This window comes from Myxocyprinus asiaticus, chromosome 25, assembly GCF_019703515.2.
Source record: "Myxocyprinus asiaticus isolate MX2 ecotype Aquarium Trade chromosome 25, UBuf_Myxa_2, whole genome shotgun sequence".
In the NCBI taxonomy this organism is placed as follows: Eukaryota; Metazoa; Chordata; class Actinopteri; order Cypriniformes; family Catostomidae; genus Myxocyprinus; species Myxocyprinus asiaticus.
In genome coordinates, this window is record NC_059368.1 from 34023730 (window position 1) to 34095818 (window position 72089).

Genomic DNA, 72089 nt, shown 5'->3' on the forward strand with positions numbered 1-72089 from the left:
CTGTGGACATATCACCTTAATAACACTTACAACTTCAGCCACTGGGGGCAGTGGTTGGATTTTCAGTAAAAACAAATGGATTTCAGCAGAACTTTTGAACTACAGTGCCACCAGTCTTGTGTTTAATGGTTAGAGTATTAAAGTGATTGTTCAACCAAAATGTAGAATTCTGTGATCATTTGCCTACCAACATCTCCTTACAAACCTGTATGGCTGTCTTTCTTCCATGGAACATAAAAGGAGACTTCAGAGTGACAGCCTCAGTCACATTTTATTTTATTTTTTTTTTTATGAAATTGAATGGTGACCGAACCTAACATTCTGCATCTCATTTTGTGCTCCATGGAAAGAAGACAGTCATGGCAGTTTGGAATAACATGAAGGTGAGTATATGGTTATACATTTTAGGTGAACTATCCCCTCTTACAAATCTGTATATTACATCATTTTAGTATCCAACTATTTGTTTTTGTGGAGAACTGCTGAGTAATTAGTGTGTGTATGTGTGTGTGTGTGTGTGTGTGTGTGTGTGTGTGTGTGTTATTATGGTGGTGAGGTGGGACTCTAGATAGTATTGTGCTATTAAAGCAATTATCTCCCGAGTGCTGAACAAAGCTTTGCGCAGATCATCAGTCTGCATCCAAGTCAAGGCAGGTAACCTCTGCTAAGGTCAGAGTGTGTTGGCCAGTGAGTAATGGTGCAATTGGCCTTTCTGCTGCATGAGTGGAACTGCTTAGCTATGCTGTGCAAGGCGAAAAAAGCGGCTGCATTGACAAGACCAAAAGGACATAATTGCTTGAAAGCGTAGGAGTGTGTATGTTTGTGAGGGGTAAGGGAAAGAGTTCCCTGACACTGTCCCATTTGCAATTAAATGGTATCAAAAGACTTTTATTTTCACCTGGATTTAACATAGAGATTAGCCTGTTAAGAGGAGTGAGGGATTGTTTTCTCTAGCTGAAAGCTGTGGCTAACCAGCAGCCAAGACAAACCGAGCTAAAGAGAGTGAAGGCTTTCTCCCACCTCCCTCATGTCGCCCCGGCGATCGGGCCAGAGCTCGGCTTGACTGGAGGTTCACGTGTTCCATGCTGGAGGAATAATAAGAATGACTTTCTGCCTGTGCCACTTAAAGCAGTGGTTCTCAAACAGGGGGTCGGGACCCACTAGGTGGCCTCAGCACACTTCCAAGGGAGCCTCAAGTTGACTTAATTTAAAATAAGAAATATTAAAATAATTCAACTTAATTAAAATGCTAAAAAATTACTTTAAGATGTATGCCTACAAATTATAAACAGACTCTTTCTGAAACTTCTAAAATCAAAAATTATCCATGATTAATTATTTTAATCAGACATGTCTAATTTTGGTCGAGGGGGCCTTCAAATATTGTATTGGACAGTGGGGGGCCTAGGAGTCAAAAAGGTTGAGAACCACTGATTTAAAGCACCTTTATGAAAGCAGGGAAGAGCAGCGGCGGTGTCAGCAGTGCTGTTATGCCTGCAGGGCTGTAAGTGTCAGAGTTTGTGTGTCTGTGTACAGAAGGCACAAAGGGCTCCATTGATAAGAACAAGTTCTTCTTGTTAACCTATCAGTTCAGCTGGCCTGTAGCCAGTGCAGGCAGTCTCAAGGCACGTTCTCACACTGAGAGCAGTTACACATTTCTTCCCATTTCTTGGTGGCCTGTTCACACTCCATGCTAGAATTTAGGTGTGGTCAATTTTGACAATTAAAGGAGATGATTTGACCTTATGAGAACAGTTTGAGGACAAACTACTCTATTTTCTCAGGCATTTGTTAAAGAATTTCCATGTTTCTGGGTTCAGTTTGCCCGTGAGAAATAAAACGACTGTCCTTGTTGAAACTTGATATTCTCAGGGGGAAAAAAAGATACACCTGAGAATTAATAGTTGAACTTGTTACATTACCAGGTAAAAATAAGGAAGGGGATTATTGTCATTCTTTACATTGTGCTGTTTTTTGTTGTCTATTTTTTTTCCCATGGTAACTTTTCTTTTTTTACAAACCAGGTCTCATAGGCTACGTTCTCACAGTGTTTGGGATTGACAACCACATTTACTTACAGGTGTGAGTCTTGAAATGTCCCATTCATACACATAACATCTTACAGTTGAATACTGTCTCTATGAACAAACAACTGAAGTAAAGCCCATATTCTAACAGCTGTACCCATAGTGACAGTGACTAAAGTAAATATAAAAAATGGCGACGTCCATAACACTGGCATGTCTTATCACAATTGACACCGCATTATTAAATAAACAAGTCCAATTGAGGCATGAGTTCATCCGTCAGATCATAATTAACAGGCTTTAAATGCTTTTTAACCCAATGCAGAACGCAGCATTTGTGCTGCACGGCTCACAACAATGAGCAGCTCTGGTTGGTGACAGCGACTGGATCTTCGCATGACACGCAGTTCAAATCTCCAAATCCATGAGTCAACGAAACCCCACATGAAACACACAAGGTACACGCATGTACAGGGCACTGTGGCTCTCACATTATATGACATGACTTACAACTAGTTGTCCAGTATGGTTTCGTTAATACAGCGCCGAGGGTTTGCTGAGAATGCGTTTGTGAGTCCTGAAAATTTGCGGGTGTCAGTTCAGTTAAAGAATGCCTTTGTCACTCTCGTAAATAACCAAACTGTGTGTGAATGTAACCATATTAAGCACTCAAATACAGGACTGACAACCGTATTCTGCTGCTGTGTGAACGTGGCAACATAATCATGTTAATACTTACATTTATGCATTTGGCAGATGCTTTTATCCAAAGTGACTTACAGTGCCCTGATTACAGGGACAATCCCCCTGGAGCAACCTGGAGTTAAGTGCCTTGCTCAAGGACACAATGGTGGTGGCTGTGGGGTTAAAAGCACCAAAAATATTAAACTCACTAGTTGGTTGTTGAATGACTTATAGAACAAACTGTCCGATTTGTAGGATGTGGATGTCATATGACTTCTGTTAGCATGCTTTCCATCCGTCGTCTTCAGTCAGTCATTCAAATGCTCCCACACAGATTTTAAGTCGATTTTAAGTCACTTTTTCTGTGGCTACAAGTCTGGTAGATCGAATTCCCCTGTCATGTTTTGGAGTTTGTGTGTTTAAGCCCAAGTTTCACATGAATTGAAAGTTAACGTTCAGGCCGCGGCACCTGCCCAAACACCATGCGGCCACTGTCCGTAACCATAGTAACAGCTGCTCTAACCACCCAGGCACAAGCAAAACAGATAGGCTTACACCGGAAAACTCTTTTATATATACGTGTATATATATATATATATATATATATATATATATATATATATATATATATATATGCACGTGTTTATATATATATATATATATACATAATATTTTTGCCACATGTAAATAAAACATTTCACGGTTTTTAATCATAGATTCTTAATTCTTGCAGTTAAATTAACTGTGACATTTTTAATCACGGTTAATAGTGAAATCGTATAATCGTGGCATCCCTACTTCTGAAGATATGGATTAAAACACTGGAGTCATATGGATTACTTTTATGATGCTTTATGTGCTTTTTGGAGTGTCAACATTGTGGCACCCATTCACTTCCATTGTATGGGCCAACAGAGATGAAATCATGGGCGCCTGCAGGATTTCATCTGAGGGTACGCACAGAAATCAAACGATGTTACATTTTCTCTTAACAAGGAGGAAACAGGAACCGGCTGAACAGTCAACATAAACTTTAATGATATAAATTAACTTAAAACAAACATATACAAACACAGACACACACGCAACGCGGCGCGTGCGTCTCTCTCTCTCTCTCGAACTGGCATCTCCGGCTGACCCTTATCTCGCTCTCCCGCTGATCAGCTGATTCAGCACCGGCCGTGCTCCATCACGGCCTGGCCACACCCTCCTCCTCATCACATACATGTAGTGTGACACTAAAATATATTTTAAAATCATAAGAATCGTCATGATTAATTATTTTCATGTATTTAATACAGGAAGTGTTAACAAGATATTTTATGACAGATTTTAAAATAGTCCTTTTATATTTACCTGAATTGCTTCAAAATTGTTTAGAATAATTTCCAGACACTGCTGATCCACAATAATCAAAGTATATTTTATATTTTATTAGTGTTTCCCTTTTAGTGTTACATTGCATCCACTCAATCTGGATCGGTGGCATATGATTTGTGGCCAATGTGTATTTTAATAATAATATGTATACTTTGTATACAATAGGGGTGTAACAGTATGAGATTTTCATGGTATGATAACCGTCACAAAAAATACCACAGTATTACAGTCCAAACATGCCTTTTTGGGGAAGCCCTTTTCTGTTAAATTTTGACTTTTAACTACTTGTAACTACTTCTAACTGCTCTACAGCCATTTAATTGTATGCCATGCTGCCAAATATTATTTTTTGATTTATTATTTTAAGACTTATGAAATGTAATTTAGTAAAAAAATGAATAATAAAAAAAAAAACACCTGACAATCTGTATAAATAAAATATAATAAAAATATCAACTGAAATGTAAAAATATTGAAAATCAAGTCAGTTCTGTTACAAATTTTAGGTAAAGTGGCAAAGTGCTCAGACACAGTACCAGGAATGTCCTAAAAACACAAATGATGATTCAATAATTAGGCCTGTTGCCATTATTACATTTTCTGATAATTAAATCTGGTATATAGCCATATACGAACAAATACAATTTGTTCATATATTTGAGAATTTATGTACACATTTAAATTCCACTAGTGTGAGTTATACTTAAGGGAAAAACTTAAGGTGTTTTATGCAACCGGGCATTGGGACTTACTTGATATTCCTATTAATAATATATTAATACATTAAATCTTCATTCTGTTTAGGCAATAGTGTGAGGTTTCCATGGTTACATGGGCTGGCCTTTCTCAGTTTAGAAAGCAGCATTAACCATGTGATCACTGGTGGGCGAGTAAGATATAAAGTTTGGGATCTAAATAAAACTAATGTTAGAAACACCTGTCAAACCACATGTGAAGTGACAACATTTTATAATATGTTTACAATATTAGAAATATTATAATAACTTTTAAAATAACTGGTTACAATGTAAGTGCTGTTAGCAGTTGGTGCCAGCAACTATTTTCATTTTCACGGCATCTAAAAATGCAGCGCTCCCGTGAGAGATGCTAAAAACACAGTTAAACGTGATGCAGTTGTCATCTAGTGAATGTTTGCATGGAAACTATTGAAAAACAGCACGAGCATACACAAAAATATGTAGGCTATGGTTTGAACAGCCCTTTGTTCACATGACACATCACTAGCTAAAGTTTCTTAAAGTTACCTCTCAAAAAGACAGCCTTTTGTGTAAGTTGATTGTAGGTAAATTTACACTGTATCCAGCGCTGTTTGTTCTGTGTACGTAAATATCCCGATACTGTTTTGTGTGAGAGACCGCTCCAAATGATTCAGTGAGAGAGCGCTCCGAACGAATTGTACTGAATCACAAATCGATTCAAACAATTTTGCAAGCCCGTTTGGCCACTTCACTGAAAAGAACTGACACAAAAGAATTATTAATTCACAAATTGGGCATCGCTAGTTCTTTTAAACAGCCAACAGAAATGCGGGACACATTTCATGATTGGTGAATTATTCTGAGAGTAAATATTTCTCAGGTCAGTTGGAGCACTCATGGTACGCACAGTGCGTACGGCCGTACAGCTGCAGGTGCCACTGGATGAAATATTATTCTAAAGATCATGATATAATATAATAATATAATATAATAATATGTGTTCTGCAGAAGAGAGAAAGTCGTACACATCTGGGATTTTATGAGGGTGAGTAAATGACGAGAGAATGAAAAAAAAATTGGGTGAACTATTACTTTAATGCCAAAAATGGACCTTTGTGAAAACGTTCCTCCGGATTAACAAACGCTGCATACACCACAGATTTGTTCGATAAATGTATGTTAGTGAATTCCAAACATTAGTAAATAGGAGGTGTGTGCACATTCATTCACAATTATCATAATCCACACTCATGAAAACGCCATATAAGGAATGCACCAGACTCGCTAGTAAATGCTGTTAACATCTATGCTGAACAGTAATGAAATAGTTTTAAATGAATGAAGTGCATTCACATCATAAAATTTTGATTTAGCAAACATAATAGTGTCTCAAATAAAGTGAGGAACTTACTGTCATTGCATGTTTTTGCTGACATCGAAAGCTTTTTAATCAAACAGTCCAAGAGGTCAGTAAAATGGTTTGACACTAAGCTTTAGTGTAAAAAAAAAAAAATAATAATTTCATGCCAGCAGGAGGATGTCTACCACCATTAACCTTCTCTGGTTCTGTTGAGCACATCGTCAGCATCATTGGTGCTACTATGATGGTAACAGTGATATACCTCCCCTGCAACTGGAATAATCTTCAAAGAAATTAACGTAAAGTCTGAAGATCCTTGACGAAACGCTATAAACAAATAAAGATTTGCAAGCTACGACAGTATGCGGAGCTTTTCTATTGTTTTTTTTTTTTTTTTTCATTTTATTGTGTAAGCACCTGCCTGTGACGTTTATTTAACAGCACCAACAAAGACCATACATTATTAACTGAACACAATTTACCAATGTCTATATTGATCTAGTGAAACCTAAATTATAGCTCTCAGAAACTGTCACTGAAATGGTTATATATACAGTGGTGTGAAAAAGTGTTTGCCCCCTTCCTGATTTCTTATTTTTTTGCATGTTTGTCACACTTAAATGTTTCAGATCATCAAACAAGTTTAAATATTAGTCAAAGATAACACAAGTAAACACAAAATGCAGTTTTTAAATGAAGGTTGTTATTATTAAGGGAAAACAAAATCCAAACCTACATGGCCCTGTGTGAAAAAGTGTTTGCCCCACCTGTTAAAACATAACTGTGGTTTATCACACCTGAGTTCAATTTCTCTAGCCACACCCAGGCCTGATTACTGCCACACCTGTTCTCAATCAAGAAATCACTTAAATAGGACCTGCCTGACAAAGTGAAGTAGACCAAAAGATCTTCAAAAGCTAGACATCATGCCGAGATCCAAAGAAATTCAGGAACAAATGAGAAAGAAAGTAATTGAGATCTGTCAGTCTGGAAAAGGTTATAAAGCCATTTCTAAAGCTTTGGGACTCCAGAGAACCACAGTGAGAGCCATTATCCACAAATGGCGAAAACATGGAACAGTGGTGAACCTTCCCAGGAGTGGCTGGCTGACCAAAATTACCCCAAGAGCACAGTGACGACTCATCCAAGAGGTCACAAAAGACCTCACAACAACATCCAAAGAACTGCAGGCCTCACTTGCCTCAGTTAAGGTCAGTGTTCATGACACCACCATAAGAAAGAGACTGGGCAAAAATGGCCTGCATGGCAGAGTTCCAAGACGAAAACCACTGCTGAGCAAAAAGAACATTAAGGCTCGTCTCATTTTTGCCAGAAAACATCTTGATGATCCCCAAGACTTTTGGGAAAATACTCTGTGGACTGACGAGACAAAAGTTGAACTTTTTAGAAGGTGTGTGTCCCATTACATCTGGCGTAAAAGTAACACCGCATTTCAGAAAAAGAACATCATACCAACAGTAAAATATGGTGGTGGTAGTGTGATGGTCCGGGGCTGTTTTGCTGCTTCAGGACCTGGAAGACTTGCTGTGATAAATGGAACCATGAATTCTGCTGTCTACCAAAAAATCCTGAAGGAGAATGTCTGGCCATCTGTTCGTGACCTCAAGCTGAAGCGAACTTGGGTTCTGCAGCAGGACAATGATCCAAAACACACCAGCAAGTCCGCCTCTGAATGGCTGAAGAAAAACAAAATGAAGACTTTGGAGTGGCCTAGTCAAAGTCCTGACCTGAATCCTATTGAGATGCTGTGGCATGACCTTAAAAAGGCAGTTCATGCTCGAAAACCCTCCAATGTGGCTGAATTACAACAATTCTGCAAAGATGAGTGGGCCAAAATTCCTCCACAGCGCTGTAAAAGACTCATTGCAAGTTATCGCAAATGCTTGATTGCAGTTGTTGCTGCTAAGGGTGGCCCAACCAGTTATTAGGTTTAGGGGGCAATTGCTTTTTCACACAGGGCCATGTAGGTTTGGATTTTGTTTTCCCTTAATAATAACAACCTTCATTTAAAAACTGCATTTTGTGTTTACTTGTGTTATCTTTGACTAATATTTAAACTTGTTTGATGATCTGAAACATTTAAGTGTGACAAACATGCAAAAAAATAAGAAATCAGGAAGGGGGCAAACACTTTTTCACACCACTGTATGTATGTGTATATATATATATACTTTTATTCACCAAAGTGGCATTCAGCTGATCACAATGTATAGTCAGGACATTAATAATGTGAAAAATTACTATTACAATTTGAAAAAACATTTTCAGAACTTCTTAAAACTACTTCAAAGAGTTCTCATCAAAAAATCATCCACGTGCAGCAATGACCAAAGATCCTTGGTATTCTTGCTGTCAGTTTGTCCAGATACTCAGGTGACATTTCACCCCACGCTTCCTGTAGCACTTGCCATAGATGTGGCTGTCTTGTCGGGCACTTCTCATGCACTTAACAGTCCAGCTGATCCCACAAAAGCTCAATAGGTTTAAGATCCATAACACTCTTTTCCAATTATCTGTTGTCCAATGTCTGTGTTTCTTTGCCCACTCTAACATTTTCATTTTGTTTTTCTGTTTGAAAGGTGGCTTTTTCTTTGCAATTCTTCTCATAAGGCCTGCACCCCTGAGCCTTCTCTTTACTGTAGTACATGAAACTGGTGTTGAGCGGGTAGAATTCAATGAAGCTGTCAGCTGAGTATGTGAAGCGTCTATTTCTCAACCTAGAGACTCTGATGTACTTATCCACTTGGCCTTCCACATCTCTTTCTGTCCTTGTTAGAGCCACTTGTCCTTTGTCTTTGAAGACTGTAGTGTACACCTTTGTTTGAAAACTTTTTTGACAGTTTCAAGCATTGTATAGCCTTCATTCCTCAAAACAATGATTGACTGATGAGTTTCTAGAAAAAGCTGTTTCTTTTTTGCCATTTTTGACCTAATATTGACCTTAAGACATGCCAGTCTATTGCATACTGTGGCAACTCAAAAACAAACACAAAGACAATGTTAAGCTTCATTTAACGAACCAAATAGCTTTCAACTCTGTTTGATATAATGGCAAGTGATCAGGGTTGGGGAGTAATGAAATACATGTAATGGGAATACGTATTTAAAACACAAAATATAAGTAACTGTATTCCACTACAGTTATAATTTAAATCATTGGTATTTAGAATACAGTTACATTCAAAAAGTATTTAGATTACTGAACAGATTACTTTGCATTTTATTGTCATTTGTTTCATTTAATATTTAGTCCTTTCAGATGGAAAAGATTTATACATATAAATGATGCGATCCAAAGTGCATTTGAACAGCGATGAAATACTTTCTATCAGGAAGACTCGCAGACTTGAGTGAAATTTAAGATGACATTTATTTGATGAATATAAAACAGAAATGTAATGTCTCTCTTTGGCGTAAGCCCCGTCTGGCGGTCCGAAGAAATTGTACTCCGAACCGTCATATCCTGCCAGAGATAGGAGGCAGGGGCGAGGAGCCTAACCCCATGCAGGATGGGACTCGATTGGTGGTGGTGGGGTAGTGGAGGTTGCCGTGTTAGCACACAGAAACAGCAATGTGATAGATTGTGAGCAAACTTATAAAGCAATGGCTTACATGTGATTGGCTAGGAGTTACCTAGCTAATGGTGCGATGATGTACAGCTGCTAGTCTTCCCGCTAGAACTACGCTGCGTTTACATTTCTTATGATGTGTTACATTCATACGAGCAGACAGAGAAGTAAGTTTGAAATAAGTTTGGAGCACAAGAAATAGAAATATACCTTGTGTAAATTGTCAGCTTTACACTAAGCTAAAATGCTATTTCTAGCCAATTTACATGCACGTTACCAGGCACGATCATATATTTTTTTTAATGTATATATATATATATATATATATATATATATATATATATATATATATATATATTTGTATTGCTTTTTAGATTACATAACAAAGACAACATGTTATAACAACACAAACTTATGACATAAACACTCCCATACATTCACATACAGATATCAACATAAAAAGAAAGAAACACACAAATGCATACAAAAAAATAAATAAATAATAATAATAAAGATCATATCTTTTTTTTTTCTTTTTTTTTTTTTTAATCAAGAAAATTCACGTTAGATCATAATTTCTTTTTTTCTAGTAAGACCTTTGATATTAGGGCAAAAATGTTATTCTTGATAACAATTTTTGTATTGTTTTCCTGTGAAAATATCAAAAAATCCTTAAAACAAGATCAATTTGATTTATCTTGTTTTAGAAACAACACTGCATAAGATATTTAGGTTTTTCAGAGAATGTATTTTTAACATGTGTATTTTGTCTTACTGTACTGGCAGAGTTTTTATAGTCAAAACAAGTGAAAAAATCTACCAGTGCTGAAGAAGTAATCCAAAGTATTTAGAATACATTACTGACCTCGAGTAATCTAACGGAATATGTTACAAATGACATTTTACAGCATATATTCTGTAATCTGTAGTGGGATACATTTCAAAAGTAACCCTCACCACCCTGCAAGTGATTTTCTAGTACCAAATTAGGTGGTGGAGTGATGGCTGCTGGAAATGGAGCCTGTCTAGATTTGATCAAAAATGACTTTTTTTCAAATAGTGATGGTGCTGTTTTTTACATCAGTAATGTCCTGACTATACTTTGTGATCAGTTGAATGCCACTTTGGTGAATTAAACAACCAATTTCCTTCCGAAACAGCTAAATCTGTACGTTATTCCAAACTTTTGGCTGCCAGTGTGTGTGTGTGTATATATATATATATATATAATTATAAAAAAGTAATAATAAAGCTGTGTCAAAGAATCAAAGAAACTTTGTCAATTAAGTAAATGTTTAAAAAAACAAAACAACATCCCCTTTTTTACTAATTTGTTATTTATTATGGTTACTTTTACTCATTTAATTATTAGTTAGTTTTACATAAAATTAGTAAATTATTTCATTTCATTTCACTTGTATCAAAATGTAGTCATGGCAGTTTGCTTGAAAAAGCACAAAACGTTCAGGTGTCTTATATGCATGATTTCATGATGCATGATCAGGATCAGGTGTAAATTTTGTTGGTACTAACTAACATTTTGAAAATACGAAAACTGTCAAAATGGCTTTATGAATGATTTACACAAAAAAAATTCTGCTAGTGTTTCATGAATGAGGCTCAATGTATGAGTAAAATGAGTATTTCACCGACCAACCGCTTTGGTATTTGGAGGTCCTCCCAAATGCAGAGGCCCAATGCAAGTTCGTACTCTATTAATAGCTAGCACCGGCCATGCTCACAGTGACGTTTTTGCTTTTGCAATTGCATTTTTATGTCACACTTTGCTTTTTATGACACTGTTGGTTTGGTTTAGGTTTAAGCTTTAGGCTAAGGAGGTAGGTTTTGTTGATTCAAAACGTGATAAAGCATTAAACGTGAAAACCTCATCTGTTTGAGAGAAAATTAACTAACTTTTAGTGCCACACAGTGGACATTTCACCTCAGAACTGCCGTGAAATGTGTAAGGATCCACGTAATATTTTGTAAAAATGCTGCCAAAGTCAGGTAATTTTCATGAGATCAGGCTGTTATTCACATCAGTGTCGTTCACACCTTAACAACAGACAAAATCTAACTGAATAAATAAATCAATCAATAAATACAGTTGAAGGTGTCTGAAGAGCAAAGCCACCTGAGCTAATAGTGTGTGTTCGCTCCCAGTTTCCTTTTTTACTGTGGTTGAAACTGGCAGCAATTTTGATAGCTCAGCAATGTTTAAATTTCTCCCTAAACCACCAAATTAATCAGACGATCTCTTTCTGCAACGACCTCCCATTAGAGAAATTTTTTGGCAGAGTTCAAAAAGCAGAATTTTGATTTTGAACGTGTCACATCACACAATTCCCTTTATTAAAATCAAATGGTATGCATGCTACATATGTTTTAGTAGACTGACTCTATGTAGTTTTTATGTAGAAAATGTGCTAAAGAGGATCAAATAACATGAAAGCTGATGATGAGCCTGAATGTTTAAAGTATGCATTTAGCATTCAAAGAGCTCAGATACAGCTTTCAAGTAGTATTCCATCTTTCAACATTATATATATATATATATATATTTTTTTTTTAAAGATATTGGCATATTTTACATTAGGTTATGCATTTTTGTAAGAAATCCGAGATAAGAAAACCTGGTGATTACTGATTTCAGTTTAAGTCACTCTAATGTAACTGTTTATAGCGTTTTCTTTAAATTAACCCACATTACTGTTGGCAAGTAAAAAAAAACAACAAAAAAAACACATTAAATGATGTAATGTATTTTAGTTTTCTTAAAAAATCTGGAGGAAATCTGACATGACAAACCCGTACATTCACATCGCAGAAGTTCAAGAAATACATGATTACATGATAACGGTGTCCCTTGGGCAAACCACAAGAGGGAAAATATCAAGCCCAATACATCTACCACATGCATTCTCAAAATAAAGAAATCAAGGCTTTTGCCAAAGGCGTAAGTGTTTCAGATCTTAAAGCAGATATCGAAACCCGACTCCGTTGTAAAGTTTGGTAGCATGCCGCATTGTGAGCCAATGCTTTTGCTAATTACATAAAGTTATAAAGAAATTAAATACATGTTATCCAATGGTACTTTGTAAAAGCAATGACATGCATGCCATTCTTGGCACTGGTGTTGTGTCGTTAACTTCCCTCTGAAGCAACCATCTCAAAACAGCTTAATACATGCATTATGTCAATAGGTAATAAAGTGTCTACCGAGAGAATACATAAATATCAGTCATAGGGATTTGTTATTCCAGGAAATGTCTCAGAAAAGTCTGATTGCCAAAATGATATGTAACATTCCACTGCATCAAGGCAGAGAGCTGTTGAGCTGCATCATGTAGTGATATGAAATTATTTATAAATAAAAGTATAAAAGAAGAAGAAACTGATTTCATCTGAGAAATCAGGTTCAATTAAGAGTATTTGTGCAACACTGCACATAATGTATATTTCATTGGCCTCATGTTTTGCTGCCTGATAATTTCATGTAATTTGGACCTGATTTAACCTGATAACATTCATATCACATTTCATTGCATCTTTATGTTGTTCAATATATAAATATATATATCTTGTTGTATGTGTGTATTTGTATGTGTGAATGCGTGTACAAACTTGACAAAGTTTGTACACACATTCACACATACAAATACACAAAATATTTTTTTTATAAATAATATATACATATATACATTTTTTCTTTTAAGTCAAAAATACAAAAATATTTCTATTAGATTTATGGTTACAATGTAGATTAGGGTTCTATATGGAAATTACAATCTAATCTAGTAATTATAATAAACATTTAATAAATGCAACAGTCCGTGTTTATCTCAAAAAGTCTTTGTCCTAAGTCAAGTGTCTAGGGAATGCATGGGGACATCCACAATTTTTTTTTTTTTTTTTAGTCTATATTAATTATAAGTAGCTCTACATACACTTTAGAAATCAATGGTAAGTCCTTTTTAAACATGTAGGCATGCGTGTTAAGATGTAGGCTGGTTAATGGATTAATCCAGTTTTCCAGCAGAGCTACAGTCTAATAATGTCTACCCCTGCGTTCAGTCTGACCCTATGGTTTCACTCAGGTGTTGGTACCTGGCTCTCTCCAGCTTCTTTGAATAATGAATGCAGGGTTGCGATCCCTTCATCTCGAGTCGCAGTGGTGTGAGGACAGTCCAGCTCTCTGGAACAGTGCAATTTATCAAAGGTTCCACCGTCTGAAGGTAGAGAAAAGAAATGAGTTAAATGGAGGACGCAAGTCATGAATTATACAAAGGGCTCAGACACACACTGACCTTGGCTCGGTTTAATTTTTCCTTGTTAATATCCTCTCTTTTTTCTTCCCCTTTCTTATTTTGACGCACAGTGTACCTCTGTGCAGTTGACTGAGTGAACAGAGGAGAGAACAGAGGTCATTTTAGTTTGCATCTGTAGCAACGAGTGTAGGACGATTAGTAATATGTGATTTGCAGTGTTATGCCTCAGTTATATTGGTCGGGGTGGTGGGCAACAGGGCGTTGCTAAAAATAAAAAAAAGACAGCGAAAGATGATAAGACGAAGAAAGAAAGAGTTTGTCAGAGAACTAGCATGCCTCTGAGATGCTGTACAGCAGATGGGGCCAATCGATAGTGTAAATCAATAAACTTTACATCATCTCTCACTGCGGCCCCCTCGGTGCCGAGAGGATCATAACATAACTCACTTCTCAGTCACACTGAGTGTGTTTTAAACACCAGCATTAACATATCCCAGCATTCCTAGCAAGCCTCCACAGGAGATATCTGAGACTTCTCTTTAAAAGTAATCTCTCTTTGTGAGAAACAAACTGTTTTGTGCTAAACCGCAGGGAGCAGATGGAGGTACAGATTGGGATGAAAGGGGTTTTTGCCTGAGCAAAGCCATATGGGGAAAAAAATGTTATTTGCGGATCTTTCTAAATTTTGCAGATGAGTGAGGCCATAGCAGCGGATCATAACAAACTATCCCAAGAGCCAGCGAGGAAGTGCAGAAAAGCACCCGTCTCCCAAAAACCAGAGCTGCATAATCTCAACCAAATCGAGGCAAGGGAAGTATCTGGGCAATTTGTAATATGTAAATAACAAAACTGAAGAGATCCGTACTGTCAGACTGGATCAAGCTGTATAAACAGTCTCACATTCACACACTTGTTGCGACATTTACAGTCATTTATTGTAAATAATGGCAACACAAACACGGTGCAATTACCATCAAAGTGAAACATAACTCTGCAGCACTATTAGTTTCAGCTCATAAATCACTAAATTTGGATGATGGGAGTGTCTGAAGCAATAAACCCAAATCAGACATGGCTTTCAGGTGTGAAATAGAATTTTTAAAGATGTAGTCTGAGATTAACAGAATTATTATCCTGCCAACAAGAATCTTAAAGTAGATTGTTATCAGACCAGGCAAATGGCAGTCAGTCATAAGAGTTAAACCTGTTTTTAAGAGCTTAAAAACAACTGCAAATTATTTAATCTTTACAGTCCACCATATGAAAGTGATTACCTTCTCCACACTCTGAGAAATAAACACAATTCAGCTAAACCATTTGCCTTAAAGCAGCTCTCAAATGACACTTGAAAATTGCTATCTTATGAGCTGGATTCTAGCTATAAGCATCCAGAGCCGACCAGCAGGGGATAGATTTTTAATTTTACTGAATAATTACAACCAGATGAACTTCAATCAAATTCTCAGTCTAAGGTGATTTTTGGTGGTGGTTTCTAAACATTCTCTTCGCACGGGAAAGAGGTTTGTTTATAATTTCCTCTTTGGATTGATGGATTCAAGGTTCCCAATTGAGCAAATGGTTATTTAAAAAAAGGAAAATGCTGTCACTCTATGGGATAGACAGAAGCTCGGGCTGACTAGTGTGGAAGACACTGACTCCTCTCTGACTCGGCCTGTCAGTCTGACTGAAACAGATTATGTCACAATGGCTTAGGCTCTCGCCAGATGACTGCTGGCACATAGTTCGTGATGTTTTGAGTTTTTCATGATGCCTTCCAGTATATGAATCCACTCCCATCATGCACACCAACCTAACACCGTTTTATGTACAAGCGTCGCCACACTGTGTGTTTCTGTTGTCTTTTAGGGATCATACGGGAATTTGCTGACCAAGTCTTGAGTGTGAATATAAACTCTCTCACTCTCTCTCTCTCTCTCTCTCTCTCTCTCTCTCTCTCTCTCTCTCTTTCATTTTCTCATCATCACGGTAGACTGAGCACAGAAGAGCTGTTTTGACAACAAGATCGACCATGTGTGTGTTAATGTGTGTGTGTGTGTGTCACTCAGCCTTATTTGCAACAAATCTGATTCACTCATTGACTTGCAGACCCTCATGTTCTCAGTGCTCATTAACTACAAGACTTGATCTTGCATTTATTAAAGCTCAAAATAACTCTCCAGAGGTCATTTCTTAAGAGACAAGAGGATAAATGTATGTGTGGAGAATTACCCATGGGACTGACTCTATTGGCTCTGACACGCCAAATACCCCGAAGGCACCTGAGTCAGTGGTGTATTACCCCACAATAACAAAATTCAGCAAATACAACAAAGGTCAGAAACAAAAGTGCTGACCTAGGATAAGGTCAACCCTGTAAATAATAAGTAAGAAATATAATAAATATTCAGTGATTAATATACAGTCACATTTTACAGTAATCATGTTACAGTGTAATTATACTGTAAGTACTGAATAATACAAACAAATGGCATGCACATGGGTAGTTGACATGAAATGATAAGCAGTTTTGCAGTGTCCTGCGGTGTGACATGATATAATGAATCAAAATCTATTTTAAACATAAATAAATAAATAAATTATTATTATTATATAAATATTATCTGTGCAGTTTTCCTTAACTACATGGAATATTTGTACTTAAAACTATTCATTTGAATCATTTAAAATTAGTGCAAGCCAATACAAATGGTGAAAAATTTAAAAGCAATGGTGACCAGTTACAGGACACTTTCACCTACACATACTGTATGTACAATATACTCCAAAATACTGATGTTAAAGTTATAGTTCACCAAAAAATGAAAATTCTCTCATCATTTACTCACCCTCATACCATCCCAGATGTGTATGAGTTTCTTTCTTCAGCAGAACAAAAATGATGATTTTTAGAAAAATATTTCAGCTCTGTAGGTCCATACAATGTTAGTGAATGGGTGCCAAAATTTAAAAAAAATAAATAAATAAAATTGATCAGTTTCTCACCCACACCTATCATATCACTTCTGAAGACATTGATTTAACCACTGGAGTCTTTTGAATTACTTTTATGCTGCAATATGTGATTTATGGAGCTTCAAAATGTTGGTCCACATTCCCTTGCATTGTATGACCTAAAAGAGCTGAGATATTCTTCTAAAAATCGTTGTTTGTGTTCTGCTGAAGACAGAAACTCATGCACATCTGGGATGGCATAAGGGTGAGTAAATGATGAGAGAATTTTCATTTTTTTGGTAAACTATTCCTTTAATGAATGGATCACACATCATGAAAAATACACTAAAAGGAAAGTGCAATTCTGCTATACTGGACAAAGTCACTCGATAATTCTGATAATTCTATTCCTTTAAGCACCAAAAATGTTGATGGAAATGCTGAATGAGTTAAAGACATCAAAAGACACTGATCTTGTCCAGATCATTTAACTTATTCAAAAAACATTTCTGGGGCTTAAAGTGAAGAAAAAATAAAAGTGGTGTAACCATCCAGAGAAAGTAAATTATATATATATATATATATATATATATATATATATATATATATATATATATATATATATATATATATACAGTATACAGCTCTGGAAAAAAAAAATAAGAGACCACACTTGAAATTATGCGCCAGGAGTGGCATAAAATCACCCAACAGCAATGTGAAAGACTGGTCAAAAATACTGATTTCTGAACTCTTCCTCAGTTAAAATATTAGTATTGTGTTGTTTATAAATGAATATGAACTTGTTTTCTTTGCATTATTCGAGGTCTGAAACATGGCATTTTTATTTTTTATTTTGACCAGTTGTCATTTGACAATATTTTTATTTGGAATTTTGGAGAAATATTGTCAGTAGTTTATAGAATAAAACAAAAATGTTCATTTTACTCAAACAGATACCTGTAAATAGTAAATCCAGAGAAACTGAACATTTGGAGTGGTCTCTTAATTTTTATTCAGAGCTGTATATTATTGACAGGAGTAGTGCAGAATAACCTTCTATTTTGATTTAAAAAATAATATGCAGTGTAACAATTATGTTTAATTGTTAGAATCTTTTTTTTATATATATATAAACTTTGCCCACCAAATCTGCCATGTAGGTTTACATTTAGTTTTCATGTGACAAAAAGGCACAGTTTGTCTAGGTCATACGCATGGAAGATGAAACCTGCAAAACTAATAAATAAATACACAAATACATAAATTATAAAATAAAAATACACATATTTGTGCATACATAAATATAAATAATTAAATGTGCAAGGATATATACAAATAATTAAACAAATACATAAAAAAATGCACCATCAATGCAAAAAAATAATAATAATAATAATACAATATGGAGCATAAATAAAAGGTTGGGAAAATCCAAAAATGCTTAAGGAAAATTAATTTTTATTATTATTATTATTATATTTCTATATTTCTTTACTTGTCCATTTATGTCTGTATGTAGTTCTGTATTTATTTTTCCTTTGCACAACATGCTAATGAGAGGATGTCATCAACCATTCAGGCATCACAGCCACCGTGCAAGGAAACTATTTAGGCCTATTTCATGGTTACACAGCATCACATTTGTATGTTTTTATTTTTTATTTTTTTAATATACTGTATGAAACCAACATGGAAACAAAGATTCCATGACACGTGTGTTTTAAACTAGGTTTTTTTTTTTGTTTCATTCCCTTTTCTCCCAATTTGGAATGCTCAATTCCCACTACTTAGTAGGTCCTCGTGGTGGCACGGTTACTCACCTCAATCCGGGTGGTGGAGGACAAGTCTCAGTTGCCTCCGCTTCTGAGACCATCAATCCGCATCTTATCATGTGGCTTGCTGTGCATGACACCGCAGAGACTCCGCATGCGGAGGCTCATGCTACTTTTCGCGATCCACGCACAACTTACCACGCACCCCATTGAGAGCGAGAACCACTAATTGTTACCCCATGTGACTCTACCCTCCCTAGCAACCAGGCCAATTTGGTTGCTTATGAGACCTGGCTGGAGTACACCCTGGATTCGAACTCACAACTCCAGGGGTGGTAGTCAGCGTCAATACTCGCTGAGCTACCCAGGCCCCTTAATCTAGATTTTTAAAAGATTTCAGATTTGTTAGTATCTCTTTAAACCCTATGTGTCAGTGACCCAAATGTTGATTATTCACAATTATAATGCAGAGCTGACTGTAAATACACTTTGTTAGTATTAATACTATTGTAATAAGTCTTATGTATATGTAACATGTAACATGGCCACTAATGTAAAATAACACCATACAGTATACTCATATCCAAAATAGTATGACATCTACATCTGGTCCTAGATCAGCACTGTTCTTCTTGAGTACATTGAACCACCCAGCCATGTGAATACCGGTCCAGTGCTGGTGACCCAGGATAAGGGTTGAGCAAGTCAAGAGATCTCAGCACCACCCGGGGAAACCCACCCCCCTCAGACTTAAGACTTCCTCCTGCCTGAGCTCGTGAAGGACAATTTACAGCAGATGTGACTTCAAACGGCAGAGCTCCTGGCAGGATTAGGCCACTGGATAAGACTCATCCTCTGGCTGCCTCTCTGACCCCTGTCTCAAGTCGGCAGGAAAAAACAAGGCCTTGCTTGTTGTGAGCCCCTGTTTTTACAGCTTGCTGACGCTGTCATGCTCGGGTGAAGCTTGTCGAGTGAAACATTGCTAACTTTGACTGTCCTCTTGTGAGAGAGGCTGGAGGCCTATTGAACCCTTGCTCTCTCAACATCTTGTAAAGATGTGTTTGTAAGTGCAAAGGAAATAAGGAGCTAAGAAACGTTTATCTTTTTACTACTTCTTAAAGTGTGCGAGTTCTTATGCCATAGAGCACTGGCTTAAGCACAAATTAAAAACCATTCGTAAGTCCTTATGCTAAGCTGCTTGCAAATCACTGCAATAAAAACACACACACACACACAGTTTATTAACATTACAAGCACTGGCCAAATACTAAAACTATCAGGGATATTGACTAAAAAAATAAAAAGTATTTTTGTTGACAATTGTTTTTTAAATGTTCAATGACTTTTACCTCCCTAATGGAGAAAAAAGTTTTCTTTTCAGTTATGCGTTTGAAGAATGCAAGTGTTTAGTTATTTAGTCATTAGCAGGTCCAGATGCACGGCATACGGAACATGTGGACTTTTTTTTTTTTAATTATTATTTAAATTTTCTACCCTGATTTTGGGGGGAAATCTGCAGAATGCAGAATTCCTGTGGAGAAAGGCCTTGTAAATCAATTACAATAATGAATGGAAACATGTAAAAAGCTGGAATATGCAAAACTACTAATCGCATAGAAGTGAAGTGCATGTGCTCTGTAGTGCTCTGATTTTGGATCGGGTCCAGAGGGGTCAGTGAGTGAGGGCTTTGATCCAAATTTTTAGCTTTACCTCATAGACACCTACTGAGTGCTCCACCAGCAGAATAAATGTGACCTGAAGCCTATTTCCAGTCAAATTTATCAGCAGTGTAACCATTTTTTTTCTTCCTTTTTTATCAGATGATGTGCTATGAGTCAAAATATCTTTACGTAATACTATAGAATGATTAGAAATTAAGATTCATCTCAGTGTTACCTCTCAGCTATCATATTATAACTTTACATTAAGTATCTGTATATGTTTAAAATATTTAGATCCCATCCTATGTTTAATTTGCAAAAAAATGTGTAACTCTCTTAAGAACGCTTTAGAATTGATATGTATAATAGACCTACATGTATCTGTTTATTTGAGTAATTGGCTAAGTACGAAATAGTTCATAAAAAAACAATATCAATATTTGCATAAAAGTAAACTCTGTCCCAGCCACAAATGTCATTTAGAAACTGAAAGACATGATCTAATACAGTACTTTATAAATCTTTTTGCTGTGTGAGAAAATGCTATCCTTTTTGGTAATCTAGAACTTGAGAATTTTCCAGTAAATGTCGCTCCATGTAAAAATATGATACTATTGCTTCTGTATGTATATATATATATATATATATATATATATATATATATATATATATATATATATTTTTTTTTTTTTTTTTTTTTTTTTTTTTGTTCAGTACATAATTCATTGTCTGAATGGCAGACAGATTTTTGTTGAAATTAAATTTTGTGAACTGAGAAGAACGATGCAGTCCATCATTGACATTTAGAAGATAAAATTAAATATAAAAGATATGTGGAAAGTCACTAAAAGGGCTCTTTGCAACGTGATACGATGGAGACAGTAACTAGCTGGGAACCTGCAAGTGACGTGATCTCTTCTTGAATCAGATCAATTTATTTTCAATAAGGCGGGAGACACTTTCATTTCTTAGTGTTCACCTTTCTTGTCATTTAAAACTAATGATCGCAAATTGATTGCCAATTCTGTCTGGAGTTTTCCCTCCCACTGGATATACGCCCGCATAAAGCTGTCCCTTCACTGTTAGCCAGCCTCTGTTTAAATAACATGTCGCGTTTACAGTAACCTGGCCCTAATTAAAATGTATTGTCTGAAAGAGTGCAGTATCGGCACATTCTGTGCGTGGCAGTTGCCAGTGAGGGAATAGTTAATAAGCATTCCATCTTGAGTTTGAGAGAGAGAGAGAGAGAGAGAGAGAGAGAGAGAGAGAGAGAGAGAGAGAGAGAGAGAGAGAGAGAGAGAGAGAGACTACCCTAAAGAGTTGTATTCATAGTACACTAGGACAGCAATGGCAGAGTAAAATGAATAGGTGTGTGCACGCTCTTCTGAAAGCAGAGCGGCGGGAAGCGCGTGTCTTCATCACAGTGCTTCATTTGTATTAAATCGCGTCTTAACGCTCTCATAATGTGTATCAGCTCACTGCAATTACCGAATAAAAGCCAACTGGCCGAATCTCCCGAGGTTTCACTCGCGTGTATGCATTTTAACGACTTTAAAATAAAACCCACAGGTAGGCTAGAATTTTAAAGGGTGTCAGGAACTCTACAATGACATACATTATTTGTTCACTTCATTCATACGAGTATAGCCTACTGTATCAAGTCTATATGCGGATAAATGCAGTGGTATCGAGATTAACACACAAAGCAATCTACTCTTAAAATGTGATAAGCCAATTTAACCCTTGTGCATCAATAAACAAAATTTAGGACAAAAATGTCAGCGTCAAAAAACTGCCATAATAATATTATATATTAATATTATTTTCCACTTTCAATTAGTTATTTTTTTTTTTTTAACCAACATCAGTCCTGATGCATATATTTTCCATATACTAAATGCTAAGGGGAATTTTGGGGGGGATTATCACAGTCTGGGATATGTCAATGATTAGCAACAACATTTATTTTGATGCATTATTATTTTTTGTGCAGTGTCAGATTTAAAAAAAAAAAAAAAAAAATATATAAAAAAAATAAATAAAAAAAAAACCTCAGGACATTAGAGGACAAAAATGTCTGCGTCAAAAAACTGCCATAAAATTTTTATATATTAATGTTATTTTCCACTTTCACTGACTTAGGTTTTTGAACCAACATCAGTCCTGATCATAACTACCAAATATTCATTCATTTTCAGGATCTGAACCCTTTAAATGCAAACAGAAATAGGAAAAAAGCATATATTTGCTCCATAGGCTAAACATGAGAAAAATGGCACCATCTGGTGGAAAATATTAAAAATTTAAATTTTGAAGCCAGGGCTCCGGAATGAAAGCATAATATCATGGAATTCATGATTTTATGCTTTGGGCTCAAATATTGCAGTTTTAATGGGTTTCAATGGGGACATTTTTGTCCTTATGGTCCTGAGTTAACTATTTTGTGTACACAGTGTATTATAGATGTATTACAGGAACTGAGGTTGAAATATCAAAATTCCCTCAAAAATACACACCTCTGACAAAACGTATGCCGTTGACACAGCCAAAATTATCGAAAAATTTAAATGAAAAAGACAAAAATGTCCCGAAGGTCGCACAAGGGTTAAAACGTAAGTGTCATTCCACCCCTGCCTCTTTACTCAGGACAGTGTGGGAGGACCGACCGAAAAACTCAGTGCAAACCAGACACAGAGAGAGAGACAGAGAAGGGGAGAGTGAAAGAGGGAGAGAGAGAGACACACAGAGGTGTGTAGTAAACAGCTCATTACCAGCGCAGTTTTCTTCAGTAAACATCCCTTGGAGATAAATCGGCCAACTCTTGTTTTACGCTTTCACGAAGTATGATGATATGATACGTGATGACGTGGATGTATTTTTGCCTTGTTGGGGCGAGTTGACCGTTTCGAGTAACGACTACTGGAAAAAGTGGATGTTGTACATTTGAATTTGATGTGAATTAAAGGTTTTAACGAGAGCGAGAGCTGTGGGGAGAGGAAGAGAGCGAGCCGCTTCGGTTAAAAAGTACACGGACATTGAGCTCTCCATACGGGAGTCGGTATGCTGTCCGGACGCGCAGCGGGCGGAGAGGAGCTCGGAACCGAGTCGTTAAAACAGTATGTTACGGGAATGACGCTGGATCTTTACGCCTCTTCCATTCCACCGAGCGCATGAAGAGCAGGGAGAGATGGCTATTTGAAGTATTTGCTTTATTTCGGGTATGGATAAAATCATGTTTGATAAGGTAGGCTGATTTTGATGGAGACATTGCAGTTATTCTCTGCTGGATTAAGTCTACTTACCCATGTGAATCCAGGGATATGGAGGAATGACCTCCATATATTAAGTTAAAAGTGTTCATTTTGACATAAACGGCTACTCTTTGGTTGCTGTATAGATGCTTTAGATAGGTGCTTTGTATAGATGACGGGCATTCATCCGAAACTGTTCTGCTGTTTAATAATGGGCTTTTACTTATCCGCACACTATTTAAACTCATATGATGAGCCTTGTTCAGTCGTTACGAATATTTAAATTCTGATAGCATGTATATTTAGTTTTACACATAGTGGGATAACGAAAGCGGTTTATCTGGTCAAACATCACTGCGTGACATGGCACCGTTTCTCTTCTAGTTTGGCAAAGTACTCTGTGATCGTCTCACGGCTCCAAGTACCATCTAGTGATTATTCATTCACATCAACAGCCAGGTCGTTTGACATCATGATCCGCCGCGAAATGCAGTCTACGATACAAACCTTTCATTTAGTTATATATATATATATATATATATATATATATATATATGTTCTTGCTCACTCTGTTTGTCTTTTGGATGTGCTTTGGACAAGATACTTGCAGCATATAGTGGACTTGAGCGATTAACAATTAAAATTGTTGGAAAAAAACTCGTGGAACGGTTGTTCTTTACATTTTTTAATAGCATATGACTTTTTAGTGATTTCAAACAGATATTTGGTTTTGTAAGGTCCGAGCAGGTTTATTTTAGTCCTTTGTTTGTTGGGTTTTATTATTATTATTATTATTATTATTATTATTATTATTATTGCCTACTATTATTAGCCTATTATTATTTTACTTATTTAACCCACACTGCTACCACCATCTGGCACACCTTGTTTCTTGGTATGGATAAGTGTTTCTTGCCAGGCATTGATTCTCTTAACTCTGTTAACAAAGCTGGATGGGATATAGGCCACAATAGCAAATCTAATGCAAATGTGTTTGCTGAAGACTCCAGATGCCAAAAAGTGTGTTAATATATTTTATTTGCAATAAATAAATAAAATAAAGGATGGGGTTTGTCTGATTCTCTGATGCCTTACTAGGTAACGTCTGTGCAATACTGCTTTTTAGATGGTCTGCTACAACATTTACATTTTTGTGAAAATGACAGCTGTATAATGTCAGCCAAAAAGCCTGTTTTCTGTCCTCAGGTAAAAAATAAAAGTTTCTTTCAACCAGTCCTGATTAAAGGGCTGCAGCTGCCTTGCCCAGTTGTAAAAGAGTTGTTTTTTTATGAAAAACGATACACATGCAGCTTACTTTGAATTTTACATTTTAACTTATGCAGGTCACAGATTTGAATCACCTGGAAATGAAGCAATAAAATCTAAATAGTAGATTTGATATGAGTTGTGATTCTGAGACCTTTGTGAATGCAAAACGCTTTCACTGAGAGGAAAGCTTGCATTGATCATTTATTGCAGGTAGATGGGCTACAATATACCCCAGTCCCATTTAATATGACATGCAGCATTCGTCACACTGAGCTCTGAGAGGAAACTCCCACCCCCCACCCCCATACCCAACCACTCTCTTAACTCATTTGATTGTTTTTTCCCTTGAGCTATGCTCAATGAGGACATGAGTGTTCTGCGATGCACCATGAAGACACCATACGCCATATGCAATATTCATATGCAAAAGCAGTAATCATGCACTTTAAAAGACTTATAATGAACATTTCCTGCTGCATGATTATGCTTATGTCAGTGTGTTTTCTTTTGATTTTAGTTTTACATTGCTATTAGTACTTTTTGTTTTCTGAATTGTGAACTCAGTGGCTTCCATTCATGTATTTTCACATCTTAGCAATGCTTTTGAGAACTAATGGTTTAAAAGGGATAGTTCACCCAAAAGTGAAAATTCTCTAATCATTTACTCACCCTCATGGATATGTGTATGACTTTCTTTCTTCACCAGAATACAAATTAAGATTTTTAGAAGAATATCTCAGCTCTCTTGGACCATTGAATGCAAGTGAATGGTGGCCAGAACTTTGAAGCTCCTAAAATGACATAAAGGCAGCTTAAAAGTAATCCACTGACTCCAGTGGTTAAATTCTTGTCTTCAGAAGCAGTATTATAGGTGTGGGTGAGAAACAGATCAATACTTAAGACTTTTGTTTACCATAAAGCCTCCTCCCTACCCAGTAGGTGGCGATATGCACGAAGAATGCAAGTTGCCGAAAATAAAAATAGACAAATGTGAAAGTGGAAATTTATAGTAAAAATGGACTTACATATGATATCTTAAACCCGTAGTTTTTAAAGTTTTTAAACTCACATCCATCATATTGCTTCTTGAGACATTCATTTAACCACTGGAGTCAAATTGATTACTTTTATGAACCCACAGAGCTGAGATATTTTTCTATAAAAAAAAATGTTTTGTGTTCTGCAGAAGAAAGAAAGTCAGACACATCTAGGATGGCAAGAGGTTAAGTAAATGATTAGAGAATTTTCATTTTTTTGGTGAACTGTCTTTAAGAGTGTTTGTTTCAAGTTTTGTAAGATTTGTTATGATTGTAATTCTAGTGTGTCTTATTTAGTCAGATGAATGTATGGAGGCTTTGGCCTGGTACGCTGCAACTTTTTGTATTCTAATTCCCCCTTTTTTTTTTTTTTTTTTTTTCTTTTTTTTTTTAACAGGTCTCTGGACCCAAATGTCGCATCTTCCGGAAGCAGCTTGTGCTGGGGCCCATCAGCACTTGACAGCAGGCTGGGAGTTGGCCAGTGTGGCTCTGTGCTTCAGCACACTCTCAGTCTCATGCTGCTTGGGCCCAACACTGAATGGCTTAAGTGAGAAAACCCATGCACTCCAATGAGACCACCTCTCCAGAGATGGACTAGAAATTATCATTGGATTACTCCTTAAATTCCTGGTTTATCTGTGAACTGCACATTCTGATAATCTTTCAGAGGACATCATTTTGCTGGATTTGTGAAAATTTCATTTTACTCCCTGAGGTCTTCGATTTTGTCTTTTCTCGCCATTTCCTTTCCCTCCCTCTCTTTTTCATTATGGAGTTTCAAGCTGGATTTTGGAGTAATGATTGGACTTCATTTCTTCGCTTTTGGTTGACAGTGTTGTTGAGCTTGCATGTGCAGATCAGCCCTGTCTCCTCCTGTCCTGAGGAGTGCCGCTGCGATAAAACATTTGTTTATTGTAATGAGAGGAGCCTAACATCTGTGCCTCTAGGGGTGCAAGAGGGATATAAGACCCTCTTCCTCCACAACAACCAGATCAACAATGCTGGTTTTCCGGTGGAGCTACACAGTGTTGCCTCTGTAGATACTGTTCACCTCTATGGGAACCAGCTGGATGAATTTCCCCTTAACCTTCCCAGGAATGTTCGAGTGCTACACCTCCAGGAAAACAACATCCAGACTATCTCCAGGGCTGCACTAGCCCAGCTACACATGCTGGAGGAACTCCACCTGGATGACAACTCCATCTCCACTGTAGGAGTAGAGGAGGGGGCTTTCAGTGAGGCTGTCAGCCTCAAGCTTCTTTTCCTCACCAAAAACCACCTGAGCAGCATTCCTATCGGATTACCGGCAGATCTCAAGGAGCTGCGATTGGATGAGAATCGCATTGCCGTCATTGACGAGGATGCCTTCCAGAATGTCACCACCCTGCAGCGACTGTTGCTGGATGGGAACCTTCTGGAGGATGAGGCCATAGCTCCTGGGACCTTCCATGATCTGGTGAACCTCAGAGAGCTGTCCCTGGCACGCAACTCACTCACCACTCCACCACCATTGCTCCCTGATGCATCCCTGACCAAACTCAACCTGCAGGAGAATCAGATTGATAACATTGAAGTGACAGCCTTTTCTGGGCTCAGCAAACTGGAGAGATTGGATATCTCCAGCAACCAGCTTCAATTTCTTTCACCGGGTGTCTTTGACGGTTTGAGAAACCTTAGGTCCCTTAATGTGAGGAACAACCTCTGGCGATGTGATTGCAGCATTAAGTGGGTCATTGCATGGCTCAGGTCTCTGCCATCTGCGATAAATGTCCGTGGATTCACATGCCATAGTCCGGAGCGGGTGCGTGGCATGGTAATTCGAGAACTCACCTTAGATGCCATTGACTGCCCTGTGGGCACAGTGTTGCATCCCTGGCCAACCCATTCATACCCATCCACATTTACACCTCGTAAAACCACCACCATCACCACTACCATCCCCAGAACCACCCACTTCACCACCATTTCATCCACTGCTTTTTACTCCCCCTCAGCCAACCCCACACCCCCAGTGCCACATTTCCCTCCCGGGCCCCTACCTCCCTATGAAGACCCCTTGAAAATCTCCTTTCATGTTGTTAATTCTACCTGCATTGACATGAGTTGGGAATCTTACTTTACTGTGATGGCTTACAAAGTGACATGGGTCAAGATGGGTCAGAAATTAATGAGTGACATCACTCGAGAAAGAACCGTCCCAGGATACCAGCGAAGGCTCAGCCTGACGAATTTGGAGCCCAGGTCTCTCTATCGCATTTGTGTGTATGTTCTGGATACTCTTAACACTTACAGACCAGGGGAGGATACTATCTGTTCCGAGGCTAAGACCAAGTCCATATCCACATACTCTGAATCGGAGCAGGCTGCCCAGCAAGACAACACCTCTACACTCTTATTGGCTGGAGTGATAGGTGGGGCAGTGTTGGTGGTCTTAGTGACACTTCTGAGTTTGTTTTGCTGGCACATGCACAAGAAAAGCAGGTCATCGTCATCCAAATGGAAATATAATCGTGGCAGGAGAAAAGATGACTACTGTGAGGCTGGCACCAAAAAAGATAACTCCATCCTAGAAATGACTGAAACGAGCTTTCAGATAGTGTCGCTTAACAACGAGCAGCTTTTAAAGGGGGACTTCAGAATTCAGCCCATCTACACACCTAATGGAGGAATTGGCCTCAGAGATTGTCACCTTAGTAACAATAGCATAGGTTACTGCAAGAGCAGTAACATTCCCAGTGTGGACTTCTGCCACACATGATGCTCTTTAATGGATGCTACAACTATTTGTTGAATGAAAAATTTAGTTCAGTATACTGTACAATACAAACACACACACACACACACACACACACACACACACACACATATATATATATTTCCAGGTGCAGTTAACATGGTAATTTATACTGTGGACAAGTATGTGGAATTCTGCTATATTTTCTATTCTTAGTAAATATGAAATGGTTTTGTAATTTGTTAGGCTCAAAGTGCTTTGGCTTAAGGACGCTGCAGTTATTTTATATAATCAAATAATGCTGGCTACCTGCTGCATATGCAGTGCACAGGCTTGCCTCATGACCACTTTCAGATCCTGAATATTTTGCCAACCACAGAACCAAAATATGCCCTTTGTGCTGAAATACGGCTACCCTTTCACACAACAGTAGTTAAGATAACAGTGGTCAGGAAATCCAAATACAGCTGATTAAGCTGCAGTAGAAAAAAACAATCTGAGTTTTCATTCTTTTAAATTTTTTAATTGAAGTGCAATTTCTTAATGCAGCAGAGAGCATGAGCAGTCATTCAGTAAATGAGCTTTTGTGGAAATCACATTTGAAGGGAAAAGGGACCACTCTTCAACACCCTGCAGTTTCTCACAGGGAGAGGCCAACAACAATAAATGCGATAGGGAGATGACCAGAAGGGTTCCTGTGCAAGCGTTTTCCATGGCATGTATATGTATATGTATGTATGTGTATATATATATATATATATATATATATATATATAACTTTTTGTCCATCAGGGGGCAGCTTGTTTCAGCCCATACAGCAGAATTCATAGCACTTTAATATTATTCATTTTCATGGTTTTTCTCCTGCTAATTTACAACCCAAACATAAATTGCTAATAAGAGGTAATGTAATTAGGTAAATCCCAGTGGTAAACAAGTAATATCCTGTTAGAGCTCTTTAACCTCCATATAGTTTTTTGGTTTTTTTAAAAATTTTTTTTGCTTTAATTATGATTCATTAAACACACGGTGATGAAAAAACAACAGCTTTAACTCTTCTGTTTTGTTTGGCATCAAAAAGACCCAGTAGAGTACAGTAAATATACAGCGTACCTGCATTTGATTATATACATAAATATTACCATAGGCTTGTTTTTTACACTAAACAAGCTTTTTCAAATAGCTTTTCATCTGGAAAGATTGCCACCAGAAATTCTCTACTGTACATTTTTAGTAAAAAAGATAATATGTATCTGTTGAAACAAATACAGAATCATGTTTTATTATTATTATTATTATTATAAAAAAAAAAATCAGACTATAAATGTCTGTCTGGCAGACAAATAAATAAATAAAAATTTAAATTCGAGAAAATCCCATAGACTTCTTTTTAAATTAAATATAGGTATCAGGATGGCATAGAGACTTTAGGATGGTCTTTGTTGACTTGGACCGTCTAGCAACCATTTAGTAATGCCCTAGCAGTGGCCTTGTAATTACCCAACATTGGATACATATTAACAAGCATGATTAAAATTATATATATTAAACTTATTCATTTTTGTGGAATATCTAAAGCCATTTTGACCTAAAAACACTTTTAACACTTAAAAGGGTCAAAATGACCCGAACATAACAGGAGGGTACAGTCTGTGTATTTCCTTTTTATATATTCTAATTGCTCTTTTAAAATATTTTCTGTGATTTACAAATTAGGCCAGGACATTACATAGAGCTCTCTGACCATGCTCTGAAATGAATGTTTTCAGGAACCTTATATAGTGACAGTATGTCCTGGACATCAAATCAGGAGGGATGATGAATGGCTGATTTAAACAAAAGCCGTTTTTTCACAGAGAAGAACTGGCACATGCCTGGTTTTGTCTTTGAAAGAGTTTCAGATCCTTGCATGAGTGCAATTAGGACTATTTTTTTAATGGCGAATCAGTTTTCCAGGACAGAGATCTGAGTTTGGAATGCAAGCTTGCTGTGGAGAAGTATTTATCATGCACTGGTACTCATCGACATTATTTGCTTTGACAACATTTTATTTTGTGGGTCGAGTTCAAACCCCCACTTTATAATCCCTGGTCCAAGAAAGGGAGAAAATATGCAGAGGTTATTTTCGCTTGGCAGGAGGATTCGGGTTGGAAAGGGGGGTCCTAATTAACAGTTAACCCTTCATTGCTCTCTGGTTTGGCACTAAAATTAGACTAGATGGCTGGATACTTGTTTACATCCAAAAAGCTCTTGCCATTACATGACATCAAATGGGATATTTAGTTTGTATGACTAACATGTCTGTATTTGAATAGTACATTGATGAGCTTGAAGCTTGCACAGGTTACAAAAGTGTTGTTTCCGTGGCACAAATAAAATGCTCTCTAAAAAGAAAAAAAGAAAAAGAGGGCTACTGCACTTCTCTGGGCATGAAAGTATTTCTCCAACATGCTGTTCCGACCACCCCGTCCTTGCTTTCCTTGAAATCTGGAACATCCTTGGGATCCATTTCTCAACTGAAGGCTTTTAACTGATTTTGTATTCACTTGGCAATTCATTTCAAATCCTGTGGCCACCCGTAAGTCTTTTTAACAGACTTCCTCCACACAGTCTGAAGTCCAGTGTGGTTTTCAAGCTCAGGTTCCCCAAGAGGAGGTGGTTGTGGTGGCGAAGACCCGAATAAATAGCTGTGAAGTTAACCCATTAGTGAGATAAATCTTTACCGATCCTCTCATATGCCACGTTACACTACATCATTCCCTCTTCTGATGTCCTCAGAGCTTGTGTAGAGGGTGTTTTTGCTGGGCTGTCACCAAAACCAGAAATGTTTCATACTACACATGAACAGTTTTATCTGTTGCCTTACTGTAATTTAGCAGTATATCTTAATCTGGTTCAGTTGAAGGATTGGACATCACTTAAACAGAGATCTGTGGATTACAGAAATAGTCAACAATTGTGAAGTCAGGGTTGAATGCAAAGCACATGTTTTGAAAGGCGATTGCAAACGACATATTGACAGACATCAATAGATGACATTGCTAAGAAGCCAAGATCTGTCCTCCAGACAAGAATGGCATGTTATGATTCAGTGTGACTCATTGCCTCGCTCGTGTGGCTTACATTGTTCTTTATTTTCTATGGATGAGCTGAAAATCACAGTAGCAGCCCTGTAGTCAGATGGATGTATTACACAAAAGGGACTGAGAGCAGTGGCTTGTGTCCGTAATCCTACCCAACAGTCAATCCGTTTCTTTGAAAAAGCACATTGATTTGGTTTGGAATAATTACTCTAAATGACTGTGAGGTCAGTCTGAAAAAAGCACTACCACAAATGTGGCTGAATATGTCTCGGATCTGTGTGTGTCCATTTCATTATTTTATTTTTTCAAAAGTTGTTCGCCTGTGTGATGTGGTAATCTATAATTAAACCTTATTTAATACAGATCTCAATTTATTGGTTGACATAATGGTGTTACATTAGGAAAAAGCTACATTTAGCTGATATATGTTAATGAATGGATTGTTCAAAACCTTACCAAATTGCTTGGTGAGTGACTGTTCATTCAAATGGCAACCTGAAAACCACAACACATTGAATAAAATTCATGTGTTTTAATATTCTGGGTGTGTTTTCTTCAGAATGAGAATGGGAAGTGATTTTACACTCTCATGCTACAGTTTGTTGGTCAGCAGACTGGGTTTTGCAGTAGAATCTGTTGGGAACCAAAGTAACTTTTAATTGCTACATTTAATTGTCTTCTGTTTGTTTCCACTACTAAATTGTTGGTGTTGTCCCATGTATGTGCCTTGAAATTAACTTACAATGTAAAGTCCTTGTTTTTGCACAAGTTGTAAATAGAGAAACTGAACTTTTTGAAAATAATAATAAAAAATAAATAATTAAAAAAAAATATAAGAATTGACCAGTGATTTTGTCCATTATAGCAAAATTGCATTTTTCTTTTAGTGTATTTTTCATGATGTGTGATCCATTCATTAAATGAATAGTTCACCAAAAAATTAAAAATCCCCCATCATTCACACCCCCATGCCATTCCAGATGTGTCTGACTTTCTTTCTTCTGCAGAACACAAACAAGAATATCACAGCTCTGTAGGTCCATATAATGCAAGTGAATGGTGACCAGAACTTTGAAGCTCCAAAAAGCTAACAGGTAGAATAAAATGAATCCATACAACTCAAGTTCTCACCCAATATTGATTAGATCACTTCAGAAGACATGGATTAAACCACGGAAGTGTTATGGATTACTTTTATGCTGCCTTTTTGTTCTTTTTGGATAATAATTGGATAATAAAAAAAAAGATAATTATTTAGTTTAATATGAAAATTTTCATTCATACATGGTTGCTACATTTTAGTTCTAATTGTTAAAGTTCTATACAAAAAGCTGATGTTTCTAAGAAGCTCAGTTGATATGCTTTCTTTCAAATGATATCGCATATTCTTAAACACACACACACACACACACACACACACCTTCTACCTAACATCTTTTGTTATATAGTAAGAAAGAAAGTCATATGGGTTTCATGAGGGTGAATAAATTATAAATTATGATGATCACTTCTGGCTGAACTAAATCTTTAAAGTATATATATATATATCTTTATAGGAAGAATGTATCCTTCACCAACACTTTGTTCCATTTTTAAATGATAAAAGGTTGCCATTGGAGTCGTATACCAGCACAGTCAGCAGACAGTACACTTCTGATACTCCTGACTTTATTGAACATGGTCACAATTATTATTATGCAGACCAAGAGACACCATCGATCATGCATGATTGTCCTCCTTTAGTAGGGATCCCTACATGAACGGTTTGGATGCAGTTTTATCAGAACCTGAAGAAGGAATACATGTTTATAATTTATCCAGAGGACAAAAAAGGTAATGAATCTGCTGAACAACAAATTTACATAAGCTCAGCCCCGTTGATATAAGAGAAACCATACACAAATAATAAAAACTCAGCACCAACCAAATCCTTTAAAATTCTCATTTCATGAAGCTGCAAAGTCTGAATAACTTATTTCTTGTAACAATGAAAGATCTCTGGGTTATGTAGCACATTAAAATGCAAGTCAGTAGTTCTAGCACTTGTCATGTCTGTTCTGTTGTTTGTTTAATTGTATCACAATTTTGAAATACATTGCAGTGTTTGTGTGTGGCACTGTTACAGTAGCCCCACAAATGCATAGTAATATGTAGTTTTATTTCAAATAAGCTGATAAACATGCTTTGAGCAAGTTTCTTTCTCGCTTAAACAGTTTTTTTTTCCATCCTCTTTTATTTGTCAACCCTTTTATTTGTTCTCCCCAGAATGAGAATGTCTACAAAATAGATGCATGTTTTTCCCCACAATACAAAATTGTATGATTTTTTTTTTCTTTTTTTTTTATTTACATTTTTTTTATATAGTTGTCTAAAAAACAGTTTTCCCAGAATCCCACAGTGACAAACAAGTGTTTAACTGATGCATGTTTGTATGTCTCTCCCCACATTTCTTTAAATTCTCCATCTCTCATTTTAGAGCTGGTAAATTTGGAAACATTGTGAAAAACACAGAACAAAAGGTCATGAAAAATGAGATTGGCCTACATGAAATAAGGTTGTGTGAAAAAAGATGAGGATATGTAGGGTAAAACGGAGCTAAAGTCTCTGCGGGGTAAAAGGCTCCATTGATTTTATTTTCTCCCAAAACACTAAATAGCAACAAAAACTAGCACAGTCATTTTCTAAACACCTGTTTGTCACTATGCACTGCAAAATTTTCCTGATTCTTGAGTTCATTGTGTGTGGTGTCTAAAGGTTGATTTTGAGGCAATTTCATCTAATTAATATTTTTTAAAATGTTGCAAATTTATGTAGCTAATGAAAATCCCTGAAATTAACACATTTCTTTTGAGACAAAATACTTATTTATCATTTTCAGTTTTGTTTAAGGTCAGTAAATCAAACATTTATAAATAAATGTCCAGTAAGTGAAATGATACTGTTCGGGGTAAAAAAAACCCACGTTGCAGCTGGTAAAGACCCTATTAAACACATTGTTTTTTTGTTTTTTTAAAGTGGGGCAAATAGATTTGTTATGAAAAATGTTTAAAGTGGGCTCACATTGACTTATACAATCGTAATAGAGATTCGTTTGTTTATAGAATACTTTAAATAACATGCCAAATGTTAAAAATTCACAGTAAATGGTTGACTTTTTTCTGAAGTAGTTATTCTGAGTAAGCATCATCTTAATTGTTACTCAAAAAATGCATCTTGGTGTCTCAAAATTATTAGCATAAGTTAACAAATTTTGCACTATAACTGTTGCCCCTATATCTTTAAATACACTTTAAAATTTGTGACCATGAAAAAATAAACATTTCCTTAAGGGGTGCTTTTAGCCTCATTGTACCCTACATTATACATATATATATATATATATATATATATATATATATATATATATATATATATATATATATATATATATATATATATAAATAAGTATATGTATATATATATATATATATATATATATATATATATATATATATATATATATATATATATATATATATATATATATATATATATATATATATATATATATACAAAAAACATTTACATTTATGAGCTATGATTTAGGTAAACAAATGATTATGGGGAAATAGAACTACATAAAATTGCCTGTATTTGGTTTAGTTTAGCCTTCTAAGGACTGGTAGCTGAGATAAGAAATATGAGGCATTAAAATGTGGTGTAATAATTTAACTGTTAATTTAAAAAAAAAAAAAAAAAAAAAAAGGTCAACAGATTTTATTAGTATTTTGCTGATTTGCTGATGAAGGGACAAACTCTGTTCTGAATCGTAGTTTTTATTTTATTTTTTTAATACAAAAATAATTTGAAATGGATATATCTGTAGAAAAAGGTGTCAGCTAACGAACTATGTAAGGGAAATGCCTTTTTTTTTCTCCTGAAAACTGACATTTATTTACTTCATAAATTACATCTTACTGTAATGTGAGCCAACTCTGTCAACTCCACTGCCTCTATAACCTAAACTAAAATGCCAAATTTATTCCACAGTTCTTAACAAAAATTATTCCAATGGGATGACGGTGTTGACATGTTGAAGCTGTGACCGCAGAGACATAAACATATATAAGATATATCAAATATAAAATTTAAAACGTACATAATATATCATTTCTTTTCTATTTCATATATAAATTCTTTGATATATAAAATATAAAACTTAACAGACCACGTGTCCTACTGTTGCACCCACCATGAGCAGGAGGTGGGAAAGGGGTACTCAAAGTTATAGCTGACCATCACATTGTCTGAATTATTCAGAACTAAAAAAAATAATAATCTTGACGAGTTGATGTAGAGTGAGGCAGTGTTTTTTATTTATATATTTTTATTGAAAATATAATTTCAAGTTTACTTTATGTATTGTTTGATATCTTACATATCCCTACCTTTCATTTGATATTTATATTTATGAATTTGTTGCATTTTAAAAATGTTGTTTGGCAGTTTAAAATTGTTACCTCTTGCTGAGGACAGGTTAAGTTACATGTGCTTCCAAGTATAAACATACATTTTAAAACATTTTAATGAAATTATTTAAAAATATAAAAATATAAGTCATATATTCCCTGAGTTATCACATTTCCTTTAGATTTATCTTTTCAGTATTTTTAGTTTTTATTTATTTATTTATTTATTATTATTATTATTATTATGAATTTCTTGATTTTTAACATAAGAAAGACTTTGTGTGTAGGACATGTTTTGTACCTTATCTCAAGACTCTGTAATTTTTTTGGGAGCCTTTTTTACCTATTTTATAGACAAACTTAAGAGAGACCTGATTTCCAAGGGATGAGAGAGAGGGGTTCTTAAATAAAATAGAGCATAATTTATGTACCATTTCTAAATGGTTGCAACCTGGTCTCTTTGTAAATATACGTTATACTATAAATATATTTTTGCAAAAGGAGTTTTACAAGCCTCGTTCTACAACAACCAGAGGCGCAAAAACCATATATGCAATGTCTGAAATGCATAGGGGCGGCAAATTAAGGTTGGCGCCGGCGCCACACTAGGGGGGACATAAAGTTGTACAAAACACCCCCCACAACCCCCCCACCCCACCCCTCCAAAGGGGAAAAGGGGGAGCCAATGTAGATATTGTATACAATCTCGAAAATGGGTTATTGCTCCCCTGCTTCCACACAATTCGTGAGTAAAATTAATGTTTCGCACTGTTTCTCACACAGCATTATTTCACTGAAAAACTTTTATCATTATGCATGATTTGAAACATTATACATTTTAATGCTTGCATTAACCAACTACATTTACAAGCTTATTCAAACATTACTTGCACTGGGGCGCAACTGAGCATTAGATTTAGAATGCTGAAGTCTGGGATTAGAGACCAGGAAAGTCAACAAGTTAGGCAAAAACGTCATACGAGCCTCACGAAATGGCATGGCTTCTTCAGCTGTTGTGTTTTTCATCTCAAATGTTCTTCTATTACACTATTAGTTAGGTTTCATTTACATGTTTAGGTTTGGGATGTAGGTTTTATTCATTTACATTTTTTTTTAGAGATATTAAATGTATAGCAAGATAGCAAATCAAACTTGATTTGAGGGCAGTGGGCCAAAAGTAAACATTGCATATATCAAACTGTATTATTTTAAAATTAAATATTAATACTGCAAAACCCTAAAATTGAAATCAAGTGCCCTATACTTGCACAATGTACATAATTGATTTCAATATATTTTTTATGTATGTTGTGTCTGTTTCTCATTTGTGAGTCACTTTGGATAAAATGTTTGCTAAACGACTAAATGTAAGCGTCTCTTAAAACATGGTTACTGTCTCTTTAAGAACAGCGCATCTCCTCACATTGAACGCGGGTAGTTCTGTGCAGTTTGGAGAGATGAAGATACAATGGCATGACATAATACTATCAAGCAGGATATTGTTTTGTTGTGTGACAAAGAAGATATTTAAGATATTTCTTATCATATTACCATTTATTGGGACTGCCAAATGTAATATGATTATTTAATTAAACAAGGCTGTAAAATGTATTTGCATAGTTAATGCATTTAGCCTACTTACTTTTATTTGACATTAAAACTGTTTTCCTGTTGTGATATCAAAAACTTGAATTGTACTTTTGTTTCTTTTCTTAAGAGGCGATAAAGGCTGAAAGCATTACAGTATGAAAGGAAATAAAAGCTACGAAAAACATTTCTGCAAATTAAAAAATTGAGAGGCTTCCAAAATATGATTATGATTAAAAACCTGCCGAAATATGGCAATATATATTAAATATATCCTCACGTTTGACAAACAAATTACAGTATGATGCACACAGATGTTATACACACCCCAAAATGGGTTTTAGTCAGAATAAGAATATGAAATATGAAGAAATAGTTTACTGCATTACAGTTTTTGTCTAGCTGGAAGGGCAGAAAAGGTATTTTGAGAGTACTGGTCATAATGTTGTACAGTGTCTGTGGTGAAAGGAACTGTTGTTTATATTGAAATGCTTTCTCTCCTGACTTTATCAAGCCCGCTTCACAAGTGCACTTCAGTGGTCGCGTTTACGCAGAATGCTGCACAATGTATAGTGCGCGTTCAAGCCATATTTCATTTCGGATGACTGTATGCACTGCTCCGCAAGTCCACCTAATTACCTGTCACTTCTTGACATTGTTTCAGTTCCCGCTCCATTTTAAACCAACTAGGTTCTGTCTGGCGTTACTGAATGCACACCTCCGACTTTGAAGCTGGCCAATCGTAGTGAAGATTTTGGGGTGGCACCTGGGATGGCCAATGGAGCAAACTTTCAGACAGCACTTATTTAAAGGTCATTAAAGTACACATATACATTTTTAAAAAATGTAATCACTTATACTCTCTACTTTTCAAATAAGCTATAGTCTTTGTAATGCAAAAATAAAACAAAAAATGTTAAAACAAAAAGATTAATTAAAAACAAAGAGCTGCATCAATGCCATATATTTTTTTCTTCTATTTTTTCCCCTCTTGTCATCTATGGCAAGGTGGTCCAAATCAAAGGTCATCACGGGCCAACTTTGGCCTGCGGGCCCTAGTTTGGGCACCTCTGCTATAAATGATTGATAGCAGTACTACAAAGCAGTTTTATCCTCTTCTTTTTCTTCTTCTTGTTGCTAATAGTAATGTAGCCGGTGGGTTGTGAAGAAACAACACGGATACAAAACTATTTTGGGGGGATTTTATTCTGACTGCTGTTTAAACAAAAAAAGAAAAAACAGCGGTCGATGGGGCCATTGAATTTAAAAAAAATAAAAAATAAAAAAATATTATATATATATATATATATATATATATATATATATATATATATATAGAAAATACAAAATGAAATAATAAATAAATAAATAAATAATTAAATGAAATATGGTAGAAGCTAATGTTATATGAAAATACAAACAGGGCATTAGCCTACCCATATGCTTCAACATACTGTACATCACCTTAATACATGCTTATATCATTCACAGTATTTTATGAATTTAAAACATGCTTAAATCACTCAAAGCATTTCATGCATTTTTAACCAGGCTTTAAGGACATGTATAACAGTTTAAACAATAAAATTCTCATTATACATGTTCACTTAATTGGAAAACACTCTGGGCTATACATCATTAAATAAAATATGATTCATTCTAAATTTACATACCCAGTCCTCGCATGTGCACAAAATGTGGTCAAACTCCACACATGCAACCCATATGCATCCTTCAAAAATAACCCATCAAAAACATTCAATTTGTATATATTACTCTTGCGAACACATATTTAATGTAATTTATCAGCATTTTGTGTGAAAATTTATATTTACCCAAATAATTATCAATCGATGAACAAAACTGGGAGCTCTCTTGCACAGCGTATGTTCTCACGTCTCTAACATGAAAGAGTGCCAAAAAGCAGGTGTCGCAAAACTTCGGTTCTTAAAGGGGCCACGTCCAATTTATGATGAGTTAAATTTCATGACATTTCTCCACATGGCTACAGTAAATTAACCAAGAAATGTTAATCCCCTCTGATGATTGTACTAATAGTACATACATGAGGAGTTTAATCAGGAATCATCATGGACAATTAACACAGCATGGGCCATTTCAGATAGAATATTCTGTTTCACCTCTAATGATCAGCTCATTCTAAACCTGCTAGTTAACTTTCTTCATCATATACTGATTAAACAGGAAACAAAGACTCTGCATATGTTGTGGGTCTCCAGATGTTTCAATTCAAATATCCAACACTGCTTTAAAAAAAAAAAGTTAAGGCCATATGGTATTTTGATGTGTTTGTTAAGATAACTAAATCAGATAGAGATCTAACTGGAAGCTTAAAATGTAAAGAACAGTTTAAAGAAACTGCAAAGCTGACATTCAGTGAAACAATATGTATGTGAGAAGGATTTATTAAGTTTATAGAAAGGGATTTATCTTTATAAGAATTACACATTTATAGGTTTGTTGTCTCACTTCAATTTGCTCTAATAAAAAAGTCATTGCTAGTTTAATGCGATGTGACATACCATTTAAATCATTAATACACCATTTGCTATGGTCCACTCGCACACATCAATACAAATTTAACTTCTTTCCTCTGCGCAATACAGTCTGAAACTGCAGTTCTCCATATGTGTGAGTAGGAAAGGGTCAGGGTGCGGTTGCTCAGTTGGAACTCATCAGATGTAAACTTGAACGAACCACTCAATGTGAGCAAGACCCTTGATGATCCAGTACTCAAATGAATAGAGGAGGTTAAAGTTCCTTATGCTTTAGCCAGAGAAAATCAACTTACATTCACAGCAAGCTGGTGTCTACTTAATTTAGTACTACTTTTCTTTTCACTTGACTTGTAGAATTATGAAGAAAAAGCATTTTTATAAAGGGAAAGTGCAGCTATTACATTAACTCTGACAAATAATTTTCATTAAGAAAGAGCTAAAAAGGAAACGTTTGTTAAAAAAGAGCTTGCCATTTTCTGCACGGTTACTTGCTTTTTACAATCCTCTCCATGAGAAATTGTTTGTGCTGATCTCTCAAACAGGGCTTTGAGCATCCCAAAAGATCTCATTTTGATCATAAGTCCTATGAAAAATTTATATTTGCATTTATATTCATGGTCGATGCTTTCACCAAAGCAATTTAAAAGAAAAATGCAAATATTTTGTGAGTGGCCATTACAAGAGCAGGTAGCGAAGAATATATGCAAGTTACAACAGCGTCCAACAGCACAATGAAAAATAAATAAATAAATAAAAGAACTCTCATGAATAGTGATTTTTTTTTTATTGCATACTTTTCAAGAAAACAAGAACAGATTATGAGGTTTAGGATGCTGACTACTGAGGACATGTTCAGAAATGTTCCAACCTAACAAGTGAATGAAACAAGAACCAGATCAGGCTGAAAATGCAATCCCACGAGAAATACATGATGGTATGTTACAGCAGTCAGGGTCAGCAAGAGAAATTTGCTTTAATATGTGAATGTAGTGAGTTGAGTCTGTACTGTAAGCCAACACATATTTCAATTCCCCAATAAAACAAGGCAAAAAGTTGAACTGGTCTGAAATGTGATATCAGTCCTATGCTGTTATCTTATTCTGTTCTTTCTATGAGTTGTGTAGTGGCACACACCTGTTCAGTCCTGGTTCTTCATTAGTAAGGAATATTTAATATTTTGTATTTTATATTAAATAGAAATTGTATTTGCATACATGACACACCATCCATGAATAGGGTACAAAACATGGCCTAGAAAGCTTAAAAAAATATTATTATAAATAAATTAATTAAATATTAATTTAGTACAGTATCAATATATTATTATTATTATTATTATTATTATTATTATTACTACTACTACTACTACTACTACTATTACTACTACTACTACTATTACTTATTATCATCAAAGGTCATTTTGCCTGTATCCAACCATTAAAATAATACAGTGTTGTCTTAATTTATTTATAAAATCTAGTGAATTGATTTTCAATTCAATTCAATAGATTTTTATAAATAAAGACAACGTTGTATTATTTTAATGGTTGGATACAGGCAAAATGACCTTTGATGATAATAAGTAAAAGGAATTTGATGATAATAGTTTATCTAACATTTCTAATGATTCTCACAATAAATGGCATTTTCGCATCTAATGTTCAGACTGATCACATTATGAATTTGGTGATCTGTGCTTACTGACATTTGAATTGATACAGAGATGTCTGATGGGACATGCCGCTTGTTAGTAATTCAGCTGAAGGGGTCGATTTCAGGGTACTGGCACATTCAATAACAACATGTAGATTTTCTGTGTGATCATGTTGCAATGTTTTAAAAAGTCACAGGTCACCAAAGTGTGCCATATTTGTGGAAAGTGCCATACTTTGAATTTCACGTAACATTATGAGGTTTGGCTGACTTTGTTATGCACTAGCAGATGATGAAGACATAATTTAGGAGATTTGTTCTTGTTTAAAAGCGGAAAAATGGTCTCTGGATTCATTCACATAAGTCTAGCAAGGACTTAAATTATGTTGCCTGCTGATATTTGAAGGACATTTAAATCCTCCATTAATTTAACTCACATGGAAACATTTAGGTAATGACTACTTTAAAAAAAAAAAAAAAGAAAAAAAAATATATGAAAGCTCACCAATGCTGTGCAGAAGTTGCTAGACAGAAAATGTTAAACAAAACTAAGATCACAAAACTGAATTTAACTGAAAATGAGTTTCCATTTTAATGTGCAGTTGGAAACACTGAAATTTTTTAAGATGGCATATTGTGTTTGTTTGAGTTTATATTAGTTAAACTTGAGACATTTTTATCTTTCCTATTTTTATTTTATTTTTTACGCATTTTTTTCTTCTAAGTAGCACTGTAATAGTGTAATTAGTGGTGTTTACTAAGGCCAATTATAACAATTAATAACAATTACCTGTATAATAACAATTAATATTGCACATACTCAGTGCCTGAAGTGGAACAAAATTGGTACCAGTACTCTTCCTTGAGAGATTCTCCATCCGTCCGTGGGTGGGGTGCCCATGAGTGTTTCTCCATCTGGGCTTACTTCAAGCACAGCACATACTTATTATTTTTAGGGATATTTCAAAAGCCATTACACTAAGTATTACAATTTAGTGCATAACTCATCCGGCACAAGTTAATGACATCAGTGATATCTTAAATTGTGCAAACTGTGGTGGGGAGGTGTGCTAATACCTTTTAAAACAATTGGACTTGGAGAAAAAAAAAAAGGAAAAATCCTTTATTTTAGGCTTATCAGAACATCAGACTTGGGGGCAGGCACTTTTGACTTGGGCCAGTAAGCAACCATTCAGAACACCATAGAAACACCCTAGAAACCACAAAGAATCTGCAGCAACCACATAGCAACTCCCTACACCCTAACATTCCCCAACACCCTTGCATTGTGGTGGCGAGTTTTGGACAGCCAAGAACCACCCATGTTTTCTTCAGAAAATGTAAAAATCAAGTTATTATAATTTTCTTGCATTAAATCCATAGACAAAATAGCCTCTATGCCAGGGTGAGCCAAGCCAGGTTACATATGCTCATAGTTTCCAAAACCCAAGCCTACATTACATGTTATTGAAATGTGAACAGCAGAGCAAAGGCTCAAATGGCCTATCAAGCATATGCTGTGGCCACCACTAGAGCTCTGATACAAGTATCTGACAGCACTTGAGTCTGGTGAACCAATCAGACTCACCCACCGAGACATGGAGGGGCTCCAGTAGTGAGTCATTTAACAACCACATCCCTTGAGATCATGAAAGCAAAACAAACATAAAGGATTTGTCTCCAACCTCGCTGTCCAATTTTTAAATGTATTGCTGCCTATACAAAATCAGAAATTAAAAAAGTGACTAAATTGAGATTCTATTCATACATGCATGGCAACTTCTTGCAAATAATGAATCATATTGTTACTTACAGTATATCACCCATGTGAGAAGCTCAACTAAAGGCCTATTCACACCAAGAGCTAAACAAACAAACAAAAAAGTAAAAAGTAGGGATGTTCTGAAACCATTTTTTGGAGAACGAGTTTGAGTACTTGCCAATACCTGATTTTTTTTTTTTTTTTTTTTTAACTCCATATCAACAGTTTATTTCAATTTTATCATCAAAATGGTGTTTAAATAAAATAATTCATTAAAAATGTTATCAAATGAAAATATAATAATACATTTTCAACCTAATGTTTTATTATTTTCTATCAAATTAAGTGGTTATATAAAGAACCTCACAGCACAATCCAAAATACAACATTGGAGTTATGACAGAGCATCACAGATGTTAGATACTGCTCAAGTATAATACAATTACTACTGATTTATTATTATTATAGTAGTAGTAGTAGTAGTATTACAGTAAATATTACATAACTTTACAGTAGTGATATATTTCTGTCATATTTTTTCCTATAAATTTAACTTTAATTTTGACTGAATTTGTATTTTGAAGTGTTTCTGTGTTGTTTTGACCAAGGAGCTCTGATGTTGTGATGGCAGATTCCCACTCTGGAAAAGCCAGTCACTACGTGACTCAAAGTTATTATTAAACCACAAAAGGCTGCTATTTAATAAAATAAGTATGTACTTTGTATGTGTCAAAAGCGCACACATTTGAATTACATGCAAACAATATATTTATCTCATTAAAGCGCAACTTTTGCAGTAAAATAATCTCACAAGACATAACATGATTTTAATTTGTGGATTGAGTGTATACGTAATGACATTTGTCCGTCAGATGGTATCGGTTTTTGGTATCGGAGCATTTTTTAGAGTACGAGAACCAGTACATGAGCAAGGTATCAGTATTGGGACATCCCTAGTAAAAAGAATCACAGACAAAAAAGGTTTATTCACACCTCAAGTAAAATAAAAAAGCAGTCTGGTGAATTACATGCTTTAATGCAAAATACAACCCATCTGACAATACAGATATTCCTTGTTTTAACACAAAAAACCAAGCAATCTGATGATGTAGATATCATTTGAATGAATGCAAAATAAAACCCTTTTGACAAAAACAGATTGCAAAATGCATGCAATTGTATTAGGCCTATTCAAATTTCACTCACTTTGATGCAGTGTTATAGAGGTGTACTGTTAGAAATACTAGTACAGCTAATAACATGCAGTGTTAGGTGGAATAGTATAAATATATTACAGATATTTCCATTTTGACAACAATGTCTTTTAATTTACAGCAACTTTTTTTACTCAACTTGTTTGAGGCAGCTGTTCAAAACACAGGTACCAAAAGATTATGGACCCTATTTTAAGACAGCTACATCTTAATTGCAGTGTGTTGTAATACATCATACATCAGTGAGCATGGCCATGAAGTTTTGTTACTTTCATGCAAGTATGCGCTAAGTTTAGGCGTATGTAAGTGAGTTGGCGAAATAGCGCACACAAAGCATGAATGGGCTTGGTCAAGTGCAATTTAATTCCGAGGTACTTCTCTGGTTATTGACCAGCCTGCATCCAATATTTAATTCTCTGTCAAGCGACATTGATATAAATGGAGAAAGCTCATTCATAAGACTTTTGTGGCATGAATGGGCAGTATGCAATGCATTAAAAGAAAAGAAATATGACCATTTGTGTCTTATGTTCTTTTGCGCATTGACTATGTCCTTGTTGAATGCCAATAATATCCCTATTACAGTGACATGCTCCTTTAATACGCATGAAAAATTTTAGCTCCTCAGGACTAATTGGATGTAGGCTCCATTAAATTATAGAGAATGCAAGTATAATTGATCGTACTCATCTACTGACACAAATCATGGAAAGTATTAACAGTTATTGTCAAAGACATTGGATATTGATAACAACTGCTGTTGGAATCCCCAAACTGCAAAATACTGAGTTTAGACTATGCGTTGAGAACAGACGTGGTTCTTAGATGTCTAAAGCGCAATGACATTTTTTTTTTTTTTTAATTGCTAATTCGATTTTGCACCACTTCATTTACGTAGACCTCCCTTATATACACCTGCAGTTTGTGCATAAATACCCACAGATAGCACAAGCCTATCTGGATTTAGCACTGTCACGAAAATTGAATAAGATGTAGTGCACACTCATAACGCATATACAGCTGGTACAAAAATAGAGCCTTATGTGTCAGTAAGTTGTTGTTTTTTCACCAAAGAAGTGAATAGGTCCATAAGAATGCATCATTTTCATTTAAAGTCTTGTTTGTAGTGGTGAATTTGCCTTAATGCTCTCAGATCATTCTGATGTTGTACTGTAAATACGTGGCATGAATATTGGGTGAAATTTACTGTGGTGAACAAAATTATTGTTTATAGACTAGGACTTGCACGACTTCTCATTTTTACTAGTCGAGTAACCGCCCAGGGCCTCGTTTCCCAAAAGCATCATAAGCCTAATTAGATTGTAGAATCTATCTTATGATTCATCTTAGTTTTGCAGTCAATTTCCCAAAGGCATCCTAACTTAAGTAGTTCTTGAAAATGCTCGTAAATTTACGAATGCTCTGGAGTAATCATACAGGGCTAAGATCATTATAAGGACATAGAATTATGCAGACACCTGAAGGACAATCAAAAAATTACACCTAATACAATTTAATATCTATGGCTTTATGCTGAGGATTATGTTTTATTTGTTTTTATTTTAACCAACAAGGCTAAAAATAATAATAAATAGCTGCAAGCAGCAATAACGGGTCCAAGGACTATGGGTACATTTCCACTCTGTGGTTTTCGGAAAACAATGCCTGATGGACACATGCATTTGGACGACTACACAAGTAAATTTGACACTAGTCTGAGTATGTTTGATGTGATAGGAGTGAATATAAGAGGGGTTCTTTTTTTCAAAATCTACTAGAAGTGTCACATCTATTGCCAGCTGGAGGCGCTATGACCGTGACCCACCATAGCCACATTCATGTCATAAGCGTGAATAAAATGACATGGCTGAGTTTGTTAAATACACCCAAATAGGTTTCTGGGGATGCCATGCGAGAAGCAGACGTGTAAGACACGAGCTCTGTGAACTTTGCTAATTTTTAATTATTTTCATGTTATAATCTGGTTAGATTCGATACACCCAATTACATACTTGCTCTTTGAGATAAACATGGCAAAGAAGTCAAAATCCTCAGACTCTGGAGACATTAAAAGACACTTACGTGTTCAAGCTGAGGCCTCTGACGGGACTGCGGACCGGAGACACGATTTGGACGGCACGTCGGGAGAAGATATTCAGCATCAGTTGTCCAACATGTCGGTGATGCTGATGAAGGTTCTTGCTGACTTGGAAGATCTCGCTGTAATACGTCGATCGATTATGGCGATGGAAACAAAATTCTCTGAGTTGTTTACAAGAGTGACAGAACTTGAAAAACGAATCGATTATCTTGAGTCATCGGAAAGGGAATTAACTGCTAATCCGCCCGCGTCCAAAACAGATTTAGAATTAATTTCAGAAAAACTGGAATATTTTGAAAATATGAGCCGAAGGAATAACATATGAATTGTTGGAATTCCTGAACATGAAGAGGGCAGAGATATGGTGAAATTCCTGGACGAGCTCTTCCCGAGTCTGCTCGACATAACAGGCCAGAAGCTGGAAATCGAGTGAGCTCACAGAGTGCCAGCTCACAGATCTGCTGAGGGAGATAGGCCCCGATCGATTCTGGCCAAATTTCTGAGATCATCCGATAAAGATCTCGTGTTGCGCCAGGCGAGGAGCAAAGGGAAGCTTTCTTGGAAGAATCACAATATTTTCTTGTTCCCGGACTTTGCGAACTCGACAAGAGAGAAATGCGATTGGTTCAAGGAATGCAAGAAACTCTTACATCAGAAAAAGATCTCGTTTGCTCTGATGTTTCCAGCCAAACTGAGAATAGAAACGAAGAATGGTCGCAAAGTATTTACTTGTCCAAAACTGGCACTCTTCTTCATAAATACATTGGAGTGAGTAAGCCATTTGATGTTTCTTATATTAGTGGACTGACTCGCGGTTCAGGGACTGTATTATCTGAGGAAGCTGGGTGCCATTTTTGTTTCTTTTTGTGCTGGCTCTGCCTAGCGGCTGGAGTTTGTTTTGTGGCATGACTCCAAGAAACTTTTGCATTGACGGAAGATCTTTTCTACACTGAAGTTTCCGGCCAGATTGAGAGTGGACACTATGGATGACCGCAAAATATCTACATGCTCACATAAAGGATGTCTTTTATAAAGTTGATGGGCTGAGTAGGTTATGGTGTATTTTTCTTTCTTTTTTTTTTTTTTTTGCGGCCTCCCAGTTAGTTTGGCTCTTGATCATCCGAGGAACCGGGATGCCGGTTTAGTTTTTCGTGCTGGCTCCGCCTAGCGGCTGGAGCTTGTTCTGTTGAATATCACTCCTTTGGAACAGCTGTGGATAAATCTGTTTGTTCTTTGTGCTTATTCCTCCTGCTGGCTGGAGTCAGTTTTGTTGAGTATATTTGCGGGACATTGGAATGATTATGTCATCCTCTGAACTCATAACAGCCGGCTCACTGAATAGTTGTTTGTCTGTCCGAGAAAACTGAATGGCTTAATATCAGCTGGAGTTTATTTTGTGGAGGAACACACCTTCGAGACGGTTCTGTGAATGAATCTACATGGTTTTTTCTGTTATTCTGCCTGCTGACTGGGGTCTGTTTTACAAAGTATTTTCTGTTATGTAATTTTGCCTTAAAAAATTTGTATAGAAGCACCGGACTTGAGCAATCTGATGGCAAAGTTGTCGCGGGGGCTCTCGTAGGCGTACATGGACTCTTTGAGTTTTAAGGGATTGTCGCTGGTTGGCGCTGTCGTGCGCGGGGTTAATGCGCACGTTTTTCTTTTTTCTGTTTGTTTTGTTCGGGGGGAAGTTTGGGGTTTGATTGTTGCATTAATGGGGAATGTGGTCTGTATAATCTTGTTTTTGACACACAGTTTATTTATTTTGATTATATCAAAATGTCAAATGTTAATATGAGTGTACTATCTCCCTCCACATGGAATGTGAATGGGCTGGGGCACCCCATAAAAAGAAGGAAGGTTATTACTTTTCTTAAATGTAAGAAATTTCTTCAAGAAACACATTTTTCCCCGCAGGAAGCTGAAAAATTTAGGAAGATATGGGGTGGATGTGGTTTTTTTAGTGCTGGCTCAAGTAAAAGCAAGGGAGTCATTATACTGGTAAATAAACATCTACAATTCAAATGTCTCAAACAGATTAAAGATAAATTAGGAAGAGTCATTATTGTTTTAGCTGAAATTCAGGGGCAAAGGTTGATTTTGGCTAACATTTATGTGCCTAACACTGATGATCAGGGCTTTTTTATAGATCTTGTAGGGATGTTACAAGCCACTGGCACCCCTCATGATATAATATTGGGAGGAGACTTTAATCTTTTGATGGACTCAGTCCTTGATCACAGTGAGGCAAAAGTGTGTAAGCCCCCTAGTGCAACAATGACGCTTCACAGGATGTGTAAAAATCTTGCTCTTGCGGATATTTGGTGACTTTTGAACCCATCTGGTAGGGACTATACATTTTTTTCATCAGTCCATAAGATTTATTCTAGAATAGATTTATTTTTGATATCTAAGTCCCTCATTTCATCTGTTGTTGATTGCTCAATTGGAAACATCTTAGTCTCAGATCATGCCCTGGTGAGTTTGGAGATGTTGCCATATACAGAGAAAAAGAAATCATATAGTTGGCGCTTTAATGTGTCCCTGTTGCAAAATCCTGAATTCCAACAAATGTTAAAGACCGAAATCAATGTTTATATAGAGACCAACTGGTCCTCAGTATCCTCTGTGGGCGTGGCTTGGGAGGCACTTAAGGCAGTTCTTAGGGGTTGGATCATACAGTATGCCTCATTCACCAAAAAATCCAAAGCACGAGAACTCGTGGAGTTGGAAGAGAATATTAAAAGTGCAGAGGCAGAGCTGAAGCGCAGAATGTCGTCTGATGGCCTCAGAGAATTGACTAGATTGAAATACAGATATAATGCTATTTTGTCGCGGAAAGTGGAGTTTTGGTTATTCAGGGCAAGACAGTCATACTTTGAGTCAGGAGACAAAGCAGGGAAGCTTTTGGCTAGATATATAAAACAGAGAGAGTCTTTTTCTACGATTCCCTCAGTGAAATCTGCTGGTGGTGAAATATTTACCTCGGCCACTGATATTAATAATGCTTTTAAAGAATTCTATATTGATCTTTATAGTTCCACGTCTTCGTCTACTGATGAAGATATTCGAAACTTTGTGGAACCATTAAAACTTCCTAAACTGATGACTGAGCAAAGAAATTGTCTCGATTCTGAGATAACTTTGGAGGAGCTTGACGAGGTAATTAAGGCTTTACCTACTGGCAAAGCTCCAGGGCCAGATGGTTTTGCTGCTGAATTTTTTAGATCCTATGCTACAGAACTGACTCCACTTTTGTTAGAAGTTTATACTGAATCATTAAAGACTGGAAAGCTTCCTCCAACCATGACACATGCCCGGATCAGTCTGATTCTTAAAAAGGACAAAGATCCAAGCGAGTGTAAAAGTTACTGTCCAATTTCCCTGATCCAGTTAGATGTAAAAATTTTGTCAAAAATTTTGGCTAATCGATTAAGTAAAGTTATGACTTCACTTACACATATAGATCAGGTGGGGTTTATTCGGGGCCGTAGCTCTTCTGATAACATTAGGCGTCTCATCAATATCATGTGGTCAGTAGTGAATGATCAATCTCCGGTCGCTGCCATCTCACTTGACGCCGAAAAGGCGTTTGACATGGTAGAATGGGATTATCTTTTTAAGGTTTTGGAAATATACGGGTTCGGGAGTACGTTTATTGGATGGATTAAGTTACTTTATAGACACCCAGTAGTGGCAGTACAAACAAATGGACTAATTTCAGATTATTTTACTTTGGATAGGGGCACCCGGCAGGGTTGCCCTCTTTCCCCATTATTGTTCTGTCTTGCCCTGGAACCATTAGCAACTGCAATAAGAAAGGAGGATGATTTTCCAGGGGTGGTGGCGGGAGGTATGGCGCATAAACTCTTGCTTTACGCAGATGATATTCTATTATTTGTCTCTGACCCCAGTAGATCTATGCCTTGCCTCCACAGAATTATTAATTCCTTTTCTAAGTTTTCAGGATATAGAGTCAATTGGCCTAAATCCGAAGCTTTGGCTCTGACAGCGTGCTGCTCAGAAACGGCTTTCCAGCCGAGCGCTTTCCAGTGGCCCAAACATGGCATTAAGTATTTCGGTATTTTATTTCCAGCAAATTTGTGTGATTTAGTTAGAGTTAATTTTGACCCCTTAATAAATCGGTTTTCGAGCGATGTGGACAGGTGGGCTTCATTACATTTATCTATGAATGGGAAGGTTAATCTTATAAAATGAATTGTATTCCAAAATTCAATTACTTACTGCAGTCTCTCCCTGTAGATGTCCTCCTCTCTTATTTCAGGCAATTTGATAGCATAGCAAAGTCTTTCATTTGGAATGGTAAGCATCCCAAATTACATTTCAATAAGTTATATAGGTCGATTGACAAAGGTGGGCTAGGCCTACCCAAGATTTTGTTTTATTATTATGCATTCGGTCTCAGACATTTGGCTCATTGGTCGCTTCCACCTGAGAGAGCCCCTCCCTGGTTCTGTATAGAACAGGAAGTTCTTGCCCCTATTTCGCCACTGCAGAGCCTTTAAATCAAATTAATCGGAGAAGCTAAAGTACATCCCGTTATCTCGCACTTGAACTCGGTATGGACTAAAGTGTCCAGACTGTTTAATTCTGAAATATTTTTAAATGTTGCCTCGAGCATATGGCTGAACCCCAAACTATGCATCAACAAGTCCCCTTTTTGCTGGTCAGAGTGGATTGGGAGGGGGGTTACTACACTCGGTGACCTGTATGAGAATGGAGTGTTGAGATCCTTTCAAAATTTGGTTCAACTTTTTGGGATTCCTAGATCTCAGTTCTATAAGTATTTACAGCTGCTTCACCTGCTCTGTACTGTTTTTGGGAGTGGTTTACACCCTCCTAAAGCAGCAGATACTCTCGGAGAGGTGTTTACTGCTTTTGGAAAAGGTCACGAGGCATCGGTGTATTACTCCCTACTAATTCAGAGTATGGGAGATGGAACTTTAACTTCTCTTAAGAGATTATGGGAGAAATATCTAAATTTGGTATTGGAGGAGGGACAGTGGGCTGGGATTCTAAAAAATGTCAAATCTGCATCCAGAGACACAAGGGTTCGCCTCATGCAATTTAAGATTGTACATAGAGTCTATTGGACCCCCTCTAGATTGCATAGGCTTGGTCTTAAAGACACACCCACCTGCTGGCGATGTCAGTTAGAAGATGGAGACACAACTCATGTCTTTTGGGGATGTGTTAAGAAGCAGGAATTTTGGATGAGGATTCAGAGTTTTATGTACGAGGTTTTGGCCTCTCAAATTTTATTTTGCCCCAGACTCTGTATCTTGGGAGATGGGGCAGTCATTAATTTGGAGAAAAAGCACGTGAAAAACTGGGTCCTGTCTAGTGTTATGATCGCCAGACAGATCACTTTGAGGAGTTGGAAGTCGGCTGGAGAGCCCCCTTTTCAGGAGTGGTGTTCAGAGATGGCCAGAGTGGCAACTCTTGAGGAGGGGGTATCCAGAAGACTGGGGAGTCTGGACATTTTTGAGAAGAAGTGAGGCAGATATCTGTCTTTCTTGGAGGGCTCTCGGGGAGGGACAGTGGAGAGAGAGGTGTAGGGGTTTTATGTGTGTGATTTGTTTTATTTATTTATTTTTTATTTTTTTATTAATTGATTTATTTATTTTTGTTGTGTGTCTATGGTTGTGTGACCACTGGGGTGTTGTTGGGGGTTGGGGGGGGGGATTGGGGGGGGGGGTAGTGGGTGTTGTATATTGATTCTGTATATGTGTGTTCTGCTATGTATATATTTAATGGTTGAATCAATAAAAAAATGTTAATCGAAAAAAATAAAATACACCCAAATACACTACAACATCATGTAATTTGATTTGTTGCCATGACATCACTTTTTTGTGATAAATGTTTTATTAACATTTTTCAACTTAAAAAAAAACAAAAAAACACCACCACCCAACTCCAGCAGTCTCCATGACAACACTATTTAAGCTATTAAGAAATCCTTTACAGTTTTACATCAGCCGTGTCTTGACATTATTCTAAACAATTTGAAGCAATTTGGGTAAATGTAAGTGGATAATTTCAAAGTCTGTTGTAAGTGCCATACTTCCTGCTGCCAGTTGGTGGCGCTATGACCATGACCTACAATAGCCACATCCATGTGATCAGCCCCCAAGACCAAACACACAGCTCAATTTTGATCTAAATCACACAATGCACATAAGAAGATATGAGACACTTCCTGCTTCCCATTCTTTGCCATTAATTTAATGCCTCACCATGGCAAAACCTTTCAATATATCAAAGATCTGTTTGCAATTTAGCATTTTCCATGTCTTGGCACAATGTTGCCTAAATTTGGTGACAGTCACATGAATCCTCTAGGAGGAGTATTAAAAAGTTCAGGGCCTGCAATAAAAAAATAAAAAATAAAAAAATCCAAATTCAATCCAAAATGGCAGACTTCCTCTTGGGCGGAGCTAATGACTGTTAATTTGAAAGTTGTCCGGCTTGAGAAGAACAATATACAGGATGTACAAAGTTTGGTGACTGTAGGTGAAACTGACCCTGCCATTTCCGTCAAATGGTGCCTAGGTAGACAGCACATTAAGGTTGGGAGACAAATTCAAAGATTAAATGCCACTCAGGCTCATGGTGCTATTTGTCCTCTCTCTCAAGCAACACAAACACACACATATGCATATAAACAAAACTAATATTCAATGCACAAAAATGTAAATATCAGAAGAGTACAAATTTCTCATAATAATGAACACAAAGGCAGTTAATTTATACTGATATTTTGATTGACTTTAGCTTTTGTCTGATGTTCGTTTTCCTCCTAAAATGAACTTGATACTGACAACATAATTTTCCACATTCCGCCAACCATGGTGGTCAAACCGCACAAAGCAGTGGACAAGCCGTCTTTCGCATGAGACAGAAGTTGGTGCCAGAAGCAGTTTGCTCTGCATCCTTGTGACCTTGGTGTGATTGGCTTAGAACCACATTAATTTAACTGGTTCTTTCCTGCAGAAGCTTCTCATTGTGTGGAGACGTGGTTACACACTCTCTCTCATCTGTGCTTAAAGGACAAGGGCAGCAAGAGCATTCTGTTCCAGAAAATACATCCACACCTCCACACAAAGTTACAGGGGATAGCGGAGCACACTTCAGCTCTGTTTTGTCTCTCAAACCAGGCTGCTATTCATCTTCCAATTAATCACAATTAAATTGACTGTAAAGTAATAGTTGACAGGAACCCCCTCAGACAGTCTGTAGTCCAGAAGAGCTACGACAGATGTTCTGATTGTCAGAGATCACATACTAATATATATATATATATATATATATATATATATATATATATATATATAGTGCAAAGTTTTTGTATTTAAAAAAATATTATGTGTATTATTGAGAATAAGGATCAAAATCTAAATAAGTTCACTCAAATCAGAAAGGAAGGAAGGAAGGAAGGGATCTTCCATCTTAGTTATTTCACAAATTAATTATTTTCACTAATTATCTTTCATTTTGGCTGATTAATAATTTGTTTTAATGGGGTGTAATTGGGTCTCTATGCTCCATCAATCCTGTCATTTTATAAACTGCACAGACATACACATGTGATGAGTACTGAACTTGTTCTTTCTTGGTAAAACAAACCAGTAGAACGAATAGAGAGACTTTCTCTGTTATTCCCCACAGAAACTATGCTGTATATGTAGCGATTCAATACCCCCAATTATACCAACTAATGAAGCAAGACTTTAGGCTTTTGTAATGTCTGCAATAGTGTGCCCAATACCTGCCATGACCTTAACCCTGAAAATAATGAAGATCCATGTGCAAATTCAATATTCTCATTTCTTTTTTTTCTTTGTTCCTTAAACCAGTAAAGGATCCTGGAATAGGCAATATAGGCAGCCGCCTAGGGCGGCAACGCTCTCTGGGGTGGCACGACAGGGTACCTTTCAAATGTGAAAGTGGAGATTTAGAGTATAAAAAGGACTTAAATAGTGATTTGTTTCTCATGTTGTTGTTTTTTATATTAAGGGGGGCACCACGTCAGATCTCGCCTAGGGCACCAAGTAAGCCAGAACCGCCACTGCCTTAAACAAAATGAAACAACCACCAAACATGCTGTTTTCTTATTTCTGCCTGTGTCACAAATTCCCCGTTTTTTGTCTTGACTTTTATGTTGAAATTCTGGTTTAGTTCCCTGTTCCTGTTTCCTGTTAGTTTTGTAGTCTTTTGTAGATTCTTTTCATGATTGGTTCCCCTGATTGTTTCCCCAGGTGTTCCTCGTTCCCTTGTTTTCCCTTGTGTATTTAAGCCCATGTTTTCCCCTGGTTTTTTGTCAGTCTTCATCTGTATTATGCTGTGCTTTGTTCCCTGTGTTTTGTTTCGTTATGTTCTGAGTTACCTGGTTTACCTTTGTTTTATTAAAAAGCTGCATTTAGATCCTCATTCCTCTCCTGTCTCATCACAGAAAGACTGACCAAGAAATGGATCTAGTGGCCGTCAGGATTCTGCTCCTTCAGCAAGGGGACCATCCAGTTGAGGATCACGCCCGTGAGTTTTTAGAGCTGGCAAATGTAGTGCACTATCCAGACCGCTCTCTGGTGTTTTTTTTCCGGGCTGGTCTGAATAGTGCACTGAGGGAACACATGCCTCTGGCTGGTCCTCACTGGACGCTCGGCGATTATGTGGAGAAGGCTCTGGAACTTAGTGGTTCCCCTTATACAGTGGATTATGGCGGGAACCCCGGGCCAAAACCTGCATCCACGGCCCCCGTCTCGAAGCTTTCCACGGCCCCCATCTCGAAGCCTTCCATGGCCCCTGTCTCCAAGTTGTATGATCTGCCACTGATGTCGGTGCGTAGGTCCATAAAGACCCTACCTAAAGAATTGTCTGCACCCATGCCTGCCACGGTCAATGAGCCAGTGCCCACACCTGCCACGGTCAATGAGCCAACGCCCACGCCTGCCACGGCCAAGAAGTTGCCAGCCTCGTCCGTCCCAGAGCCAGCATTGCCAGCCTCGTCTGTCCCAGAGCCAGCGTTGCCAGCCTCGTCCATCCCAGAGCCAGCGTTACCAACTTCGGCCATCCAGAGGAGGAGGAAGAGAAGAAAAGTTTCCGTTCCCAAGTCTCTGCCCATGCCCACAACCACAGAGGTCATTCCCGAGTCTCATCCCATGTTCGTGACCACGGAGGTTGTTTCCAAGTCTCTGCCCATGCCCACGACTACAGAGATCATTCCCAAGTCTCATCCCATGTTCGCGACCACGGAGGTCGTTTCCCATTCATCCAGGACTCTTTTTCTCGAGTCTTCCGCGGCTCCGCCCCCAGAGTCTTCTGCTCCTGCGGCTCCGCCAGCTCCCCCAGAGACTATTCCTACAGCGGCTTTGCCGTCTGACCCTGTCCCTGTCCTGCGGCCGCCTCCCGGCCCTGCGGCCGCCTCCCAGGCCTCCTGACCCTGTCCCGGCCCTGCGGCCGCCTCCCAGGCCTCCTGACCCTGTCTCGGCCCTGCGGCCACCTCCCAGGCCTCCTGACCCTGTCTCAGCCCTGCGGCCGCCTCCCAGGATTCCTGACCCTGTCTCAGCTCTGCGGCCGCCTCCCAGGATTCCTGACCCTCCCTGGTCACTTGGCCGTCCGCCTGTTTTGCTCTGGTCTCCTTGGTCTCCTGGCCATCTGCCTGATCTGCTCTAGTCTCCTGGCCGTCCACCTGATCTGCTCTGGTCTCCTGGCCGTCTGCCAGATCTGCTCTGGTCTCCTGGCCGTCTGCCTGATCTGCTCTGGTCTCCTGGCCATCTGCTTGATCTGCTATGGTCTCCTGGCCATCCGCCTAATCTGCTCTGGTCTCCTGGCCGTCCACCTGATCTGCTCTGGTCTCCCTGGTCTCCTGGCCATCCGCCAGATCTGCTCTGGTCTCCTGGCCATCCGCCTGATCTGCTTTGGTCTCCCTGGTCTCCTGGCCATCCGCCTGATCTGCTCTGGTCTACTTGGTCCTCCGAGCCTGTAGCATTGCCCTGGCTCTCCATCCTTCTGGCTCCGCCTTGGTTTCAAGCCTCCATGACTTTGCCTTGTTCCTCTGCTTCCCTTGCCCCTTGTGCTCCCTTGAACTACCTGTTTTCCCCCACACCCTATGGACAATTAGTTTTTGTTTTGTTTTTTTGGAACATCTGGAATCCGCTCTTTAAGAGGGGGGCTCTGTCACATATTCCCTGTTTTTTGTCTTGACTTATGTTGAAATTCTGGTTTAGTTCCCTATTCCTGTTTCCTGTTAATTTTGTAGTCCTTTTGTAGTTTCTTTTCATGATTAGTTTTCCCCTGATTGTTTCCCCAGGTGTTCCTCATTCCCTTGTTTTCCCCTGGTTTTTGTCAGTCTTCATCTGTATTATGCTGTGCTTTTGTTCCCTGTGTTTTGTTTTGTTTCATTATGTTCTGAGTTACCTGGTTTACCTTTTGTTTTATTTAAAAAGCTGCATTTAGATCCTCATTCCTCTCCTGTCTCGTCACAGCCTCAAACACAACACAAATCAAAGTAAGCCATTTGTTTGTTGATTTCCCCAAAAACTGTAAACTGTTCTATGGTGAAACACAGAACATCCAACCCAACACCGCAACATTTGCTCAACTAACAGTGCAAATTTTAGGTACGACAATGTGTTTGTCCGACCAAGGTAAGATGATTGTAGTCTTTGGGAAACCTCTGATTTTTTTTTCAGTTCTGTTTGGTGACACTAGTGTAGCAGAAATTGCAGTAATACAGTGGTTCCCAATCCATTTCTTCTTCTTTAGAAGTGCCTTAATGGACAAGTTGTGTCTTTAGACATGAAGCGAGACAAAGAGAGGTGTAACATTCTTGATCTCATTGAAGACCAAATAAATTGCAGTGTTCTGGATAATCTGCCAAAGTTTGATTGCAAAGAATGCTGGTAGGCCAGCTAAAACAGCATTGCAGTAGTTAAGTCTAGAGATGACAGGTGCTTCTCAATTGGAAGGCTGAAGCCTAGTTAGGCTGTGTCCTTCCGGGACCAGTCCTTTTGAGGCTGTGGGCTAGTGTCCTCCTCAGCATTCAGCATTGGAATGCGCAAGTGTAAGGCCCAGCTTTTCGTTACATCATGCAGATCACCTTGAAATGCTTTTTCATCATGTGCAGTTGTGCAAACCAGCTATGGCACAAAAATCATATACAAGCTCAACAATGCATGACAGTCTTTTTCAAAGCCACTCAAATCAAGAACGTGTATGCAAATTTTTTGCTGCCTTAGTTGTTTGGCTGAATGGATGACACCAAAATGGCAGTCAAGTAAAGTGAAACAAGAGACAATTCACAGCGTGAACTAAAACATTCCAGATTGTGCATCCAACAGCCTGTGCATTAAGACTCCCTTGAGGCTGAGGATAGAAAATATCTTATTTTTCTCTCATGACACTGTGTTTCAGTGTATTACAGTAATAATATGATTGAAGAATAAGAAGAAAAATGTAGATGTACATTTTATTTCTTTACTTATTCAGCTCTATTGTGGATAAAATGAACAAGTAGAGTAGAGCAGGGATTATTGGGTTGCACCTTATTTTGCAGTATGTGTACTTTCAGTATATTTACAATGTACTTCCCCAAGAAAGTAGAGTAATATTAGGTAAACACGTACTTAATATGGGATAAAGTTAGGGTTAGGTTTAGGGTTATTACCTAGTAATTACTGTTGTTGTTGTAATTATATAGTACGTAAATGTAGAGCAGTCCTGTAAAATAAAGTGCTAAATGTAAAATTAACGAGTAACTATGCACTATGCCAAAAATATTGATGTTGATTAAAAAAAAAGTTAATGGACATATTATCCATCAGCTACCCATACACACACACATTTTATTTATTTATATGCTCTGTATTATCCACACTATCGTGGAACAAATATGACATGTAAACATACATGGTATTTCTGAAGCGAGGACCTGCAAATGCAGTCTTTGCCTCCAACCACATCACGAAAATCCATCCTTTCTCACAATGCCTATTCACCTAGAGGGATTTGCTGAAAGTGATCTGGCTGCAAGTCAGTTTTTCTCCTCCATTCATTAATTTTTCATCAATCCATTCTGTCTGTTTCTGGCCCGGCGAGCCCTTTCAGAACACTCTCAAACTAAATCTGGACAATCCACCCGTGCCGGAACTACATGCCTTGAACTAATGTAAGGTCAGGCATAAGGCTGTTCTGCATTCCCAGCTTCCTGCTGGTGTCTAGCATGCCGAAGATTTAAAAAAGGGCTGTCGATATCTGAACTTTCATCTTAGTTGCTGCACTTCCTCCACAAAAATTTGTGATTTATGTGAATGGCTGATATTGATTTGAACCGTGGACACTCGTAGCAGCACAGCGGGTGTTTGTGAGGGCCAGAGCAAGAGGAAAGAGCCTGGACAAAGAGGCCCATCAAGGGGCTAATGACGACTGATTAGATGTCTAGAAAGGGGGGCCTAAAAAAAATGCCCTCTAAAACGAGCTGACATTGTCTAGGTCCTACTGTGAATGCAGTTCATAGGTGGACAGGTCTGTGCTGGCTCTTAGTGGAGTTATGTCAGATCCACATTGATGGCAGTTGGATTGGTGCCCATTTCCTCTGGTTTGTAGACTGCTGTCCCAGAGTTAAACAGTCTTATTATGCAGAATTTGTCCAGAGTTCCTTTAGATGCTCATGTCATGTGAAGCCCATCAATTGAGGTAATGGCTGAAGAAAAGGGATTATTTAAAAACCAGGCATCTCTGAGACTCACATTAAGGGCTTTAATGAGAAATTCAAGATTGTTCAGAGACATCCTCAAATTTCAGTCCAGTGATTAGTAAAACTAGTAAGACAATAATTGGCATTAATTTTGCTTCAACTATTGAGCAATGAAATAGAATAGTCTACCAGTTAGACTACAACTAGTATTCAGTGATCGTTAAGTGCTATAAAGGGAAAGTTCAAACACCCTTACAGTTGAAGTCAGAAGTTTACATACACCTTAGCCAAATACATTTAAACTCAGTTTTTCACAATTCCTGACATTTAATCGTAGAAAACATTCAGTTTTAGGTCAGTTAGGATCACTACTTTATTTTAAGAATGTGAAATGTCAGAATAATAGTAGAGAGAATGATTTATTTCAGCTTTTATTTCTTTCATCACATTCCCAGGGGGTCAGAAGTTTACATACACTTTGTTAGTATTTGGTAGCATTGCCTTTAAATTATTTAACTTGGGTCAAACATTTTGGGTAGCCTTCCACAAGCTTCTCACAATAAGTTTCTGGAATTTTGGCCCATTCCTCCACACAGAACTGATGTAATCGCCAAGGCATTTCCGTCTACAGAACTGCCGCTCACTGGAAGTTTTTTTTGTTTTTGGCAACATTCCGAGTAAATTCTAGAGACTGTTGTGCATGAAAATCCCAGGAGATCAGCAGTTACAGAAATACTCAAACCAGGCCATCTGGCACCAACAATCATGCCACGCTCCAAATCACTGAGATTACATTTTTTCCCCATTCTGATGGTTGATGTGAACATTAACAGAAACTCCTGACCCGTACCTGCATTATTTTATGCACTGCACTGCTGCTACCACTGGCTGATTAGATAATTGCATGGATGATTGTTGGTGCCAGACGGGCTGGTTTGAGTATTTCTGTAACTGCTGATCTCCTGGGATTTTCACACATAACAGTCTCTAGAATTTACTCAGAATGGTGCCAAAAACAAGAAACATCTAGTGAGTGGCAGTTCTGTGGATGGATACGCCTTGTTGATGAGAGAGGTCAACAGAGAATGGCCAGACTGGTTCAAACTGACAAAGTCTACGGTAACTTAGATAACCGCTCTGTACAATTGTGGTGAGAAGAATATCATCTCAGAGTGCTATTCTGAGATGTGGGTTGGCGCTGATTTGGCAGCACGAGGGGGACCTACACAATATTAGGCAGGTGGTTTTAATGTTTTGGCTGATCGGTGTACAGTGTATATATACAGTTGAAGTCAGAAGTTTACATACACTTAGGTGTAAGTCTTTAAAACTAATTTTTAACCACTCCACAGATTTAATATTAGCAAACTATAGTTTTGGCAAGTTGTGTAGGACATCTACTTTGTGCATAACACAAGTAATTTTTCCAACAATTGTTTACAGACAGATTGTTTCACTTTTAATTGACTATATCACAATTCCAGTGGGTCAAAAGTTTACATACACTAACTTAACTGTGCTTTTAAGCAGCTTGGAAAATTCCAGAAAATAATGTCAAGGCTTTAGACAATTAGCCAATTAGCTTCTGATATGAGGTGTACTAAATTGGAGATGTACATGTGGATGTATTTTAAGGCCTACCTTCATACTCAGTGCCTCTTTGCTTGACATCTTGGGAAAATCAAAAGAAATCAGCCAAGATTTCCAAGATTTTTCTTGGACCTCCACAAGCCTGGTTCATACTTAGGAGCAATTTTCAAATGCCTGAAGGTACCACATTCGTCTGTGCAAACAATAGTATGCAGGTATAAACACTATGGGACCATGCAGCCATTATACCACTCAGGAAGGAGACACATTCTGTCTCCTAGAGGTGAATGTAGTTTGGTGCAAAAAGTGTAAATCAATCCCAGAACAACAGAAATGGACCTTGTGAAGATGCTGGAGGAAACAGGTAGACAAGTATCTATATCCACAGTAAAACGAGTCCTATATCGACATAACTTGAAAGGCTGCTCAGCAAGGGAGAAGCCACTGCTCCAAAACCACCATAAAAAAGCTAGACTACAGTTTGCAAGTGCACATGGGGACAAAGATCTTACTTTTTGGAGAAATGTCCTCTGGTCTGATGAAACAAAAATTGAACTGTTTGGCCATAATGACCATCATTGTTTGAAGGAAAAAGGGTGAGGCTTGCAAGCTGAAGAACACCATCCCAACCGTGAAGCTTGGGGGTGGCAACATCATGTTGTGGGTGTGCTTTGCTGCAGGAGGGACTGGTGCACTTCACAAAACAGATGGCATTATGAGGAAGGAAAATTATGTGGATATATTGAAGCAACATCTCAAGACATCAGCCAGGAAGTTAAAGCTCGTTGCAAATGGGTCTTCCAAATGGACAATGACTCCAAGCATACCTTCCAAAGTTGTGGCAAAATGGCTTAAAGACAACAAAGCCAGGTATTGGAGTGGCTATCACAAATCCCTGACCTCAATCCAATAGAAAAATTGTGTGCAGAACTGAAAAAGCATGTGCGAGCAAGGAGGCCTACAAACCTGACTCAGTTACACCAGTTCTGTTTGGAGGAATGGACCAAAATTCCAGAAACTTATTGTGAGAAGCTTGTGGAAAGCTACCCAAAAAGTTTGACACAAGTTAAACAATTTAAAGGCAATGCTACCAAATACTAACAAAGTGTATGTAAAATTCTGACTCACTGGGAATGTGATGAAAGAAATAAAAGCTGAAATAAATCATTCTCTCTAATATTATTCTGACATTTCACATTCTTAAAATAAAGTAGTGATCCTAAATGACACAAGACAGAATGTTTTCTACGATTAAATGTCAGGAATTGTGAAAAACTGAGTTTAAATGTATTTGGCAAAGGTGTATGTAAACCTCTGACTTCAACTGTAAATATAAAGTACTGACAACATTTCTCCCAAATTCCAATAAAAAATATTGTCATTTAGAACATTTTTTTGCAGAAAATGTCAACTGGTCAAAATAACAAAAAAGCTGCAGTGTTTTTAGACCTCAAATAATGCAAAGAAAACAAGTTCATATTCATTTTTAAACAACACAGTGCTAATGTTTTAATTTAGGAAGAGTTCAGCAATCAATATTTGGTGGAATAACCCTGATTTTCAATCACAGCTTTCATGCGTCTTGGTATGCTCTTTACCAGTCTTTCACATTGCTGTTGGGTGACTTTATGCCACTCCTGGTGCAAAAATTCAAGCAACTCGGCTTTGTTTGATGGCTTGTGGCCATTCATCTTCCTCTTGATCACATTCCAGAGGTTTTCAATGGGGTTCAGGTCTGGAGATTGGGCTGGCCATGACAGGGTCTTGATCTGGTGGTCCTCCATCCACAAATCTGCCCGATTCCAGCCTTGCTGAAGAACCTCCAGATCACCACCGATCCTCTACCTGATCATCTAATGGTTAGATGGAGACCTGGAGAGGCCTTCAAGCCACAGTGTCTCACACCCACTGTGAAATTTGGTGGAGGACTGGTGATGATCTGGGGGTGCTCTCTCTCTCTCTCTATATATAGCCTGTGTATTAGTACTGTCAGCGGTAACACATGCGATTAATTTAAAATGCTTAACACATACATTTTTCTTAATCATGATTAAGGCATGTACCGGTTTGACATTAGATTTTGACATTTTATTCAGCTCCATGTCAGTTGTAAACACTGTTAGAGGGTGGGGCCTTTGCCCCACTCTGTGTTTTAGTGGGCAGGCTTGGGGAGTAATGGATTACTTGTAATGGTGATAGGTAATCAGGATACAAAAAATAGGTAACTGTAATCAGTTACAGTTGCACAAAAACCCTTTGTAATCAGATTACAGTTACATTTTCAAAAAATTGGGATTATTGTCAGGATTACAAGTTTTAATTTCTGATAAAAGAAATTTCCCTGACATAAAGTGATACAGACAGCTGTTTGTTTAGAGTGAGAGATGCTTTAGATGCGAGTTCTCTTTGGGTTCTCTCTCATGACTCACTTGAGTCAGGAGTGCCTCCTACTGTCGCATGTGCAAATAACACCTGTCTCACATCAGCACTCTGCTCTCGAGGCAAACAGCTGCGTCATCGCAATGACCACAGGAAGAACATGCATTATTTTCTTGGAAATTTCAACATAATTCGCTCTTTAAAAGAGAAAAGCGAAACAACAATAAAGGTCAGTGGAATTTATGCCTTCCAGCTGTGAAGATGCTCTTATTATCCAAGGACCTGAGAATTTGAAGATAATAAGAGCCACACAGAAATCACATTAGCTAGGTTAGCTAAAATTAGTTAATATTAAAATGTGTTAAAATGAGTTAGCCTTAGTTCTCAAAGAAATCTATGGCCCCCATTTGGCGGGAGCAGGAATAGCTGCCAATACTGACACGATTTGCACATCATTGCTGGTGCAGCATAGATATCCCCTGGTTTGCATGGTTGCAGATGCGAACTGTACTATATTAGCCAGGACATCCTGTATGTTGTTCCGTTCTGTATTGAAGCTGAAAAAATGACCCCTCCCCCAATTGAACGGTACTTAAACCTTCATTTAAGAAAAAAAAAATGTTTTGAATACAACAACAATACAAAAATAAACTGAAAAATACCCATGAAAACTTGCATTTTCTCTCCTTTTTCACCTCATGGTTTTGCATCCCTGATCATTAACAAATCAAAACTGTACACATAAATACCAAATTAATTGAAAATGTGTTTTAAGTTCATAGGAAAGAAAGTTCAATGAAGAATTTATCTGATTTTTATAAATTATTGTTGAGAACAGTTCAAATGTCTGGGTGAGGGAGACATTCTGGCAAAAATTGCTCGATGCTTTCGCCATCTTCATTGTTTGTACTCACCACTCTGTGGAAGAATGCTTATGTGCGCAGGCATGTAGTGTTTCTTTACAAAGTGACATCGCCAACTACTGGCCTGGCATGCATAATACAGCATTTTTAGTCGTTTTTCGCAGATCCGTGTGAATGGGGTTCATTTTGACAATGTTGTCGTCTGTACGCAAAATTTTCAAAAACGCAAAGGAAAAACTTTTCCGTTTTTAGTACATCATTGTCGTGTAAATGTACCCTTAATGTTAACCAAGACATAATTCAGTGCATGTGTTCTGATTATATTTGCTTTATGATACATTTTCTTTTTCTGTAGCAGACAGAGAACTCACCTTATTTCTATTAAAAAAAAAAAATAAAAAAAAATAGAGATGTTCTACATTAACAGCTCATTTTCTGTTTTCTTGGTAGGGTGCAGTGTACATGTTAATTTTCCTTAGATACAATAACAGCTACAACAGTACTCATAATATTACTCAAACATGTTCTGTTTGCATTCAATGCATAATTAAAAGTTTTAGAGATCATATTGATTTTATCGATACCTTCTTTACATATGTGCCAATTTGTGTAATCCAAAAGTAATGAAAAGTAATCTGATAACATTACTTTCATATTGCAGTAATTGGATTACATTTCTGATTACATTTATTGTTAAGTAATCAGTAATCTGTAACAAATTACATTAAAAAAGTAACCCTCCCAAACCTGTTAGTGGGGACATTACACTCACATACACACTAAAAACAAACAAACAACAGCGAGTCTGTGCCAATGATCAAGTGCTGGAGAAAGAACCTCTTAGAAAACTAATGCTGAAGGGACTTGTGGGACTTCACTGAAGTCCTTCACGCATCTTTTGTAAGTCAGCATTTTACTACATAAGCATGTCAATACTTACAAGCCTGTGCTTCTAGTTCCCTATCTGTCACTCACTCGACATTGGTGTCGATGTAGTGACACTAGGGGTCACTCTTGGGAGCCCGAGACACCTCTGGTCTTTGATAAAAGGCCAATGAAAATTGGCGAGTGGTATTTGCATGCCACTCCTCCAGACATACGGGTATAAAAGGAGCTGCTATGCAACCACTCATTCAGATTTTCTCTTCAGAGCCGAATGGTCATGCTCATTGCGCTGAATACTACTGTTCATTCACCTCTGCTGGATCTGACGGCGCATTTCAGCGGCTTCTCCCTCCTCTGCACTGGTGCACTGCAGAGAATGCCCCTGGGTGCGTCAGCAGAAAAACTAGAGAGTATATTTTCTGAAAGAGCATTTTTCCCCTCTAAAAGAGTATATATTTCTCTAAAAGAGCGCACACACGGAACGTCTTTTTAAAGACGTGTTTTTTTAAAGATGCTTTTCCGATTGTGTGTTATTCCTGGTTGCGCTCGTTATCTCTCGCCTTCTAATGGTCATGATCACTGTCTTTCATGTCTGGACACTGCTCACGTGGAGACAGCATTCGTGGATGGTCATGTTCTCATTGCGAGAATATGTCCATGGCAAAGTTGCGGTCGTGGCTCGCCTTCGTAAGAAAGCGAGCCACCCCAAAGGCTCCCGCCTTGGTCCTTTTACCCACGGGTATGAGGCCAGCGCGGCTAGCACTGGGGGCGATTTGGGGACCCCAATGGGACCGCCTCCGCCGGGTATCCCCCCGCAGACCTCCCATTCCCCAGCACGCTCGTCTGCCCTGATCGGGCTACCATGTGAGTCCGCTGGCTCATCTCATGGCGAGTTCAACCTCTTATTCGGAGCCCGTGAAAGTGATGAGCTCTCGAGCGCAGCATCGGAGAGCGGGCTCGTCCAGTCTGAAGCCTCAGCTGGGCTCCTCCCTTTGGGGTCGATTGCCCAGTCACAGGCTGACGCGGAGATGACGACATGCCTTCCCGGGCAGCCGCGAGTGTCAGTTAGAGTAGCTCTCACTGCTCTTCCCTGAACCGCCCCCGTTCCTTTCTTCCCGGAAGTGCATGAAGAGCTGACAAGGTTGCGGGAGGCACTTTTTACTGCCCGGTCCTGATCTTTTCAGCTTCCACGCCCTCACTACCCTCGATGGTGGGGCGGCCAAGGGCTATTCGGCAATCCCCCGGTGGATAAAGGCGCTCGCGGTGCACCTATCCCCGCAGAGCGCCGCCACCTGGTGTGGGTGCACAAAGCCCCCGTCCAAGGCCTGTAGGTTTACGTCATCTCTGACGGCCAAGGCCTACAGTGCCGCTGGACAAGCCACCTCCGCCCTGCACACCATGGCTCTCCTGCAAGTCCGCCAAGGTGCTAAAGGAACTGCACGAGGGTAGTTCCGCCCCGGGATTGATGCAGGAACTGCGCTTGGTGGCCGACCTCGCTCTCCGAGTGACGGAGGTCACAGCGCGGTCTCTCGGACGGATGATGGCCACACTAGTGGTCCAGGAGCACCACCTTTGGCTCAACCTGGTCGAGATGGGTGAGGCCGAAAAGACACGATTCCTTCGTGCCCCCATTTCCCAGGCGGGCCTATTCGGCGACACTGTCGAGGACTTTGCCCGGCAGTTTTCGATGGTAGAGCAGTAGATGGGTGCTAGCCGGCATATCCTGCCCCGGCGTAGCTCAAGATCATCGCCAAGGGCGTCCCCCTGCGGTGACTGCACTGGCTCTGCCACAGCCCGCCCCTTCAGCCCGGCCCCAGCATAGAGCCCACCGCAGGAAGCAGACGCCACCTGTCTCGTGGCCGCCCAGAACCCATGGAAGGCTTCAAAGCGCCCTTGAGACATGCGACCCAGTGACAACGAAACCCGCTGCTCTGGAGCTGGTAAGCAGATCTCCATCTTTTTGTTACCTTTGCATTTAATTGCGCTGCATGCCCAAGTGGCTGCAGTACTCAAGAGCTCAGCAAGAGTGGTTTCCTTGTTCCCTGGGTCACGTATCCGGTGTGTACGGCCATCATCACCGTCCACCACTCTATTTGGCAGGTTTGGCGATCCAGCGGCGGTCTCCTGCCCCTGGGCATCCAGCTGTGGCCAAATCCGCCCCCGATGTGACAGTCTCCATGGGTCATGAGGACAGGCCTCTTCCTCCCCCGTCCCAGGCTGTTCCGGAGGTGGTCACAAGGAGCCAGGTAAGTGCTTCGATGTCCTTAGACTCAGCACGGCCACGATGTGGTGTGGCACCTCGAGCTCCGCCCCGCCACGAGGCCCCACCTGCCGGTACGACCGATAATGTTGTCCCTTTGGTCCCCCTTGCGTGGAACTTGGACGCATGGCTTGCGCTTTCCAATCCGTCACGAGGGCTGGTCCGGACCGTCCGACTCGGATGCGCGATTCACTTCGCCGGGCATTCGCCCAGGTTCAGCGGTGTCCACTTCACCTTGGTGAAAGACGAAAACGCTGCTACCTTGCGCGGAGATCGCTACCCTCCTACGGAAGGGCACGATAGAACCTGTCCCTCCAGCCGAGATGAAGAAGGGGTTTTTCAGCTCCTACTTCATCGTACCGAAAAAAGGTGGTGGGTTGAGGCCAATCTTGGACCTGTGAGTTCTGAACTAGGCTTTACACAGACTCTCGTTCAAGATGCTGACGCAAAAATGCATTCTGATGAGCGTCTGGCATCAAGATTGGTTCGCGGCGGTAGACCTGAAGGATGCGTACTTCCATGCCTCGATACTTGCTCGACACAGACCCTTTCTGCGGTTCACGTTTGAGGGTCAGGCGTATCAGTACAAAGTCCTCCCTTTAGCTTGTCCCTGTCTCCTCGCATCTTTATGAAGGTCGCAGAGGCTGCCCTTGCCCCGTTAAGGGAGGTGGGCATTCGCGTTCTCAACTATCTTGACGATTGGCTAATCCTAGCTCACTCTCGATATGTGTTGTGCGCACACAGGGACCTGGTGCTCTCACACCTCAGCCAAATAGGGCTTCGGGTCAACTGGGAAAAGAGCAAGCTCCTCCCGGTTCAGACCATCTCTTTTCTCGGTTTGGAGTTGGACTCTTTTTCAGAGTCTCCTGGGGCATATGGCAGCCTCGGCGGTGGCCACCCCGCTCGGGTTGATGCATATGAGGCCGCTTCAGCACTGGCTCCAGACTCGAGTCCCGAGACGCCCATGGCGCAATGGGACACACTGCGTGGCCATTACGTTGGTCTGTCACCGTCTTCTCAGCCCTTGGACTGACCTCTCGTTCCTACGGGCAGGTGTTCCCCTAGAACTGATCCCCAGGTGTGTCGTGGTCATGACAGACGCCTCCAAAACGGGCTGGGGTGCCGTTTGCAAGGGGCATGCAGCTGCCGGCCTCTGGACGGGTCCACGACTGCATTGGCACATCAACTACCTCGAGTTGTTGGCAATTCTACTCGCCCTGCAGAGGTTTCAGCCGTTGATCCAGGGCAAGCACATGTTAGTTCAGACAGACAACACGACAACGGTAGCATATGTCAACCGCCAAGGTGGTTTGCGCTCTCGTTGTATGTCACAACTCGCCCGCCGTCTCCTCCTCTGGAGTCAGCAGCACTTCAAGTCGCTGCAAGCCACTCACATCCCGGACAACCTCAACACTACAGCGGACGCGCTGTCACAGCAGGTTACCTTCAGGGGAGAGTTGAGACTCCACCTTCAGGTGGTCCAGCTGATTTGGAGTCGATTCGACAGGCAGAGGTGCACCTGTTCGCCTCCCAAGAATCCTCCCCACTGCCCCCTCAGGTACGCACTGACCGAGGCCCCCCTTGGCATAGATGCGCTGGTACACAGCTGGCCCCCTGGCATTCGCAAATATGCGTTCCCCCAGTGAGCCTGTTTGCACAGACACTTTGCAAGGTCGTCCTGGTAGCACCCTACTGGCCCGCCCAGATGTGGTGCTCGGACCTCACGCTCCTCACGACAGCTCCCCCCTGGCGAATTCCCCTGAGGAAGGACCTTCTTTCTCAGGGAAGGGGCACCATCTGGCACCCGCGCCCAGACCTCTGGAATCTCCATGTCTGGTCCCTGGACGGGACGCGGAAGACCTAAGCTGTCTCCCACCTGCGGTGGTAGACACGATCACTCAGGCTAGGGCCCCCTCTATGAGGCGCCTGTATGCTTTTAAGTGGTGTCTGTTCGCTAAGTGGTGTTCTTCCCGTCGGGAAGACCCCCAGAGATGCGCAGTCGAATCAGTGCTTTCCTTCCTGCAAGAGAGGTTGGAAGAGAGGCTGTCCCCTTCCACCTTGAAGGTGTACATTGCTGCCATAGCAGCACACCACAACGCAGTCGACGGTAAGTCCTTAGGGAAGCACGACCTGACCATCAGGTTCCTAAGAGGTGCCAGGAGGCTGAATCCCTCCAGACCGCGCCTTGTTCCCTCATCAGACCCCTGTAGTTCTTCAGGGTCTACAGAGAGTCCCCTTTGAGCCTTTGCAGTCAGCCGAGCTTAAGGCACTCTCCTTGAAGACTGCCCTCCTGACTGCGCTCACTTCCATCAAGAGGGTAGGTGACCTGCAAGCGTTCTCTGTTAGTGAAACATGCCTGGAGTTCGGTCCAGGTTACTCTCACGTGATCCTGAGACCCTGACCGGGCTATGTGCCCAAGGTTCCCACCACCCCTTTAGGGACTAGGTGGTGAACCTGCAAGCGCTGCCCCAGTAGGAGGCAGACCCAGCCCTGTTGTCGCTGTGTCCGGTGCGCGCTTTACGCATCTATTTGGATCGCAAGCAGCACTTTAGAATCTCTGAGCAGCTCTTTTTCTGCTTTGGTGCACAGCGGAAAGGAAGCGCTGTCTCCAAGCAGAGGATCACCCACTGGCTCATTGACGCCATAACTATGGCATATTTTGCCTAGGACATGCCGCCCCCGGTAGGGCTACCAGCCCATTCTACCAGGGGTGTAAAGGCTCCATGGCCCTGACCAGGGGTGCCTCTCTAACAGACATTTGCAGAGCAGCAGGCTGGGCAACACCCAACACCTGTGCAAGGTTCTACAACCTCTAGGTGGAACCGGTTTCATCCCAGGTAGTGGCACGCAACACAAGTGGATAAGCCCGGGATAGCTGGCCAGGTGTATCACTTGCACATAGCGCCTTCCACCTCCCTTGGAGCTGAAGACGTGCACCATTAATTCCCAGTAGTGTTCACAAACTTTGTTCCCTGGTTGACTTCCTCCGAGCCCTGTGGCAGTCGAGTTTTCACAGAGACTCGCTGCCGGCCCAGTACATGCGCTAACTAAGAGCCCTGTTCTGGGGTAGGTGCTCCACATGTGGCGGTTCCCTGTAAGGCTAACCCCATGCGATCTATGTCTTCCGCTAGTTCGTTTCCCTGCTGGCAAACTGCGTCTTCCTTGGGCAGAGCCCCTCTGCCCCAGTCTCCATGTTTGTAGTAACTCCTCCCCCATTGGGCAGGATCTACCTTGAAGGCTCTCCACATGGTTGGAAAGACCATGTGATGTATTCTTCCACTTAAATATCCCCCCCTCTCTTTGGGCGATGTGTGGTCTCCACGGTGTCCTCCCCTTCAGAGGGACACCCCCTGACTAGACCTGGCGGCCCAGTCGGATAATCCCCCTTCTTTTTTAGGGAGTGGAAAAAGAGAAAGGGAAAAGTGGCCACGACTGGGTTAAGCCTGTCTCTATCTTTTGGGTAGTCGACTTGTCCCCAAAAAGGGCCGTTCGACACTCATAACTGTGTCAGGGGAGGTTACGTGTCGACCTGGTGTGCTGGCTATGAGGCACACAGCAAGTCTGCCCACCACACACCGCCAGTTCACGTAACACAGTTCAGCCTTGTGGCGTTTTGTATAGGGACCCCTAGTGTCACTACATCGACACCAACGTCGAGTGAGTGACAGTTAGGGAACGTCATGGTTACTGGTGTAACCTCCGTTCCCTGATGGAGGGAACGAGACGTTGTGTCCCTCCTGCCACAATGCTGAACTACCCGCTGAAATGGCCGGACCTTATATCGGCTCCTCAGCATAAAACCTGAATGAGTGGTTGCATACCAGCTCCTTTTATACCCATATGTCCGGGGGAGTGGCATGCAAATACCACTCGCCAATTTTCATTGGCCTTTTATCAAAGACCAGAGGTGTCTCGGGCTCCCAAGAGTGACCCCTAGTGTCACTACATCGACACCAATGTCTCGTTCCCTTCATCAGGGAACGGAGGTTACACCAGTAACCATGACGTTTTTCTCACTGTTAACGCTCTACTCAAATTTCATATAATTTCATCCTCTGGCTCAAATGCTCTGGTTTAGGTCCTGTCTCTTTAAAGCACCCCTTTCCGAAAAGCCCAGTCTGCTCTGATTGGTCAGCTGGCCTAGTCTGTTGTGATTGGTCAACCGTGTAGAGCGTGTGTCGGAAATGTAACACCCTTTACCATAACTGAGTTTCAGGCTTCCTTAACAGCTGTAAATACTACTGTAACTATGGTAACAATGGCGTCGGTTTTTGCCGTACCAGTTTGGAAGAACAAACTGATTGACCTGAATTACTTTTT

At 38.9% G+C, this 72089-nt stretch overlaps 1 protein-coding gene across 1 annotated transcript; it reads left to right on the plus strand.

Annotated features, from left to right (window-relative positions):
• The first annotated feature begins 23151 nt into the window (after positions 1 to 23151).
• On the plus strand, positions 23152 to 32574 carry flrt2 (fibronectin leucine rich transmembrane protein 2). Its single transcript, XM_051655476.1, has 2 exons — positions 23152 to 23660; positions 26371 to 32574. The coding sequence occupies exon 2, from the start codon at positions 26743 to 26745 to the stop codon at positions 28729 to 28731; it is 1989 nt and encodes a 662-aa protein (XP_051511436.1). The 5' UTR covers positions 23152 to 23660; positions 26371 to 26742; the 3' UTR covers positions 28732 to 32574.
• Positions 32575 to 72089: the final 39515 nt, after the last annotated feature.

What these genes read in the sequence shown, in the direction of transcription:
- flrt2 (XM_051655476.1), top strand. Translation starts at nt 26,743, where the DNA reads ATGGAGTTTCAAGCTGGATTTTGGAGTAATGATTGGACTTCATTTCTT.